Raw genomic sequence first — 72,089 nt, 5'->3', positions numbered from 1 at the left:
ATGTTGCTCCTACAGAAGGACGGTGCCCAGCTTGTACGAGCTGGTGCCTCCAGAAACGGTTGCTGAATATCCTGGGCTCTTTTAAGCCACGCTGGTGCTGGATGCCACCATCTTCTTTCGTGAGTCGAAGGCTGAAGCTTAGCCAGTCCCCCCCCCCCCCCCCCCCCCCCCCAAAGTCCAGACCGTGCCCTTGTTTAGAACGAGCGTGATTGGTGCAGTGGTGGTGGACAGGCACAGCAAGAAATATCCAATGTGGTTCAGCATTTCCAGGAGGCGCTGCATGCCCTGCATGTCTGTCGGAAATCGCATACCCGTGATGGCGGGGTACCTTGTCGGGGTTTGGTGCTATGCCGTTGGTGCTCAACACCACACCGAGGAACTTGAGGGAGACACCCCGAAGCGGCACTTGGTGGCATTCAGGATAACTTTTGCTTGCTGCAGTCTCTCGAGGGCAACTTGTAGTCCGCTGTCGGGTTTAGACCGGGCTCTGCCAAACACCAGGATGTTGTCTACCATGTTGACGCATCCTTTAATTCCCTCGAGAATCAGTGACATCGGGCTCAGGAACACCTCTGGGGCCGACTTAATTCCGAAGGGCAGGCAACGATAATAGAATCGCCCGAAGGGTGTAATGAACGTCATGTACTCCTGGCAGCTTCGAAGAGGCGCACCTGGCGAAACTCAGACTTTGCGCCCAGTTTTGAGAAGATGGTAGCGCTTCCCGGCAACCTGAACGCCTGATCGACAGTCGGCATTATATGCTGCTCTCGGACAATGACCTGGTTCAGCTTGATTAAGCCGGCGCACAGTCGATAGCCTCCCGCTGCTTTGGGAGCCCCGACAAGGCCGGCGCACCATGCCGTAGGAGTCTCGACCACTAAGAAACGCCATTGTTTGAAGACAAGGACACGTCTCCTTTCTGCAATATTTCAATGCTGTTCAGCCTTCTTTTTCCGAGAGTAGCCAAAGTGCGGCTAGCATGACATTGCATGCAGACGACAGCAATATTGGCCATAGTATGATCGAGGTCACGGTCTAGATCAGCGTCAGAACATGACTATCTGCAGGTTGATCGATTATACCCTAATCGCACAAATGGTTCCCTAAAACACTGAAATCTTAAATAGATTAGCAACCAGAGAGCATATGTCATCTTGCTGTGAAACACAGGGGATTTGAGCGACCAGTCGCGTCTTCGTTCACAACCAATTCTAGGATAGACAGCACTGTTTTAGCGATACTGATGATGCACAGAGACACGAACCAGGATGATTCTCAGATGATCTTCGGTTGACACTCGGACACATGGCAACATCGGCGACCAATCGCATAGGTGTTCATGACCATTTTCACAACAGACAGCAGTGCCTGAGCATGTTGGTTATGCGCAGGAAACAAAAACAGGGCGATCAACAGTTGCCGCACCCGGCAAGAATGTAGTACATTAGGCGCACAGACAAATAATCGGCATGAGAGTCGCAGCTATGTGGATTTCGCAGTCTCATTTATCACAGGCAGGCAGCAGTTCTCGAGTCTTGGATGTACTGGTATCATCGGGCTTACAACTGCCTGAAACGACTCGCACGCTACTAATGACTGACGACTCTGAACAAGAACTACCTCGGATCTGTCATGACGGACATGACATTGACATGACAAAAGAAAGAAAGAAAGATGTGCTAAAGACGGAAATGAGTGCGATAACACCTGATATCGGAAGCCTGACCGCAACCAGAATGTGGAACACGTCGCACTAGCTGCGGCCTGCACAGATTTTAATAAACACAATTTTGGCCTGCCTAATTTTTTAGTTGTGCACCCTTGGTCTAGCACTTCCCAGTAGATAATAGGGTTGGTAGGAGTCGTACCCTCACTCCTAACGCACATTTCCATGAGTTCCCAGAGAGCTGCCAGGTGACACAGTGTGTATCAAAAACCACATATTCCGCCGTTCGCATTTAATCATTCTCCCAATAGTACCTTGTACTTGGGCACAAAATAATTAAGGGCACAAAAAGGGAACAAAATAATTAAGGGCAAAAAATGCAGAGCAGGAAACGACAAATAAGGGGGTTCCTCTTAAATCCTCTGAAGCCTACCAAACAAGCTGGTTTTCGACGACTTGGGATCTGCAACTTTGGCCTATGATGGAGTGGCCTATTTTACAAGTTGTCTATCGACAAATCGGCCTTTTACCAACTGGCTTTCAGCAAGTTGGTCGGATACCACGACGCACAGGAATGAGCGCCCGTAGATATATTCTTGGAGGAAGGAGAGGGGCCGGGGTAGAAATGAAAACCCTGTCGTTTTCTTGCGTCTTTTCCAGAAGCAGAATGCTGCAACTTCCACACACCCCTCCTTGCACCAACGCCTCCGGGCGCCCTTGCACGCATGGGACGTCGGCGACCGTTCGCGGCCTCGTTCGCAACAGCAGCACTGCTATCTGCAGCTCCAGAAAAACAAAATTAATGTGATTGTCGGTTGACACGATAAGGGATAACAAGAGCGAACGGGCGCTTATGCACACAGAGAACGTCGGCGACCGTTCGCGTCTTCGTACACAACAGCAGCTCGGCCATCTGCAGCTCCGGAAACACAGAATTAAGGTGATAGTCGGTTGGCAAACGGTAAGGGCTGACAACACCAAACGTTGCACAGAAGACGCACAGATAAACCACACATCACAGTCGCTGCACAGCGGTTGCGAGAACAAGGGACCTCAAAGGGCCACAACTCGCTTGCAGTCCTCGTAGCGTCACAGCGTTGTAGTCTTTGCACCGTTGGTTGCAGTGGTCTCAGCCAGGGTCAGGGCCCGGCAGTCGAGGCGGCCGAGGCAGCCGAGTTACGATATATGGCCGAAGTGGCCGAAGCCCGCCGCCATCGCAGCTGATCGCAGCCGCCAGTGTACGTAGCAGCAGTGTCGGCATCGTTTCGAAGCTTAGCGGTTTATGACGGAGGTTTTTAGACTTCTTTCTTTATGAATGTCGAAAACGCCACAGCAAAAGAAACGACTGAAGGACCGACTTCGTCGTCTTGGCTCTGCGTAAACGGCTTAGATCCAACCTGGGTGTCCAAATCTTCTTTATCAAACAGCGTGGTGATTAAGCTTGTAGCAATGATATTTGTATACTTTTTCTTGGCATCGGTGGATAATAAGAACTTGAAATTTTCTTTTCATCGGTCTGGGTTTGTTTATGTGTGTTTTGGTAAAGAAAAGAAATTTACAAAAAAAAATGAAAAAAAACTACTCCTCTAGGGATCGAACTATTGACCACTTGGTCAGTAGAGCGATGTTCTACCCCTGCGCCAACCGAACAAAGAGGAACTCGCCCTCCTCCTTTCATCTGAACTGCCGTTCCTCCCTTCTCTAGGCAACTTGTCCGCAACAAGGAGGAACAGTCACTGTTGCTACCTTTCTCCTCCCTTTTTTCTTAGAGTGCAAGTGGCTGAACCCACCTCCTGGAAATTCCAGAAAGCACAACACTACAACCAAGGATCTATTTGAAACACCGTTCAACACCGTCATCTGTAAATCCATGGACAATGTCGTTCGCACAGTAATAAGTCAAGGCCCTTTTCAAAGAAATCTCATCGAATGTCAAGGTGCACACACGATTGCAACCCGACAGCCCGACGGAAACAACAGCGCGAGAAGCTCAAACCGCTCGGCTCCACGAACTCACGCCGAGCATGCGAGCACGCGGGCAGTCATGCGTCACCTTGTTTGATGCAAAGCCGACCGAACAGGCTGCAGCAGAAAGCACAAGCGGACGGCACGGCACGCACGGCACGGACCAACGGCGCAAGAGCAGAGGCCATGCAGAATGATGCTGAGGTGACGGCGTGCTGGCAAGCAGGCACACGGCAGGCCGTGGCAGGCGCCATTCCTCACGTGATTTTTGGGACGTATTAAATTAAAACTATTTAGTCGTTTTAAGTACTTTCAATAATTCTAAAGCATGACAATTTCAAAAATGAATATTTCTCACGGAAAGAGTTCTAACTAATTTTAACCAAATGACAGAAAAGCGCCACGTAGCGGAGGGCATTAAACGCACTATCTGGGCCGCGAATCGGCTTCAGTGTCCTCTCTTTACGTTTACTATATTACTCTATAGAGAAGCGTCCTCGCTTCTCTCCTCCTCGCCTCGGTTCCCCAGCTTGACGGGACGTAGCGAGGAGGAGAGAGAATGCGAATCGTGACGTGCCTTGTCTCGTCGCCCTCGTCGGCCGGGTTCAATCGCGCACTTCTTTTCCAAAAAATACGGCGATCCGTTAGATATCTCGCCGTATGAGTGATATTTTTTGGTTTTGCAGCTTCCCGCCTATCCGCCGGGCCTTGTTTAGGGAGCTCGAAGTTTCGGTTCAGTATCCCTTTAACAGCCGGGATCGCAGACGTCTCTGGTTTTGAACAGATATAAACATGGCGACATCTTGTTAGCGTACAGTCGACTGCAACCCCCTCAGTTATGGCGGCAAGTCAACAAGGTTCATTTTCCAGTAAGCGCAAGTGAAATCAAAGCTACACCTTCAGCATTCCTACTGTCCTCAAGAGCGGTTTCAAGGCGAGCGCTGCTGAAGTCAGCGTGCCCGCTCTTGTAGCGGCCGCTTTTCGTTTTATTCTCATACAAAGTTTAGGCAACTTATGTCTTACTTAAAGCAGTCTTGGTTCGAGATCTAGGCGGGTATAGAAACTGAAAGGGAGGCGAAGGAGAGACCGCGCTGGGACTCAAAACACCGAGCTCTTGGTGGAATGATTAGCGGGCAAATTCTAAAAGATGTTCAACTTGCTAAGCGTAAGGATATGATACGTCTCCCTTTACATTATTTTATAAATAACGGCTGTTATCGATGACCTTATTACGCGTAGTATGTGTGCGAAAAAGGATAATTTCTTTGCACATGGATGTATGCGTAAAGTGTTATTCATTAATCGTTAGAACCACTCGCAGAAAAATAAACTATGGCAAGAGTAAGAAGGCGAGGGTAATGCTGAGCGTTCCGGTCGGCCTCTTATCGCTTTTATCGGTTGTCTTCCTTTTAAACTTCGTTGCATCGTCATCTATTAACCATTTCAAATATTGCTTTTGCGTCGCACACTAAAAAAACAATTAAGTGGTTCTTTAAAGGGAAGCTGAAGAGGCACTTGAATTCGAACAAACAGCAAAGGCGGTAATCTGGACAGCTTAGAAATAATGCGTCTTAAGTTCTGCTTCGGTCTTATTAGCACGAGAGTTGAAATAGCTAATCAAAATTTCGACGTGGACACACCCGTTGCGGCGCGACGAGGGAAAGCGGGAAACCGGAGATACAAACTAGCAGAAGTGGCGTCATCAGTGGGGTCAGATGACCTTTGCTCGCAACTAAGGCCATGTTCCAAAATTGGCTCGATCCCACGTTTAGTACCTTGCCGTTCGAATACCTACCCGGGTCTAGCTTTGCTGTATTTGTCGTGTCACGTGAGATGATCGGCAGGGATGACTCGGATCCATTCGGGTAAGGTTTGGAACACAGCCTAAGCTGGCGCGGGGATGGCGTCAATGGCGTCGCGACGCTCTGGGCAGATAACAGGCGGCAGAGAGGATCGCTGCATGCCCGGCTGCAATCGCTGCATGCACGTATTTTACAAGATAAATGGGGGGGGATCGGTGGCCGAGTGGTCTAGCGCACACCAGCTCGGAGCACGTGGAGCGAAAGCTCGTGCTGCAGAACCCAGGGATCCTGGGTTCGAGCCCCCCACCCCTGCCCGTTTCGATCTGGATGTGCATCGTACCGACGTGCGGTCGTGTATCACTACTGCGTGATGCACGTTAAAGACCCCAGGCTAGCGGCTGTTCCGCACTGGTTAAATTTCTCATCTACAGCTGGGAGACTCGTCGCCCCTGTGAGGCAGACCAAGTTCTAGGCTGTATAAACACACACACAACCCAATTTTTTTACAAGATAAATGCGGTTTACGTTTACACTTTGCCTAAGATAAGTGCGATAACTGAACTCACGGGACGAGAAGCTATACAAGTCCGCTCATAACTGAGATTTCTTGAAAAGTGCTTCAGCGTTCTTTTAAACCTGTCAAAAGCTATTACAATTTTAGAGCATTAGTGAATGCTCGATTGCTTTTTTTTTTGTTATTGAAGTTGCGACATTTACATACCTATTACGCCGGAGAACTTGACGCCATTTTGAATAGTAAATTTTAGCCGTATTTGATATCAAGACACTCCAACTCTGTCGGCATGCGTTTCAGAAGACATAGACATGATTTTAATCAACAGTTCATTTCTAGAATTAAGCTCAGCAGAGCTCATAAATAACACTAAAGAGTAACAGTGCAGCCTTGTGACATGGCCAGCGCAGGGGGCCGTTGGTGGCTTCGGAGAAGCGCGGTGATTAGCGTGCGGAAAGGTGAAGAGGAAAGACCCGCACCTCCACCACGATGTTACGATGGAAATCAAAAGCAAGGACAAGAGCGGTCCGTTTCAGCCTCGATCTTTTAATCGAACTGCCCGCTCCAGCTCGCGCTGGAGCGAGCCCCATTGCCAGCGGCCCGATAAAGACGGTCATCGTCGTCTTCTTCGTAACAATATGTTATATTCACAAGATGGTAGCGGTGAATACCTTGAGTAAAAAAAAATACTCAACTTATGAATCACCAACTAGCCCAACACTACCCCGCCCTGTTCGCAGAGGTAAGCATTTTTATGAGACCTTAAAAAGTTGTCTAAAAAAGTGGAAGCCGTTTACAAATCCCTGTAACGCCGAAATGGAGCGCAGCTCTTGAGGAGGAGGAGTGAAGGGTACTGAGGGGAGGGTAGACCCCTCCCCCTTCTCCTCCTCCTCCCCTCATTCTTTAATATGCTCCGGGGGGGTGTCACGTGACTTCGGGGAGGGGGTCACGTGACCTCGGGGAGGCGTGACCTGGGGGTGACCTCAAGGCCACGTGACCCCAAAGGTGACCCCCACGTGACCTTGGGGGTCACGTGACCTGGAGGGGTCACGTGACCTCGGGGGTCACGTGACCTCAGAGGGGTCACGTGACCTCAGAGGGGTCACGCGACCTGGGGGTCACGTGGGGTCACGTGACCTTGAGATGACCTTGGAAGGGGTCACGTGACCTTGGGGGTCACGTGACCTTGGGGAGGCGACCACGTGACCTCGGGGGTCACGTGACCTCAGAGGGGTCACGTGACTTGGGGGTCACGTGACCTTCAAAGGGTCACGTGGGGTCATGTTGGGGTCACGTGACCTTGAGATGACCTTGGAAGGGGTCACGTGACCTCGAGGGGTCACGTGACCTTCAGGGGGTCACGTGACCTTGAGATGACCTTGGGAGGGGTCACGTGACCTTGGGGGGTCACGTGACCTTGGGATGACCTTGGTTACGCCGACGCCGACGGCGACGGCGACGCCGCTCAAGCCGGGAACGGGCCCCTAAGAGCTGCGCTCTAAAAAGTGAAAGCCGTTGACAAATCCCTGTAACGCCGAATTGGAGCGCAGCTCTTGAGGAGGAGGAGGGAAGGGTACTGATGGGAGGGTAGACCCCTCCTCCTTCTCCTTCTCCTCCCCTCATTCTTTAATATGCTCCGGGGGGGGGGGTCACGTGGCCTCGGGGGGGGGGGGTGTCACGTGACTTGGGGGGGGGGGGGGGGTCACGTGACCTCGGGGAGGCGTGACCTGGGGGTCACGTGACCTTGGTGTCACATGGGGGTCACCTCAAGGTCCCGTGACCCCCAAGGTGACCCCCACGTGACCTCAGGGGGTCACGTGACCTTGGGGGTCACGTGACCTGGAGGGGTCACGTGACCTCAGAGGGGTCACGTGGGGGTCACCTTGGGGTCACGTGACCTTGAGATGACCTTGGGAGGGGTCACGTGACCTCGGGGGTCACGTGACCTTGGGGAAGAGACCACGTGACCTCAGGGGTCACGTGACCTCAGAGGGGTCACGTGACTTGGGGGTCACGTGACCTTCAAAGGGTCGCGTGGGGTCTTGGGGTCATGTGACCTTGAGATGACCTTGGGAGGGGTCACGTGACCTCGAGGGGTCACATGACCTTGGGGGTCACGTGATCCCAAGGACCCCACGTGACCTTGGGGGTCACGTGACCTTGAGATGACCTTGGGAGGGGTCATGTGACCTGGAGGGGTCACGTGACCTTGGGAGTCACGTGACCTTGGGATGACCTTGGTTACGCCGTCGCCGTCGGCGTAACCGCGCGGTGCATCATGGGAAATGTCCCATAATGCACCGCGCGAGCCCCCCACCGGGGTCACGTGACTTCGTGGGGGGCACGTGACCCCCTCGAGGTCACGTGACCCCCCGAAGTCACGTGACTCCTTGGAGGTCACGTAACCCTCCTCGAGGTCACGTGACTCCCCTGAGGTCACGTGACCCCCCCGAGGTCACGTGACCCCCGCCGATGTCGCGTGACCCCCCGATGACATCGACACTGATGACGTCACCGGCATCCACATCATCATCGTCATCATCAGTGATGATGACGATGACGATGCGGATGCCGGTGACGTCATCAGTGATGATGACGATGACGATGTGGATGCCGGTGACGTCATCAGTGATGATGCCGGTGACGTCATCAATGATGATGACGTCATCAGTGACGATGTGGATGCCGGTGACGTCATCAGTGATGATGACGATGACGATGTGGATGCCGGTGACGTCATCAGTGATGATGACGATGACGATGCGGATGCCGGTGACGTCATCAGTGATGATGACGATGACGATGTGGATGCCGGTGACGTCATCAGTGATGATGACGATGACGATGTGGATGCCGGTGACGTCATCAGAGATGATGACGATGACGATGTGGATGCCGGTGACGTTACCGACATCCGCATCGCCATCGTCATCATCACTGATGACGTCATCAGTGACGTCACTGATCTCGTCACCAGAATCCGCATCGTCATCGTCATCATCACTGATGACGTCACCGACATTCGCATCGTCATCGTCATCATCACTGGTGAAGTCATCAGTGACGTCACTAATGACGTCATCGGTACCCGCATCGTCATCGTCACTAATGACATCAGTGACGTCAGTGATGACATCATCGGCATTGGGGGTCACGTGACCCCCAAGGTCACGTGACCCCCAAGGTCACGTGACCCCCCCTGGTTAGTCTAACCCCCCCCCCCCAGCGCCCTTCCCTCCTCCTCCTCAAGAGCTGCGCTCCAATTCGGCGTTACAGGGAGTTGTAAGCGGCTTTCACTTTTTTTTTCCCCGCGAGAAAGCCTTACTATGACTTCGTTACTTACATTTGCAGCTTTGTCGCTGAACTAAATAGCGGGTATTGTATATCATGGCTCATGAGAAAACGCGCAGTTTCTTCAGATGCCATACAAATTGGAAATTATAGTCGGTGGCAGGTTAAGTGGAAACTCCGCCCCTACCCCTCTCTCAAATTTAGCACAGCGAACGCTGGAGAGGAGCCACCCTCTTCTCCAAATGCTGGCGTTCGGCGTTCGCAATGCAGCTACCTTCGCGTCTACCCTCTAATCAATCCAGTCAGAGCTCGGCGCTGTGTCGGCGCCGCCCGCCGCCCGCTCTCTTCTCCCCTTCTCCCTCAGTTTCTACTCATATTGGTAGAAACACGCTCTTCCAACTCACAAAGCCCTGCGTTCTTTTAGAGGCACTCTTGTTAGCTCTATATCGGTACGTGGACAACACCTTGAACGAAACTAATGTATTGTCACATTCTTTTTTTCTTTTTTTTTTACGGAGTCTGTAAGAACGCTTTATTCGGGACCCGGGTGCGTTTATGCACTCAAGATCTTCGCCGGATTGAGTGAATTCTCGTACACCAGACGGAGGCTCCGTGAGTTCAATCCAGTGTTTTGTCAAATACTGAAAAAGAAATAAAAAGAAATAAAACGCATTTCCACGTGGTGAATGATGCTGATTGGGGCGAAGCTCTGGTAGTGCTTGTCTGCTTAGACGGTGAGCCGCAGCATGCCGAGCCTTTCGTTCGTTTTCATTCATGTCACGCTACGGTCAAATGCTCAAATGCGTACAAACCACCACGGCCACTCGATTAGGACAGAGGGGATCGAGTGGCCGTGAAACCACGTTCCATACCATACATTCTCTTTCTGACATGGATGAAAACGAACGAAAGGCTCGGCATGCTGCGGCTCACCGTCTACGCAGACAAGCACCACCAGAGCTTCGCCCCAATCAAAACCATTCACCACTTGGAGATGCGGTTGTTTTTTTGTTTTTTTTGCCCTACACGAGCACGGGAGCACGTGCTCACGTGCTCGTGAGCACGTGAGCGCGTGAGCTCGCGAGCAGGAGCACGTGCACCCGACGCCGGACGGACATACGGACACGGCTAGCCCCTAAGGAGCTTGGCCCCTAAAACATTCAAGATACTAGATACCCATTTTAAAATGTATTTAGAGCAGTATTCAAGTCAATTTCAGTACGAACTATCTTGAGTATAGTGTAAATACTTTGAAAAGGTAATTGAATTATATTCGAAGGTACTGGACAAGATTTCCAAGCCGGTGATGTAATATTAAAAGTCATAAAGGGATGCTCTATTTGTGATCCCTTTTCTGAGAAACACATTTTGCTGTGGTCGCGATGACTTTCAAGAAGCGCCTTAGTTGCTGCACTAGTTCATAAATTACTCCACCTGCGGCACAACTGGTTCCGATGATTCGGAAGATCAAACCATGCGCGTACTCGGAAGGAGATGGAAGAAGCACTTTTGAACTTGCTACGGAGAAAACGTTAAGCCACAATAGGCACACGGGGAGATGTGGGGAAGCCCAATTGTTCTAACTTCTTTTCTTTGGCCGAGGGTATGCCTGCTCTCGCATGAAAACGTATTCAAGCATTTTTATACTCGTGACCCCTCAGCCGGCGATATGCGAAAATGGTTTATTGTGATCCTACAGCCAGTTGGCGTCACAAACTTCTGCTGATGGAACCATTCTAGCTCCAGAGAAAATGTGGGGCCTGGGTGTAAAATCCTGATTACGTTACAAACACTTTGCTAGCTCCAAGCATGTCGTGCCATTCAAAAACAACTTTAAAAAAAAAGTGGACAAGAGCGCAAGAGGACACAAAGAGGCTGGCGTAGTTGGGGTTATCCATTTGTTCTTTTGCTGGCATTTAAAGACAGACTTTAGCGCATGTCTTGTTTCTTTGTTCTTTGTTCAATCGCTTGGCTCTAAGTTTGCAATTGGTTAAGCTTTACCCTGGAGAAAGACGATCCCTAGTTCCATAAATCGTTACAGCGAATTTTTTTTTCAAGGTTGAAAAATGTATTTGAGGTACTGAGTACAAGATAGCGAGAAATGTAATTAAGATAGAGTAGCAAATACTCTAGAAGAAATGTATTTGCCCGATGCCGAAATACTACTAAAAGTATTTGAACTACAGTATCTTTAGTATATTATTTAAGATAGGCACAAGTCTGGAGCAATCGCGCTTTAATTTTCAGTTCACTACTTCTGTTTTCAGGTCCATTTATGAAACCTCGAACAGTGATAAATGAAGAATGAGTGACATGGTCGTGTGATGTGACGAACAATTCTGAAGGCCGCCTCTACACTTTTTTCTTTGATGACCCCATTGCCCTCAGATTCTTTTCGTACGCGGCACAGTACTTCTTCTTTTCGACGCATTTTCCGTTTTCCCACAGTTTCTCAGACGGACAGTAACAGCCGGGCATGCATGTGTCCATGGCTTCGAAGGAGTATGGATGACACCTCTCAACGCGTGCCGGGCCACAGGCGTCGAATGTCATTCCCTCGGGACACTGGCGTTCTGCAAGAAACAAAAGAAGGAAACGCAGTATAATTTTTGCTTAATGCCAAACTGTGTTACCGCGTCTCCTCAATCCGCAGACAAGACGCTTGAAAAAAGTAGGTTTGTTTTCGTATTATATAGCTTCGGAAGTTTTGTGGAATCCGGATTAGATATCAAAGGGTAATTTATCAGTGTGTAATAGCCTTAAAGGCCGACGACCAGATCCAAGATTCTGCAGGGCAGAAGATCCTCCTCACCATGGGGGAGGAGAAAACAGGCAACGGTGGCCAGGGTAGAAGGTGGGAAAGGAGGGAGCGGGGAAAAGTGGAAAGCGCGATCTGGTCGTCGGTCTTTAAGCTGAGCTAGTTTGTTCGTACTTCAGTTAAGGCCAGCTAAACTAGTATAAGCTAGAAAGGAAGAAATATAATACAAGAAGAGGAAAAAGAAAAGTGAGTTGTTAGTCCAGCTGTATTTATGGTCTTGTCTTTGTGTGTATGTTTGGTTCAGCTGGCCTTATCCTCTGGTTCAGCTGGCCTTATCTCAACTATCAGTGTGGCCTGTTTTAAATCTCTCCGCTCGCTTCTTCCACTTTCCAAATGTTTAAAAGATTTAGAAAAAAAAGTTTTATACAGTAATTGTAATTTTTTTGCAATTTGACATTCGATTTATTTAAGGACGTTTGCAGCTTTTCTAGAGGTTTTTTTTCCTTTCTGTACAGAGCGCGTCTGACTGGGAATATTGGAACGTCCAGGTGTCAGTTTCGTTCCTTTCAAACAAAATATTGTAGAATAGCGAATCTTGTTATTATAGGTAAAACATAAAAACTTAATGCATAAAGCAAACTACTCATTGCTTCCCACTCACCGCACTCCCTTCCGGGCATCTTATTAAAGGTGATGTTATGCCTCTCACAGGCCAGCTTGAAAGATGCAAAAGCATCGCAGTAGCAAAGGTTGTTCCGGTGGCACGAGCACATGTGGTCCATACACGCGTCGACGAAAGCCTGCAGGTTCTTGACATGCTTGTAGCACACGTGGAAGTAACGGCCCCTGAAACCAGAGGAAAAACCATAAGTGTTTTCAGGTCTTTTTTTTTTCAGGAGATATGAATCTCTTATCACGATTGCTGCAGCCTTATGCCTTCTATACAATGAATGACTTGAGTTTACCACGCGACTCCTAAATTTATGTTGTTTCTACGAACAAAATTTTATGGGTCAGTTGAAGGAAGCAGTAAGCAAACCGGAGTTGTATGTACTTATGTTGTATGTTTTATGTATGAAGAGAGTGTCATCTTAAACATGGATAAGGCTTGCAATTGAATGGCAGACGCCTCGGAAGCGCGCATGAGCTACGTTTTGATTTGGAGAGAAGGAAAGCAGGCGGAAAGGCGGAGGTATCTGCAGACGATCAACGCGTTCGGCACCTCCTCGCAGCTGGTGTTGCAAACGCGGCCCATTAACCACGTGACCCCGGTCGTGGAGTTGGAAGTCTAGGATCTCTATATGTTCTCCGTTGGACGTTCGTGCAACGAAATATCAATATTCCAAAGGCACGACGATCGTGGTTGAAACACTGTGTCGCACTATATTTTTTGCCAGCACAACGGTACGACTTCTTTTGCGCTGATCCTTAGATATTAATGAACACTTTATAACTTATTGCGGGCTTTTATGTTTCGTACGGGAGAATTGAATTTGCCTCGAAATCATAAACTTGGGAAATGATATAAAGTGCCCGAGAATCTTTTGAATGTAGCCGAGATTTCAGCTACAGAAGAAACGAGGGTCTTAATTTGCCTCCCAATCATGAACTTGGGAACTGATATAAATTGTGAGAGGACCTTTTAAATGAAACTGAGACTTCAGATGCAGAGGAACAAAGGGTCTTGATGAGATGGTGGACACGTTTGCCGTGATTCTAGTTCAGGAACAGAGAAATCTCTGTCAACCTGCCGATTTCGGAAAGATGCGGCTTTATATCTAAAAAAAAACTCGACATGTGGTATGCCGAATCCTAGTCTAGCCCATGAAATTTATTACACCAGGAAAGAATCAAAGAAGTGCAGACGAGAAACAAACTAAGGAATATAAGTGTACAACCCGTACATGCTATTCCTATCTCTGTTCAGTTTGCGATTTTAGCTATTTTATATATCTATTCAAGAATCGTAACGAATCTCCGCACTTTTATGTAAATGCTGAAATCTAATTGTGTCCAATTCATAACTAAAAATGAATTGTGTCTTATCAACTTCAACATCCGCTACTTCTACAGGGCACGGTATAAGCTCTTTTACGTTTGTTGTCTCATCGTAGCATATAGTTGTGCTTACTTGAGCGCGTTGCACATGCCCATGGCGCGCTTGACATCTCTGTGTGATCGCTTCCTGCAGCTTTCCGGTTGCTTGCTTTGGGTCTTCCTCTCATTCGGAACCTCCCAACTGCTTACATATTCCTACAAAACGGTAAGTTGCCGTCAAGAATTAAAAAAAGCACTGTCCGCAGACGCCACTCGAAAAATACAGCGTAACTGTTTCTGCGGCGGGGGCGGGGGGGGGGGGGGGTAGAAAGTTTTCTCATAGTATATAAAAAAAAGAACTAATCTATATACCGTAATCTTGAAGTAACCTGCCATGCAAAACAATCTTACTCAGTGTGAAGTTAGTGTTGGAATGTATGGGAATCAGATAGTCCACTGTACAGAAGATCCCTAAATTCACTCTCCTACAGAACACGAGGACAACCGATCATGGTGAACAATCAAAGAATCCCGCAGAATAGCAAAACTCGGAGCATCGTAAAACTAAAAAAAAAAAACAAAAAAAAACAAGAAAAAACTGCATTGCGCGAAGTGGCAAGGAGCAAATGAAACGTCGTGGTCATTTTATCTGCCCACGTGGCATTTTAAGATATAATCGTATCCTGAAGTACGTCATTCTCTGAGATCCTTGTATTGTTGACCATGATTGCTATATTTTAGAGCGTGTGAATGTATTATCGGCTCGCGGCCACACTATACACGGCAAACGTCGAAATATGTCCTTCACAGCGAAGGCTTGGTACCGCCCCCAGTAGTGATATTTCTCCGAGATGCCCGTGCAGGTTTTGGTTTTTTATATTTACACACATTTTTAAAAAGACATATTTTAAAGTCCTTGTTCTATAGACGCAATTAAAAGATTGACGTGAGCAACACAAGCACATCATTTTTCTGTCCTCTCAGTTCAACATCTCTTCCTCATTAAGTACCTTAACTTTTTTGTCTTTCACAACGTCATTACCAAAAATAATCTCACCTCAACACTTTTAGCCGGGATGTGGTGCCTGGTCTTGAAGTCGTCAGGGCCGTCGTCGTTCATGTTGCCGCAGAGTCCACAAACCTTTCCCGCAAACTTCTTCGCGATCGTGGTCACAATCGTTCCATCGGACTTGAGGCTCACAACGACCCCGTGGTGAGTTTGTAGCTCGACGCCGGCACCGTCTGTGCTGCTACTTACTTTGAGGATAGTGCTTTCCTGGTGGGGTAAGCTAACGGTCTTGTCGTTGACTAGCACAGTACCGTTATGGTACATCGTCGCCGTCAAGCAATGAATGTAGACTCGAACCGCCCTTTGGTGCCCCGTTTCGTCCAGGTAGCCGAAGTAATCGCCGTGGTAGCAGTCTTGAAACAGGCTGTACCGCCTTCTGTCGTACACCGGTAAGGAAAGCCCGTCGAACGTGGTCAACGTTTTGTTTGGAAGCAGCTGACAAGATGGTGGAGCTGAAAAATAAAATAATTGATGGTCCGAAGAAAGTGTCAAATCCAACGAAGACAAAGTACTAAACAAAATCGCGACATTTTATTGCCGGATTATTGTCCGATTGTGTTTTATTGTTTGGTCCCAGTAAAAACCACAGAGCGAACAAAATGCCAAACACGTAAATTGGCAAGGACACCCTTATTACGCCCAAGTTTAAGTACAAGAGGAGGAAGGTGACGATGCTTCGGCATCGAGCCTCCGAGGGAAGGCCACTTGAACCTATTTGAGTTCGCCTTAAGTCACCTTAGGTAATGGCAGGCGTGTCTCCATAGCACCCTAATCAATCTGCAGCCAGTCAGATTGCGGCATTAGCCAGTTGGAAAGCTAAAGAGCCAATCTCGAAGCGAAAAGCATGACCATATAAGGCAACGGCTCCGTTTTGTAAGGTGTCAATCAGCGATTATGCGGAGGGCAAGTTCGTCACCTTCATTCGCAGCGGGTTGTGGTGACGTCAAAATGCCGAGCTGTGATTGGCTCCGATCGGAAAAACAGTTGGTAGACCTCAAAGCAGGTAGCATTGGCGTCTACCCCCTATCCTTCCAGTCAGAGCCAATCAGAGCCCCGTGTTCTGACGTCACCGCAACTCCTGCAAAAAGAAGCAGACGAGTTTCCGCTCCTCATAGCGTCCGAGCATACGACGAAATGAGTAAGCAACTCGTGACTGTCAAGAGCAGGTGATTAGGGATGTGCATGTCACCAAGTGCAAATTGGTCACGTGGGGCAACGTTTCCGAATATTTTTCAATAAAACGCAAACAACTGGAGACTAAAAATGTCGACCAAGAATTCGTGTTAATCAATTTTCACCTTGCACCGTATACGTTATCTAAAATACTGAGAAGACTTGTATGAGGAAACACGGCGGACGAACACGAAGGAGTGGACAATAGCAAGCGCAACTTTCAACTAGTTTTATGCTATCCACTAGTTTGATTCTAGTTTTATTCTTTGGTATCTTGAATATTTACAAAAGACGCATCTGTTGCATGTTCTTCCTTGGTGATTCGTTTGCGATTAGGTTCTAAGTGCAATAATTCAATATCTCTCTAGCTGTTCATCCTGCCATTACTTTGTTCAATGAGCATTACTACAACCTTGGGCATCTGTGCGTTCTCTTATAAATTCGCTCACAATTCTTCATGTTCAAGACATTACGGAACTAGTGATTTTACTAGTTACTAAGTAGAACTATAGGAGGAGTGAACAGGCCATTCTGTTTTTGAGCAAGACAAAACCCTCTAAGGATGTAACAACCAGGTGTAAAATAAGCACTGTATTCGTGCCACTTTTCTTCATCTTACCTTCAACACATGATGGGCAGCAATCTTTCAGATTATGGAAGACAACTTGACCCTTAAAAAAGAGTAATAAATTAACCCTCTTTTGAAAGCAACTTTAATATGTCAGAAGCATTAATACGGACGATGAATAAACGTGTAACTCACTTCAGGACATGTTTTTCTTTTGCAAGTAAGGGCAGAGCATTTGATGAATCCCATTTCGCAAGTGCAGGTTTCGCAGTCTCTTTGCCAATGTTCACCGTGCTGTAGCGAGAAGATTAGTCGTTTAGATTCTGAAGCCATTTCTCACAAGCGCAATGTAAAAAAAAAACACCGAAAGATGTATACTCACGAGATATGCCGATCTTCCATCCGTGCAATATGATGAATCTAGGAAGAGTGTTCATACCAGTTTGGTCAAAGTTATGCATAAAAATTACCATACGTGTACAAAAAAACGCTTGCTATTACAAAAAAAAACATGTTTTGCATGTTGTATTACAGCACGCACTTGACGGTTCATAAGTTTTTTGTTGTTTTTTTTTTCGTAGAAAACAATTTTTAGCCTAATTCCAAATGTCCTTATGCTCGAGCGCATTTCCTTATCATTTCTTTACTATTTTAGTGGTGTCGTCATTGGTGATGTCACACAGTTGTTCATACTACACGTGTTTCATTAAGAAATTTCATAAAATATTCAATCGGTGGCTCAGCTTTGGTATAAAAAAATTTTTCAATGTTTTCCCCGACAGAAAACAAAAACTTACTATTATTTACCTATAGGGTTTGATGACATCCAATAGAATTGCTACTCTAGTGAGGTGCATAAGTCGCTCAAAGAATAATCATGCGTGTGCTTTATGAACTCGCACACGTGAAACGTTTTGCGCCATCGGTACTGCCCTATCTTTTGACTGTGAGCCTAGAAAAGGACGCACAATCGCAGTTCTTCACCGTAGGCAAATATGGGCGAATACAATCTCACCTATACACGTCATGCCATCGTCGCTGAGGTGTAAGCCAGCAGGGCAAGAGCAAGTGTAAGATCCTAGTGAGTTGACACATTTATGGGAACAGTTATGTTTTCCCTCCAGGCATTCATCCACATCTGCAAAACATTGTGATGCTCAAGGTTAGAAATAAATGTAGAAATTAGCCTAATCGGCAACCTTTTTCAGCAAACACGTGTTTTCAAGATACGCGCACACCATTTTGAGGAAAATTTGAGGTTTTGATAGTTGAGGCTTAATTGCATTACACAGACTGCTAGGAAAGGTTATGAGAAATAGCTCCTATATATTTATAGCTGGAGACAGTTTCACTATTATTACTATAGTTATAATAATTATTGGGTTATATAAATAAATGTCAACATCTATGATATGGTAGAGTCTTGTCGTGCAAAGGAGGCACGTAACATTCCCAATCGAAAAGTAATCTGATCACAAAACACAGAAGATGCCACGCACTTGTTTCTTTTTTTTTGTCAATTAAGCATGCACATTGAACGCGACAACTGCGAAAAAGATGCAAATGTGCAGTCGTACCATATTCGCAGAATTTGCCTTGGAACCCTTCCTCGCAGTCGCACTGGGAACTTCCGTCATCTCCGATTACACAGGCTTGACCGTTTTGACAAGGGTTGTTGTCACACGATCCTGCATTTCTGGCACACCGAAAACCTGAGCGATCAAATAGGTCCGCATATCAGTTATCTTATGAGCATTACCGTGGTAACACAACTGGATACGTTGTTAAATGTCCCAGTTGCGGTACAACCATTAGAACAAATTGAGAGATTGTTCGATGCAGTGCACTCTCAATTAAGACAAACACTGCCGTTTTATGTCCTGTGATTGTTGGAAATAAAGAAGCATTATTGCTTTTTGTGTTTTTTTCTAATATAAGCTTCCTTTCCTATCACTTACGGTTCTCCAGAGAGTTCAAGGAGCAGTGGCAAGTCTGGCATTCATCCACAGTAGCTGGTGCCCCTGTGACAAACGAAAGCATGTCTAAGAAAGACACTTTTCTATAAATTCCGATTCCTTTGGATTAAGTCTTAAAACCTCTCATATATCTTACAAGGAGAGAATACACTGGCATGCTGGCGCCATCTATGCGGTGATCCTGAACTTCATTTCCCTAGAGCGAAAGTTGTTTGTCAAGCTCTCAAAAAGTACAAAGATGCGCGAACAAACAAAATATAAAGGACTGCCATGTATTTCCACGGCCACCCGATAGGTGGCGCCAGTGTGATCTTTCGTCGTAAGTCATTTTAAGAGATTTTGAAGGCGCTCGATCCCAAGAAGTCGCAGATATGTGAACGGGTCTCTAAGAGTTCTTTTTTATATTTGAACTGCCGCGCTAAAGCGAAGTGCACTTCGACTTTCTCGCGATTGTATAAAATTAACACCGTGGACAGGGGTCTAATACAGCATCTCAACGGTTAGCGTGAATATTTGTGCATCTCCTGCGTGATTAGAGAATAAGATGTCAAAAGAAATTGGCATCAACTAAATGTTTTAGACTTTGAGATTTTGAGGAAAATTTGAGGTTTGAAGTAGCACCAAAAACGGCACATTTACCATATTTTACTTCGCATTTAACACTTCAGCCCGTAACCAAATGCGTTGTCCTGAGATTATTAGACCGCGTTTTTGAAAGTGCCTTAAAACTTCTTTCGAAATGGTCTCACCCATGCAGATGTCTGGGTAGCCAGAGGACACAATGTTCCCTTCTATGCCATTTCGTAGCTCAGGCCAAGCTACAACATTCCCGGCGTTGCCGCAGCTTGTTGTAAGGCTGTTGATCTCCGACGCAGACATCTCGTAGTCCCAGATGTTGAGCTGTAGCCGATACAGACACAGTTATCAGTAATGAGGTCCAGTGCATAGGAAGGAGGCAGATCAGCAAAAATACACATTCGAAGCACCCTATTCCTGTGTCTTCATTATTAACAATAATCAGCGTCCTTCATCTCCAAGGTCCCATGGGGCATGAAATGCAGTATTTAAGAGAGAAATTACTCAGAAAGGTGACCTTTCAAACCAATAGTGTTATTTGGATGAAATTTGCGGGGAGTATTCATTGCTGGGAAAGGTGATGACAAGCACCGTTTTAGGGTTATTTGTTTATTCTTCAAACAGTTATGCAAAAGTGAATCAAATAGGCCCTGCGCCACCCAAGGAAAACTATTGTTTAGAAAAGTTAATAAAAATGGCGCGTTCATTTGCTCAAACATACAGTACAACACGCGTGTCAAGCGGCTATGGAAAGAAATTACAGAAATTATACTATCTTTATTGAAAAATAAAATTCTGAAGAGAAAGCATTTTTTGCGGGCATTCGCGTAAAGATACTGCTGCTTTTCATAAAAAGAATCTCCATGAAAGTGCGGAAAGTAAGTTTACAGCCACGTTGCTCACAATTTTGAAGTAAAGAAACTTCAAAAACTGGTTTCACGCATCAATTCATTATCAAATGATAGTTCTCTTAAACCGAGATTTGATGCCAAAAAGTGAAACTGAAATAAACAAGTTTGAATGTTCTGAAAGCTGTACTTAGACGGTGCCGGCATGTCGGAAATAATTTCTACCGGAAAAAAATAATTTAGTTACGATGCATACGATGCAGTGATGCATACTTTCGGACTGCATGTATCAGGATATGATATGTGAAAGCTGTTGCCACTACTTGTCCAAAATGGGACCCAAGAAGAATAAATTAATTTTAAGGTGTCCACACCGAAGGAGCGATCGTTTGATTTTGTTCAGACGGCATTAAGCAGTTGTTTTGGGGAGTAAGGCACGTAGTGTTTATTAATGTTCCCTTAGAGTACCCCTGAAAAAAAAATGTTTTTTTTTTTCTTTTTAGACAGACTAATTTTTAGAGCATTATTGACGGCGCGAGACGCGATTTAGTCGGGAGTCACATCCTTTCTACTTGTTTTCTCTCTCGGCATGTCGGGCGCGTGGAGTTCGCCTTCACAACCAAGATGGCCATTCCAGAATTGCCAGTGACGTCATGGAGTTCGCGCGCAAAACTTCAAATAAATCTCTCGCCGTCAGTGTTGCTCTAAACAAAATTTTTTCGCGTAAACTTTATTGCTTGTCGCGCGTGTCCCAACCAGATTGCTAAAAAAAAAAAAAAAAAAAACTTGTTTTTTCTTCGGGGGTCCTTTAAATTTAAAGAGAACATTGTCATCACGTGAGCTGACGTCACTCGGCGTGGTTACGTGATGTTACGTTACGGTATCAAGTCGCTCTGACACGTGATACCCTGACCTCACACGACGTGGTCGCGTGAAGTGACGCCACGGCGTCAAGTGGTGGTGAAACGTCGTACCACATGACGTCACGTGACCTCAGGTCACGTGACGTCAATTTTCCTGTTAAACTTAGCAATATAATGCACGAACCGACCAACGGAGGGATGTATGGATGGACTAATAAATTTCTGGGGTTATGGGCTCCCTTATTAAAGCATAAAAAAGGAGATATATCTTTCGCCATCGTTTTCTCAGAGACTTACTTCAGCCACGTGGCCGGAGTACGACTCGATGCCACTGAACGCTCCTCCAACCTGGTCCTGCTCCTGACCCACCACCAGTTCCCCCTTGAACATGTGTCCGCCCATGGACCTGACTCCTGTGATCCGCGACTGTCCGTCCCAGTAGAAGGTCCACTGACCCGTCTTGCTATTCCACGTGACCGCGCAATGATGCCAGTCGTCATCGCTGTAAACAGACGAATATATCATGTAAAACGAACGAGTTGTAGTATATCGGCTGCTGAGGGACGCTATCAACTTCTCGGAGAAAATGAGGTTTATTAGCATATTTTATTCCTTTGTTTCTGCTTTAATTACAATTTACACGCAGGAAACTCTTAAGTAACAAGAGCTTAAACAGATCAGCATTTCTATAATGTTAAAGTACACAAAGGAGATGCATTCAGAGTTAGGCTCCTCCCTGACGTTCACTTGTCACCTAGCCTCTCTGTGGACCTCACTTCCCAAACAAATGTCGGAATCAGGCGTCACTGCTGAATTGTCACACTCATGTCCGGCACTTAGGCCATCATCGAGGAAACCAGATAAACGGCAGACTCTCTGGAATTCCTTAACTAGTTAGAGCCCAAGACAAGTACAACGATTCTAACGAACGCCTAAAGACCTTTGCAAAAATCGCCTTCTGCGCTCCAACGTCTTCGTCTGCTGGGCTGTGGAACGCCTTATGAGCATGCACGGTCGATCTGCTGTGCGTTATATCGGAAGCTGCGCTTCCACGGCTCAGTGATTCAGCATTTTTCGCCCGGGTGATAAGCGATGCAAAGATCTATAGGAAAAACGCCTTGTTTATTATACCCCATTTCACATCAAAACCGACCGCAGTCAACGATGATATTGAATGGAGCTAATCAGGCAGCACCAAAAATGCATCGTCACGGTGCTCGTCGTCTTTATGCGCCAGCTATCACTGGTAAAACCAATCGCGCATAGACAAAAGCGCAGGATCGCGACGCATTCCCTATCCATGACTGGACCAGCCGGAGATAGAAAACGCACAAAGGCGACGAGCGTCCCGACGAAACACTTTTGACGCCGTTTGATTTGATCCATTCAATCGTAGCGTTTGGTTGAGGTCGGACGTAATGTGGAAGAAAATATATACACAAGTCGGGATCCTACGATTCGCAGACTTGGACCGAGTTGGATATATTTTCTCGCCTGCTGAAGCCATCCTCTTACATCACCCATTAAATGGGATCAACGAGGGTTTCGCTTCAAATTGTTTTTGTTATTTTCGAGAACATCAGTACAAAACACTTCGTGGAGCGCAAGTTTGTCTGCATCTTTTGTAGGGGTTGTGGTGATGTAACGCCGAGCTCTGATTGGTTCTGAATGAAGGATAGTGGGTAGACCTCGAGGCAGCTTGCTTTGAGGTCTTCCCACAATCCTTCAATCAGGGCCATTCAGAGCTCGGCGTGTTTCCGACGTCACAGCGACTCCTGCGCAAGAAGCAAACATGCAGTTTGCTTGCATTTTAATGCAGTTAAAATAAATTATCTGCGACCTTTAGCTTTAAAATTCTATTAACGATGAAATGCGTTAAAGGGAATTGGTGCGTCACATATGATTTTTATTTTCCTGCTAAATTTAGCGGGGAAACTGGATGGTTGTATAAATCACGTGAGGTGGGGTCACGAGACGTCCATTTCCTCCGCTAAATTTAGCGGAAAAACTGGATTGGTGTCGAGGTCACAAGACGTGAATATTCTCGGTAAATTTAGCGGGTAACTGAATCGGTGCATATGTCAAGTGACGTCGATTTCCCACTAAATTTAGCGGGGTCTCTAAATTGATATTTTGGCCACAAATAAGACGTAAATTTTCCTGCTAAATGCATGGAGGGGAAACCCAGTTGACGTATATACGTAACGTCGCGTCCATTTCCCCAGGCTGAATAGCTCACGTGACGTCACCTGACGTCACGTGGCGTCAGTTTCCCCGCTAAATCTAGCGGAAAATGCAGGGAACAGACGGACAAAATTTGAGATTGATGGGTATGGTTAAAAAGCATGTCAGGCTTCAAAAAAACGTGGTCTTACTTGGCTACCGTATTTGTGTCGTAGCTTTCCTGGAAAATGTAGAGGAGCAGCTTGTTGGGATCCGAAACGACCAGGCCGTTGTCCACGATGGCGCCGGTTTCGGGGTCAGCGAAAGCGTAGGACACCGGCGTCCCGCGCTCCTTGCTTTGGGAGGTCTTCATGAAGAAGGATAGGGTGATCGCTCTCAGGTTGCGCTTTACGGAAATCCTGGCGTAGTTGGACACGGAAGCATCGGGGAAGTGTAGGCTGAAGTTGGAGGGCCTCACTGGTAATAAGATAAGAGACACGGTGAATTACTTTTTTCGCCGGCAATACTGAAGAGCTTCACTCCCTGACAGCGCAAGAACCATAGGGCGTAGCGCGTCACGTCCTTGTCGTTTTGTACGAAATCAGATTACGGCACGGGCTGATAAGAGTTCTGAAGAACCATTCAGGAGGCAAGGAGCACAAACATAAGAAGTAGCACCCTGCATTTCTTAACTTGTTGGTAACTCTACATGGGTTGCACTGACGTCATATCGCATACTTTTGACCATCTAAGAGGAGGAAAGGGAATATGCTTTTGTAAAAATTTTGAGTGACAGGTTATTTTGGGAGGAGAATAGCGACGCCTGGTGCCAATTTGGGAAGCACAAAGGACGACTCCTTCTTCCCCTTTTCTCTGGTGGTCATCAAAGTTCTCTTTGATTGACGTCACGTGCAACCCATGTATAGAGCAGATGTAGGCGCATAGTTTTGATAAATTACATTTCAGTATTAAAACGTTTTTTTTAACTCTTTATCGCAATGAAAACGTTGCGTCATAATTACGCTTCATAAGATAACTTGGTTAGCATTTTTGCATTGTCAGGTGTAATTGATACTTCACAGTTCGCGAAGGCTTGTGGCCTGCAACTATCTCCTTTTTTCCTGTATTTTTATTTTCATTTGTGCGACTATAGATGTTCGAGCTAATGTCTTGCGCGTGTTACGTACAAAACTTTTGTCTATATCAAGAGGTTACAACGAAAAAACCCGCTAAGACATGACCTAGGACAGAGAAAAAAATTAGACGGCAATTTTCCAGGTGTTTTGCATAAATAGGTTGAACCAAATCAACAAAGAAAGTTCGTCGCTAGTTATATACGATATTGTAGATTTCAGGTTAGTAAAGACTCGGGGTGTGCGTATAAATACGGGGGCGTAGAACTACGTGGCTAGGTATGGGCCATTGCTCTGCAGTATGATTAAGGGCTCACACAAAATCAAGAATACTGTTCTCATTACCTTGTTGTCACTGCACTTTTTTTTGGAGTGAAATGAAATGAAATATTTATTTCCAGAAATTTACTCTTGTGGGCCTCCCGATAAAAAGCTACCAGATAGTAACTTCACTGGGTCTGGGGCCCTAAAGCAAAACATGTCTAGCAATCGGGAAGAAAAGTGTGATACATTGAAAAGCCTCGTTATACAGCATATAGAGTGTGTCTCAGCAACTAGGCACGCACTTCAGTAACAATAAACAGAGTAAACATGTGAAAGCGCAGGATCGTGTGGCAGCAAGCATATTATGCGAAAGCGAGAAAAAGAAAAATGTCATACAGAGACATCCGCGGTAGATAAAACACATATACAATCCAGCCCTAGTCAGAGAATATATAACTATGTTTTCTAGATGGTACCTGTTTAGTACAGAAGGTAACATATGGCGAGGGGATTGTTACGTATGATTCGTGCGGAAATGAGGAACATACCATATCTCTGAGCAGCGCATACTGATCGAGATTTCCTTTTTATTCAAATCCTCGGTGCACCTTAAAAATTCAATGAATTCATTTGTCCCGAAAAGGAAAGCATACCAAAGACGATACACACGCATACTTGTAATGGCAATAATCCTGAATTTTTCGAACCGCGGTTTAGTGTCATATAGGTAATGAACATCAGCGATGATACGTAGTATCTTTTTTTGCAGTAACCGTATTTTGTTTAAATTCGAACTTGTTGTTGTACCCCCCCCCCCCCCCCCCGAAGTGACAATAATTTTGACGATACCGGAAAAGGGCATGAGAAATCATGAGTTCAATGTTAACAGGCAATATTGAGCGGTATCTTCTAATTACGCCAATGACTCTGCACAACCTGCTGACCAAAGCATCAAGATGGCGATCCCACGACAGATGCCCAGAGAAGATTACGCCCAGCGTTTTATGGTGCTTAACTATATCGATTACTGTACCACCTAGAGTAAGGGATTTAGTGAAGGAGAAGCGGTTATTCAATGACCGAAATATAACTGCCTTGGTTTTGTTTACATTAATTTTAGGGCGATTTACCTTAAACCATCTGCCGAATTGCGTGAGAATATCGTTCCCCTTAATAATTAAGCTTTCTGCATCTACGACCGACACAAAAAGACTGGTGTCATCGGCATGTATTACAAACTGCGCAAGAGTACCAACCTTTACCACGTCGTTTATAAAAATGTTAAAGGGCAGAGGGCCCAGTATGCTACCCTGAGGCACGGCGCAGGTTACGGCTTTGAGCAAATATAATATCCTTTTGTTTGCTGATTCTTTATATTAAACATTGTACCATTTTCTTTAAAGTAAATGAACCAAGTAGACACACGAGGAATAGTTACTTCAACCGCTAAATGATATTTGTCAAGTTGCCATTTCCAATGCCACGTGTTTCCACAGAGCGCGTTCACTCGATTTACAGGGACCGAAGCGGCTACTCTCACCTGTTTCGCAAAGTTCTCCCGTGTAAAGTCCGGAGCAGTTGCACGAGAACGACGCCAGCCCGTCGACGCACGTCCCCCCGTTCAGACAGGGGCTGGATTGACAGTCGTCCACATTCTCCTCGCATCGCGGACCCGTGAATCCCTCCTGACATGTACACTCGTACTCATCCCCCTTAGCTACACACGTTCCTTGGTGTTCGCAAGGATTTGGGGAGCACGGTGTTTCAATCAGTTCGCAAGATTTTCCCGTGAATCCTCTGCGACAGCAGCATCTGTATCCCTGAAAGAGTTCATCAATTTCTTTTAGTAATCACTGGGAACCTCAAGGGCAGTCGAAAAGTAACCATACGAAAAAATTACCCTCTAACATTTAAGTTGACAAAAATATTTATTAATGCAAAGAGGCATCGTCACTGCTGCATCTTGCCGAGCGTCAGCCTTCGTGAGAGTGGATGCAGTTTAGATAATACGCGGTGAACGTATTCTCTAGAGGTTTAAGGTTGCTTATAAAATATCTGGACCTAACCGGGAGGAGGGCTGTTGTGATAACTTGGTAATGACATTTCCACAGTTCACGCGGCTTAAGAAAGCTGGTAAATAAAAATGCTTGAAAAACGCCCCGGTGTCTACGTTCCTACTCAGCTCCCGTACGGCCAACCAGCGGAACTCACTAAGACAGGCCAAGAGAGCTCCGAAAAATGGAGACGGGACAGCTTTCTCCGGCTACAGCCGAACGGGGGCGCGGCGCACGTGTCTAATCCAGTGTTGTACGGAACGGCGTTCCAAGGAACGGCGTTCCTGAAACGCGTTCCTGTTAGGAGGAACGAAAGAACGCCGCGGTTCCATTTTGCATCACTGGAACTGGAACGGGAACTCGTTACATTTTTACTGGAACGAAAAAAAAAAGAAACGGCGTTCCTTTTTTTCGTCCAGTGGGGTAATTTTTATTTTATTTCTCAGAGGGAAATTTTAAAAGTATGCGGAGAGCAGGTCGTCTGCTTCTTTCACGGGAGTTTCGGTGACGTCAGAACGACACCGAGCTTTGATTGGGTTTGATCGAAAGAATAGTGGGTAGACCTCAATGCTAAATGCCTTGACGTCTACCCACTATTTTTTTCAATCGAACAATGAGAGTTCGGCGTCGTGTTGACGTCACCGAAACTCTTGCGCAAAATGCAGACGACTTGCTTTCCGCATAAAAGAAAAGATGTATCTTTATCAAGAGCATGATCTCGTTCACTTTTTGGGTACTTAGGGTTTATTTTGTGTGGTCCTCGCTTGGTAACGGTCGGGTGCAGGAGAGCTAGTGGACATTGATTCTTTTTTCAGTGCCTTAGGCTGCGGTACGAAAAGCAAAACTTTTAGTCGAAGGAAACGACAAAAAGAGAGACGCTTCAAACTCCGCTACTTTCTTTGCTTCCACGAAACCTAACACACCCAGAAGTCTAAGTCCGACTACAGCCATCGCTCAACTCGCACAAAGAGACCTACAGTTGCAACAAAGGATTAGGTAACCATACATCAAACGCGCCCTTGTATCCCGAACATTGGTCACTTTAACGATAACCAAAAATTAACCTTTATTCCTTTTCCCCTTGTTTCCCACCTTCAAACTGCACAACTAATCCGACCTTCCTGAAGAAGGACTTGTAGCCTTTAAGACTGGCCTTCTAAAAGCTCTGTCATCTTCGCTTGCTCGTCTTGCGGACAGCAACATCGAGAAGCAACTGTTAAGTTTAAACAAGGGACTTTGTTAGATTGAAACGTGGGAGGTTGTTGTAAAACGCTCGTGCGGTGTGGTATAACAGTATATTTGGCTCGTCTGAATCGTCCAGCAAAGACATGAATATGGTTGAAGGCTAAGATTTTTAAAGGTGAATATATCAACAAATGAAACCCTGTTTCCGCTTTTTTCTTCTTTTGGTTCCCTTCTATAACTGCATTCAAATTTGTATGTTGTCATTTGATGGGATAGATAAAAAAAATCTCTGCTTGATCTAGTTAAATAGGGTAATCAGCAAAATACGAATGTAACGTTTGTGTAACGATAGGTTCCATTTCGTTTAACTGTAACGGGAACGAGTTTCTTTCTTACTGACGGAACTTGTAACGGGAATGCGTTCCAAAAATCATAAGGAACAGGGAACGAGCTTTTTTTGAGGAACGTGTACAACACTAATCTAATCAACCCCCCGCCCCCCCCCCCCCCCCCCCCCGCGTTACCTCTTTTGTTACCTAAAAGCTGTTTCTCCGGTGTCACATTGCAGATATATGTCTTTTTGGGGGAAAAAGCCTTTCCGACCCGCTTATTTCCTGCGGAAACGTGAACGCAGAGATGTACTTAGACTGTTTTATATTCGCTCCAAAATAGAAAACAAATAGGCCATCTTAGAATTTATGGGGAAACTTCAATAACCCCTACCAACTGCACACGTAGCACACCAGAGAAACGCCTAATCTGGCACAAGCTATGCAACTTGGGCCTAATACGGTTTTGCTCTAAGGCGTTGGTGCAAGAGTACTTCTTTGTGCGTGAAAGTGGAGGGCGTTTTTATTGCTTTTCTGTGGTTCGCCACATATTGACCAAACTGCGAGACTTGAGTCAAAGATGCCACGTAGGGACCAAAGAACCAGAAGGGAGACCTAAATCTGACGCTTGTTTGGCAATTTAATCACACATTTGCCACATGAAAACAGGACAATCAAAAGTGAAGCCTAAGCTTGGCACTTGTTTAGCGAATTAGGGCCAAGATACCCAGAGTCTTGAAGACATGTGTGACCCTACATTGAATTCTTCGGGCTTTTCAGGGCCCTAAATATCTAGACAAAAGTCACATTTTGGCCAAAATATTTCTTCTACCTGGAAAATTATTGTATAAAAATAACAGCGACTCACGTCAATGGAATCAAAGCAGGAGCCTCCATTCTGACAAGGTCTCGTTGCACAGTCGTGGTACCTGGCATGGCAGGTCTTACCACGGAATCCTTTCGCGCATTTACACGCGAAAGTGTTGACGCCGTCAATGCACGTTGCTCCGTTCTGACAAGGATCTGTAGTAGAAGGAAAACAAACCATTCTCACGCACGACGCTTCAGAGATGTTCTTGGGTGGCATAAATCTCGTGGCTAGCTGGCTCTGAACTTGTCCGGAAAAATTGGCACCTCTACGTGGCAATCTCCAATTTGTAACGGAGGTGTATTTCAATGCTGAATTTTGCGCTGTAAAATTCTGAAGCATAGCTTCCTTGCTGTGAAAAAATTCGCCAAACAATTTGGTCAGGGCCAGCGGTGAGCGTCGACACAAACACCAAGTAAGCTACGTATGTTACTTGTGACGCCATCTTCCTATGTGCAGCGAGTAGAGACGTGCACTCGGCAGAAAGCAGAGGACCTTATCATCTGTTTGCTGCGCTTATCGAGAGATGGCGCCACAACGAACAAACGTGGCTAACTTGGTCATCTGCATTGACGTTGACGCTGATCCTGGCACGCTTTCTTGTTTCATTTCTTGCAAAAAGAGAGCTGCGCACTGCAAATTCATCAAATAAAATGCACGACTGAAATACACCTTTCATGAAAATGTGAGATTATTACGTCAGAGCGCCTATTTATCCAGTCGATTTTAAACCAAGCGTCGGGATTTCTTACACCCGGTATATGAAGCGTTCACGTACTTGAGTCGCAGTCGTTGATATTCACTTCGCAGTTGGATCCGGTAAAGCCAGGAGGACATGAACAGGTGTAGTTGTTCAGCCCGTCGATGCATACACCTCCGTTCAAACACAAATCTTCGGCACAGTCGTCGATGTTGTTCTCGCAGTTCGGTCCCACCAGCCCTTCCGGACATGCACACGTGTACGTGCTTCCCAGGTCCACGCACGTCGATCCCTCGGCACATGGTTTCAGTAATTCGCAGGTCTTAACGTCTGTAAGAAAACACAAACTTCCATCCTCTTCGTATGGCGCCCCCTCGTAGCGATCACTGGCGCAAGTGTTAGCTGTAAAACACAAACTTCCATCCTCTTCGTATGGCGCCCCCTCGTGGCGATCACTGGCGCAAGTGTTAGCTGTAAAAGCTGGTTCGCACACTTGTGTTTGAGTGAGCTCTGGTGCTTTGCATCCCCTTGTTACACTGGCGCCATCTCTCTGGTAGCCCTGTAAACTTTAAATAGGCATATATTTTCTGTGCAATATTATGCGCATTATACTTTTAACGTGGCATTTAAATAATGGTGACCATATTATAAGTCACCATTTCTCATAGGCAGAGCTTAGATGATTTGATACCACGAACGCCACAAAACCTTCGGTCTAGTTATACGCAGATTCAGTGTCACCTCATACATCGCCAGTGCGCAAGTGTGTTTTCTCGTCATAGGCGAGGTTCACAAATATGGGAACCAGCATTAAGAATTATGGTTATAACTTGGCCATAGATTTCCTTGTGTTTATTTATGAGAGAAATCGGCGGACGTTTTTGGTTGTTTACCTATTTTTAAGATATCGGCGTACTTGGCAATCTGCTTCGCAAAGGCGCTAGAAACGGTAATTATCCCCCAAAAAAAACTCATGAAAAAGTAAGAATAGTTTAATAGCTGAGGGCTTCGACAAAATCTGTCCCAACTGGAGCAATATTTTCAAGGAATCGGTGCTTTTCGGTTTACCAATTTTGCATTTTGGGCGACGACACATTCTTGTCGGTGTTTTCCGGTTAAAACCGAAACTTCTTCGGCCTAGTTATAGCTATGCAGCGTACTTTTCGGTCTTAACCGAAAAACACCGATAAGTATTGACCGGCGATGGAAATGCGAAATCGGTTAAAACAGAAAAACACTGATTTTGAGAACATTTTGGATACAAGCAAATACTATTTTGGTCGGAAACCCCAATTCTAGGCGCTCATTCAGCGTGTTTCGTTACTAAGCATGAAGAAAACTGGTGGTCTCCATTCGGTGGGATCGCTGACCCTGGCGGACAGGGACCCTAGAAATGATTCAGTTGGTCACCAAGAATGGTCACAATGTCATTGTTCAATTCATGTCGGAGGACAGCAGGTTTCATCACTACACCTGCTATCATCATCAGAGCAAAGTTAATAAAGTAACTTGTCCCATAGCAATTCTTTGACACCGATCAGCACCGTTTTTAGCTGTAAAATAGTTTGCTGTTGGGCGAGTTGGTGGACGTTTGGTTACATGGTTTTACGGGAAAAAGACGGACACAAGAGAGAGAAACAAACACGAGCGCAACTTACAACTGTATTGAGGAAACCCTTAGGAAACATACAGATATATCGTCAGCTTCAATGCGTCCACGCATTGAAAGTGTCACTATCACACGCTCGTCCCAGAAACTTTTCAAGGAATCGTTTCTCAGCAATATACAAACTTATCGAGGTGAGCGATACCTCGATAAGTTTATATAATGCTGAGAAACCCTTCTTTGATAAGTTTCTGTGACGAGCGTGTGATAGTGACACGACGCATGCGTGGACGAATTGAAGTTGACGATATATCTGTATGTTTTCTAAAGGTTTCCTCAATACAGTTGTAAGTTGCGCTGGTGTTTGTTTCTCTCTCTTGTGTCCGTCGTTTTTGCGCAAAACCATGTATCCAACCGTTTTAAGCGTTCGAATGAAACAACTCGTCGAAATACTCTTTTGTTCGAGAAAAAATAAACACCAAAAAACATCCAACGATTTTTCTCACAAATATACAGCGGGAAATATACGGACAAGTTATCACTTCGAGTTTCTAGGAAGTACCTTACCAACGCAGTCCGATTTTGCTGTTGAGCCAACGGTGTGAGTGCTGAGGCCGTTTTCACATTTCATACATGACGTCTGGTTCCTCAGAGGCTGGTAGAATCCAACGGGGCAAGGTGCACATGGTTTGGTTCCAAATATCGAGTATGTTCCAGGGGAGCAGGCGTCTGCAGGGACATGTATCATTTCACTTATACTTGAAAACGAACGCTCTTAGTGTGGACCTGCAAGGAAGTCTTACCTTGACAGGAAGATGATTCTTTTGCTCCCCAAAATCCCGTGCTGAGACCAGCTGGACACTTCTTGCATGATGCCTGTCCCGAAATGTCCTGGTAGGACTCTGTATCACACGACATGCATGGCTCCTTTCCACTGGTTGAGAAGGTTCCTGGCTTGCAGAGTGCTGAAGGTAGGAGGGTAGCGGATAAAATATAAGTTAAGGTTTACGGGGGGGGGGGGGGGGGGTATTGTAGGTCTATCATCCATGCTAACGCTATCAAGCAGATATACCCAGTGATCGCTTTTATGAGATCGAGCTTATAGCGGCTCCTTGTAAACGTTTACTCATTAATTTTTGCCTTTGAGTTATTTGTTATGCAAATCTGTGACTCCTATCATTTGCCTTTGGACAGTATGAAAATTGGATATTTTGATCATTCTCACTATCCCACACAATTTACCGGGCTTTACTTGTAAGTTATTTAGTAATTGTTTGAATGTTTTGTCTGGCTTGTGAGACCGTGTAAAAATAGCTAACTTCATAAATACATAAGAAGGTTGTACAAACGATTTAAGGTATTGCATGAATACAGTATATCATCCACGTAAATACTGTATAACTACAAAATGGTGTGTGTTATTATAATTCTTATGAGATTTGAATTATGCCCACTCTTAGTAAATGTTTGCTAACTGCTTTTGTCTTTAAGTGTTACGTCTTCTGCTCATGTGTGGCAGGGTTGGAGAGAGACCTCTTATTTATTTAGAAGGTCAGAAATATGTACACGGAATCATACAATGGTTCCCATATACCATCACGATCATTTATATGATAATATTTTGAACTAACGTTGTGTCAGGATTCCATATAATTTAAATCCAAAGTGATACGTGTAGTAGATGACAGAGTACAAGACTAGCTTACTATGGCTGCTGAGAGGAGATCAACTAAAGAGTGATCATGTTCGATTCTTGCCTCTGCATTCTGACGGTGAGCTGGACTTCTCCGAAAGCGTTGTTTTGTTGTCGGGGCACGAAAGACAGGAACTTGCACCTTCCAGATCTGAATAGGTTCCGATCGGACAAGGCAGACACGTGGTCCCGTTGTGGTAGTATGTTCCCACCGGACAGTTGACTGTAACGAGAAACGTCCAATTTGTCCAATTTTTAGTTTCATACATCCGGATATCGGTGTTGGTTTGACGGTTCCAACAACCTAGGGTTCATCGTCAGCACCTTAAGATTTTTCAGCACATCCTGAATGGAAATAAGTTTTTTGCGTGAGCGACTAAAGGCTTAGAAGGATTAGGCTCTAGCCATTGGCTCTGCATCCTGTTCAGTGTATTCATTTTAATCGACATTGCTTTCGAAGAATGAAACATATCTAAATTCATTCGCATAGTTATTAAAGTTTTAAGAAACGCAGGATGTGGGCTTGTTATATTCACACTCTTTACTTCGTAATTCGTTCATTGGCTTTCTTATCGGCAAATTTCGCCATCTTGTTGTATGCTGACGATGCTGCCGATGAAGACATGCTCAGGATACGCCACGTCCAGCGTTTTTTTTTTGTGAATATAATTAGCTGGCCTTATTATAATTAACTACATGTTCTGCGGGGAAAGGCAATGAATGACTGCGTCTCCCCTGATATTAATGAAAAAGGTCCAAAAAAACAAGCGATCGACTACTTTAGTTAAACCACGCTCTAAAGCATTACAAACTCCTTCATTCACCTGTAATCCTTTGCAGTGCAGCTTAACCACAGTAGCAAACAACCAACTAGCCCAGCCCCAAGCACTGTTAAAATTGTGGACAATGGCATGAAATGGGCGAAGACATTCGCAGGTTGAAAAATATCACAAGAAGCTACAGGAGTTAATCCTGTACAATACCATCTAGAACAGTCACCCAGTCAGTGCTTTGAAGCCTTGACCGACTTGGGTTTTAACGGGAAATCGACTGTGAATAGAAGCCGTGGGCAGATAGTCTAATCAACTAGCTAACGATAGATTTACACCAACCCATTTACTAATTCTATTAGACTATTCCACGCTTTATTAACTTAAGTCATTTTCGGCGTGAGGAACCGGATTAGTAAGCTACAAGAGAGCAAGCCTTGTGCGAAACTGAGCACAACGAAATATAAAATTATTCTTCGACTCAGACCTTGTAAAAACCTGTCTGTCTTTTTTCATCGGTGCAGCTCGTTTATAAATAGAGAATATACCAAACCGCGTTAGAGATACAAAAACCTGTGTGGCAAACCTTTTAACGATGTTTTGTGTATACTCACCACAGAGCAGATTGTTCGATACTTGACCGTGGCTACACTCTGATTTGAGGACTTGCGTTGACTCAACTAGAACAGCGTCTGGCAGCGCTTCTACAACGCTGGCGTTCGCAGCCTCACTGGTGGCAGACTCTAGTGCCTGCCTCAGAGCCGTCGCCACGACTTCGCTTGGATGAACGAGGCTCGTGTTTTTGCAGTCCTGCAATTAATAGGATTTAATTAGAACGTCTTCTCTCTGTTTGGTTCTTACTTAAAGATTCACTCCCCAACTTTGAATTACCTGTTCGCTGACATTGTTCGTTCGAATTTGTTTGAATACGTTTCTATCAGATTCGGTAGATAAGACCCGCAATTTTCTGTGAAGCAGACACCCATCCCAAATTAGGTCATTGTCCTCTAATTATTAAGATCAATTATAATGAAAATTACGGCGTAAATTATATCTTATTTCGTATGTCCTGACTTTTTCTAAATATGCGCGCACCGAGACGGGTACAGGTACCTAATCTACACGAAGAGTGGGGAGAAAGCATAGATTTGGCAGGCATAAATCTCGCAATCGTAAATCTGAACTTTGTAAAGCGTAACAACTTGAAGCTAATTTAATATTTCAATCTGATTCCCAAAATATATTACTATGGTCGCAGAACGGAGGAGAACCGCAAGGAAGGTCTACCGGTCGTCCCGCCTCCGGCGCGAACTAACAGAACAAGAACGGCGTCTCGCGAGCTTCGAGCGTGCACACGCAGCCGAAGCACGACGGAAGGCAATAGGGGTGCAGATGTATCTTCCAGCGGAGCACGAGCTCAGTTCAAGATCTTATAATCGATTACAGCCCCTTGAGGCTTAAGAAATCCAAGACGTGGTTCATTATGTTAATTCACGGTTCTTGCTTCGTGATTGGCTCTTCGGCGTTCTTACTGCCTAATGCAGCAATCTCATTGGAGGAGGAGCGATAATGAGATGCAGGGGACAGGCCACGTTCTTCGTTGCTTAGGCTGTCAGAAACTGTGATAAGGCTTATAGATGTTACAACTGTCGCTTACTATTCACAGAAGTGTCAGGAAAACTAAATTCAACTGAAAGCTGCAGGCACAAACAAAACTATTGAACTCTTCTTAATATCATAGAAGTATGTACATACAAAAAATGCAACGAAAGTAAGTTACAAATGTCAAAAATTGGGAATAAACATAGAATGGGTGAATGTGAATCATCACTCGTTGCAAGAGATTCGAGAGTATTCGTAACACAAAAGAACGCAATAAACTTTTTTTTTGTACTAGAGAAAATATGAAAACCCACCTCGCATGCTTCAATCAGTTCTGTGACGTTCAAATCTTCTGGTAAGGGCACTGTAAACGATAACCTGAACGTACTTTCAAAGTCGTCGTTGTTGTCGTCATCCACAGCGTCTCTCTTTTGCAAGGCTCTGGACGCAGCGCTAGATCCACGCCGACCATGCTTCTTAACAGAGAGGTCACGTTTCTGGATTTTGGTCTTGTTTTTTGATTGACAGTCGATGTGAACGTTGTCAACGGTGCAGCCCTGATTGGGGTCGCACATCCCTACGACGTGCCCAACCTTCTTTTTAAACGCATCGAAAAACTTTTTCTTGAGCCGTTGCTTTTGTTCCTCGCTGACCTGACAGGAATTCGTAGCAAATTTGAAATCGACGGTGTAGTCGGTCTTCTTCGGTTTCTTCGGTACTGAAACGAAATCGATGAATGCAGGCGTTGCATGCCTCCTTGTAGAAATACCGCCGTAAGGTACAGTCTCCAACAACATGAAAAACTCATATGCCGTGACAGTTCATCGGGCGGTGCTAAGCAGGTCTTTTAAAAGAAAAGACACAGTGTTCATTTTCATCCCTATTCCAATCAGCCCTTTCTAACACGAACCCAACACGGCCACCTAAAACTGCCTCGTCGAATGGTTATTTGATAATGTCCAATTGTTCGAGAATGTACTTTCACGAACGGTTTCGTGGCATCCGAATAAAAATGTCCAGCCCAACTTAAGAGGCAATGTGCATTTCTTCCTTAAAGTTATATGATTACACCCCCATTAACTGCTCAGAAGACGGGCAGCTCGCTACCCGCGTTCTTGTAAGCCTATGGAATGTCGAATCAACTTCCAAATAATCAGCCAATTTTACGTCACTAATCTCTTTAAGATCGCCCAAGTTTCTGTCATTTGCAAAACTCTGGTGTCGCCGTCAACACCTTCTACATAACCCAGTGGTAGTACTGAGGTATCGGCGTAACCTAAAGAAGGCCAACGCGGGGCAGAGATTGGTCCCGAATGCTGCGTCAGCGTTTGGCTACGGCTAGTGTCTAATCGGTGAGAACCCGAGTCCCAGCCGAACGCTGGAGCCACACTCGGGACCAACCTCTGCCCCGCGTTGGCCTTCCTTTGGGCGACGCCGAAAACTAAGCACTACGACTTCGTTCTTAAGGGGTTATTGTTACAGTCGCTGACGGTAGGATTAGGGCCAAGCCAGGGTGGTGGCAAAAAAAAAAAAAAAAAAGCATCACTGTATAATATTGCAAATATTATGCAGTGATTTTCGATAGCAAGCCTGGCGCGCATGCGCGAAAGGGAAGCGCTGTCACCAATCTTCAGCCCGACCTGTGAAGTGCTGCTAAGTCAACGCTTATTTCAATAATGATTATTGATAGACCTGGCGGTCGTGCTGAGAACGTTCATAGCAAACCTTTCTACTGCTCGTTCTAGCGTTGCAGCCCTCATCGTTTATCGCGCATGACTTAGCACTCAACACCGGCACCTAGCAATATATTCACGACACTCCACAAAATGAATCCGCTACGTTCTCAGTTTAAAAAACGAAAACTAAATGCGTCCTAACGCTCATGATACTCTGCCTGTGCACATACATTCGTGTATGCACTTCAAGTTTGTTCACAAATTCGTGTTTGAGTGTGGCCGAGTGCGTTGCTACCGATTGTGACTGCTAACGAGCGAACACATGCCACACTGGCGCCATCGATGATGTAGTCCTGGAACACGTTCCAATCCGCGTATAACGAGACCGAACGTTTTGCAGTATTTACGAGATTAAATGTAGGCACTATCGAGGAAAACTTTTTGCTCATGACATCTTCTGAATAATTTGCAGTCCAAGGCAAAATAATGACGCTTAAAAAAAAAAAAAAAAAAAAAGATACGCTGAAACAAGAGAGTTTTAGGGCTCCACGATAGATGGCGCCAGTGGGTTTTCTCGTCGTTGTTGGCAACATTTGTCGATCTCAAAATACCGGCTTGGTGGCGCAAGTCCCCGCCCGATTCAAAGGGTTCATCCGTATCAACCATCCACCCTTCCATCGTCGTGAGCAGTTTCAAGCATGTTGCAACGCGTTCGGTCACGCACAAGAGCAAACGTGTGAACGGGCCTTCGCGCGAAATAAGTCGAAATGTGCATTTGAAGAAACGCCATTGATCAAATGGGAATGAGAATGACTTATTGTCGCTTGTAAAGTCCCGAATGAATTCCCATCTATTCTGCATGAATAAAAGGGAAGTAATGTGATGGGGGGAGATTTTTTGAAGGGTGGGCGTTCGTTCGAGATATTAGGTATTGAAACATTGGGTGACTCGAGCAGATCTTTTGCCATGAAACGATCCGCGAAAATCAGCGTCTGGACATACAAATCTCTCATTTTCAGCAAATGAGCTTTGAGGCGATGCATTTGAGCTGATGAAAACGTTAGGCATAGATACCGGTTCATAGTGAAATAAAAAGAGCACAAACTAAGAGCGACAGCCAAGCGCTTGTCTGTAGTACGTGTCCTCTCTTTTGTCCTGTTTTTTTTTTTTGTGCGCGTTTAATTTCATCATGACTCACGACCAGTCTTGTACACGTTACTAAAAAAAAGTAATCGATTACAATTACTATTACTCTTGGCTAAAAAGTATTCGATTAGATTACTTGATTACTCGACGGCAAAAGTAATTGGACATTACATAAGGAAGTGATCGTTGCTTTTCCGATTACTTTATTGTGTGAAGACACATCTTTAGCGCTCATAACAGTGAACTACTTCCTACCTACATTTCACATTTGCACAAGTATTCAAGAAAAACTGGCTCCCTCTTCGTGGTCGTTGCACGTTCACAATGCGGACACAGGCATAGAATTCGTTTGAAGACGTGTAATGGTTTGGGCGTTCGCCAGTGTGTGTGTGTGTGGGGGGGGGGGGGGGGGGGGGTTCTAGATGTTGTTAAGCTTGAGCAAGGGTTGTCGCTCAAAGTTTGCGTCGCTCATTTTATAATTCACATGTGGATGAGCTCGCATGTTATACAAAAGAGCAGCAGCTCCAGGATTTGAAACGGATCATGTGTAGTATCCATTAGCGAAAGTGATCGCCCCGACCACTTCTCAACCCGAAGCATTGCTTGTCACAAAGACCACGTAGGGGAAATGGGGAAATATTTCAACTGACTTTGTTATATTTTGCATCCGCTTTAGGCATTCTTCGGTTCTGGTTCTCCTACGGTCTGCGAGTAGGTACCCTAGGCAGGATTTTATTATTTTTTTATTTCTGTGTGTGTGTGCGTGAGGGGGCTAGTTTGAACGAAGGACTCACAAAGCTACATTCTGCTTCCTCAAACTTCGCCCTGAATGGCCTTTGTCACGCACTGTGGCTTCCCTGGGACTTTCCAGTGCCAATCCCAGTTCGAAAAAAAAAACAAAAAAAACGGGCATTTCACAGAAACTGTATATAGAAAGAGATTGACCTCGTTTCCTACAGCTCCGCAAAAATCTTTCTTTTTTTCCGTTCAAAAAAAAAAAAGCGAATTTTATTTTTGTCATTGCATAAAAAAAAGGCGTGTGCCCGGGGGGGGGGGGGGGGGGGGGGGGTCCCGTGGGCAGATTGTAACGGTTACAAGTGATTTTATTACTTCAAAAAGTAATCAGATTACTCTTGTGATTACTCCCCAATAAAAGTAATCAACTGATTACAAAATTACTCCTAAAAGTAATAGATTACAAGTAATATAGCCAATACATAACAAATAATGCTAACCGCATGCTCGGATTCCTAAAACGGAATTTTTCAACAGTTCTTGTGTCGCTAAAATTACTTCTCTACAAAACACTCGTTCGCTCAAAACTGGATTATGCCTCCTCCATCTGGGACCCCGGTACTGACGTACTAACCCTTGCAGTTGAAGCGGTCCAAAACCGTTCTGCTCGCTACATCCTCACTAATTATCACCGCATTGCTAGCGTAACATCAATGAAATTGGGCCTAAAACTGCCAACGCTTGCTTTGCGCAGAAAAATTTTTCGCTTATGCCTGTATCACAAGCTATACCATCATAACCCTTTACTACGTGAAAGGTTACTAACGCCTGCACCTTACATCTCATCACGTCTCGATCATCAACATAAAATGGACGTACCCTCGTGTAAAACTACATCTTTTTATAGTTCGTTCATACCTCGCACCACTCTTGACTGGAACCACCTTCCAGCCTCTGCGGTATCGATTTCCGATGGTGCGGCGTTTAAAAACTGTATTGCCAATATTTATATTCCAGAATTTGACTAACCTATTGTTATTTTTCTTGTTCTGTTTCATGTGCATATCTTAAATTTACTTTATATTATGTAACCCACTCCCCTCTGTAATGCCCTCGGGCCCTGAGGGAAAAATAAATGAAATGAAATGAAATTTGATTACTTGTAATGCGTACGGTACAAGTCTGCTCACGACCAGCTAGCCCAGCTTTCAACCCTGCCGTAAGGCATAGCGCCCTTCCTGTGAAAGATCGGTCCAACAAACCTGCCAGAGTCAACATGGACGCGTTAGCGAATGACCATGTTAGCGACGCTAACATGGTCATTCGCTAACGCGACAGCAGACGGCACATCGAGTCATCTGCTCGCTGCGTCTATCGAACGATGGTGCCACCCGTAACAAGCATCCCTAGCTTGGTCGTATGCGAAGCCGTCCGTTGTCGCTCCAGCCAAGATTGTTGGTTTCATTTTACAGCGAAGCTGTACATTACTCGCAGGTGGAATTTTTTTGTGCCCGCCTACAGAAAACCTACGCGCGCGCATTATGATTTATCATGTGGTTTTGACACTTGTTTCGAAGAGAAAACCACAAAAAAGTGTCAAAACCACGCGATAGACCATGAAGCGTCCGCGAACGATGATAAGACCGTAGCTCTTCCCGCATGCGTTTCTCCGTAAAGATTTGAGTTGCATAAGCTGCCGTGGGAACGGCAGCGTACGAAGTCTTTCTTATGTAGAAAAGTTTTGGTGCAGTGTATTTACTTTTCTTTTGTCAATCATTCAGTAGAGACACTTTTGCTGTGTACAAAGATAAACTGCCGCTTGCTTCCCATGCGACTTCCGGTCGCCCCGTATTTGCGAGCCTGTTCATCTTGCTTATGTCACCAGTGCTAAAAACCATGAATGCTCCACGGACAACAAAGTCGGAGATTTCACCAAGGCCTTCAGCTGTAAAATATGACATCTTTGGGGAGGCAAGTTGATTTACATGAATACTCGAGAAATTTCTACAGATCTGGCACTCGTTCGTTCTTTCGGCGTTCACCTGGAGAATTGGCGGTTAAACGTTTCATCTGCATTTCAAGCAGCGGCGTTACGGTGGCCTTTGTCCATTATTTTTATAAAGCGGAAGTTCTCTGGCATGTCAAAGACACAGCACCACCGGGTGACGTTTGCCTGGTGGTGCTGTGGACAAGGGTCTACAGTGCAGTGGACAATCATTGCAGGTGGTACGAGAGATCCATTGTCCAACCACCTTCAAAGCGTGGATTGAAGGCTTAATTATTCTGACAGAGAGGTCGCTATGCCTTAAGATTTGATAAGCTAAAATGCTCCAACTCAAAGCACATTCGAATCTAGTTTGAGCTTTCTAGGTGCGGGAGTAGACTTTCCTGGCTCGTTTTACGGAGTGAGATCTACTGGTCACTCTGTACTACAAACAACATTTTTTTAAGCGAAACAAAATTAATGAATAAAGCGCATACATTACCTGCGCAGTCCGGCCAGGGTAACTTAAGCTTCTTGTTCCTGGAGAATGCGCTCCATTCTCCTTTGTTTACCTTCTGCTTGCATCGGTACAGAGGCGCTGGCGGGGACACAAACTCGTATCCCTGGTCGCAGTAAACGCTGCAGAACTGGCGATCGGTCTTCGAGTCGCAGGTCACAAATCCGTTCTTGGGTGGTGGATAGTACGGGCAGGGATACGCTGAAATGCACATGCAAATATGATATAAATGGCTGACCGTTTGGCATTAAACATTCTTGCAGGCAATATTTGTTGATTTCATGTCGGCCATAAGATTATTATATCCTAAATTTTTGGTAGAGGGGTGTTTAATATCTTTTTTTAGAGGGAGGCATAGCGAATCATCATCATCTTCTCTTAATGAAATATTCGCGAAGGTCAGATTTTTTCCAAGCTTTATTTTGGGAACTTGTTTTATTTCGTGTTCTAATTTTAGGTCATATATATATGTTTTATTTATTAGGAGAATAGTTAAAATAATTTGTAATAACAACTTTTTTTCTAATAACATCCTTCTGTTATTGTTTACTTGTATGTTTCACACATCTCAAAGATTGAAGTGAAACCTAAGAATGACCTCAAGCTTGTGTACTAATAAAATTTTTCGTCAAAGGAGTTCGTGAAGGTGTCACAAAACTAATACAAAACTCATAAAAAAACCTATAGTGCAAGCAAATGTTTCATAGTTATATATATATATTGAAGAGCAGCTTTGGCCTTTTGAGAATTTCGCACAAATATATTCAAGCTTTGTTGGTTTTCTCGTAAATTCCTCCTTAAGTAACCTTTAAATTCTCATCTGAGGAGAGCGTGTGTGAGTAAATGCTTTCATTTATATTTCTAAAGTAGTTAGTAGTTAAAGGTAAAATGTTCCCGCAGCAATAATAGGGTTCTACACCACCGTAACTCTGCTTTCAACAATCTGCCTATGCAGTTAACTCCGTTGTGTGTGTGTGTGTGTGCAACGTAAACATAAAACTGTTTTCTTTTTTTTTTCTTTTTTTTTGTTATGCGGCCTGGAACCTGTCTCCGTCCTATGTAATTTACCACGTCTTCACGTTTGGTCTTGCGATTTCCGTCACAAATGTTTCATGTCGCCGCCGGTCGCCATTCCGGCGGTGCGACCACCGGAAGTGGATATGGCAGACGCCCGTCTTCACCGTAGCTCGCTTCGCCGCATCCCAGTTGATGAGAAGCGATGGCGGACACGAGATGGTACGTCGTGACAAACAGCGATTCCTGCCTCCGCTCGCCTTCTTATAGTTAGCGTTTCCAGGACCAGCAGGTGGGATCGCGACATCCAACGTCTTTACACACTGTCTCCTGTGACGTAATGTGTCGCCACTTCGGGACCACGGACGCTAGACACTGTTCCACTTTTTGTCCGACCGCCGCCGACGCACGGATCAGACAAAGTCAATGACGCAGCCCCAAGAGTGCATCGTCACGGCTTTCACCGCCTTTGCGTATCGGCTGCAGTCGGACTTAAACTGTATCGGAGTTCAAACACTTTAAGGTGTTTTCGTAGACCGCGTTTCCCCCTCCGCTAAGCCCTCCGCAACGAAGCAGCCGCTACTGCGCCGGCGCGCCGATGGCCTTTACTGTAGAGTTCCGGCTAGCGTAGCTGGCTGCGGAGAGCCGTTGCGGGACAGCGGAAACGATCTACGAAAACTCCCTATTAGTATTTGATGCGTCCCGACTCCCGGTGCAACGTGTTTTCACCTCGTCCTGTTTGTTATTTCTAGGGAAGCAATAAACGTCCCTCTCCCCCCCCCCCCCCCCCCCCCCCCCCCCCCAACCCCTCAGCTCCACGGCTTCCGTGATTATGCAGCAGCATTGCTGTTATTTACGTTTTATTTCTTTTTCTGAGTGGCGTCCGCTTTGACCCTGAGCGGCCCCAGCGGCTTCCCTGTCGAAGCACCTGAGAGGACGCGTCGCAGCCGATGAGAATTTATTCCTCAATTTGCTGCGTGGGCTTCACTCCATGGGACAGTGGAATTTGGGGGGGGGGGGGGGGGGGGGGGGGGGCCTGCCAATTTAGGTGCCGTATTCCGCGGCTCCAAAAGATGACAACGCCGGTACACTCCATGGGAATGTTAATGCTTTCGCATTCAAAACACCTCCTAGAACCTGTTACTCGGCGAAAAGATGTTAAATCACAGAGCACCTTTTGTTTTCAAACAAGCACAGGCTGTCGCACTAAAATAGCTGGCTTTGCGGCGTTAAAGCCGATGCGACGCGAAAGAGTACGTTAAGCTGCTGAAAACAGAGCTTGCAATGAACTGATATATATTTTTTGTGTTGTTGCAATATGGCATGCAGTCGGTTTTCCTCCATCGGCAGTGAGTGGCTGTTCTTGTGCTTTGTGGCGAAGAATACACCGTTTTATATATTTCGCTTCAGCTTCAGTCCACACGCAGACGGAGCTACTAGGTAATGGGACTAATTTAGCGGCGTCGAAAGCGCAACCGACTGGGCCTTTTTTCTGCTTATGATTGGTTCAGCGATCACAAAATCACATACAGAAACATGACCAACTCCATGACGGTGCGTTTTTTGACGCTGTCTGATTGTCTGTGACTGAACTACTGTCTGCGTCTGGACTTAATGTGAAACGAAGTATAGCCCCGATCATTCTTGCAAAAAAAAATGCTGAGTCACTAGACTTTGGAGGCATCTCCGGCGCCTCGTGTTCCGCATAAAAGAGATCTACTGAGCATGTTCAGAAAGCGTTCTCTATACTCCGCGACAACTTTTCTTGGCAATACAGTGGAAGGTACAGGCCCGCGTTCCCTCTCCCATTTTGAGTGTACGCAGGCTCTCTTTTTCTCCCCATTTCCGGGGAGAGGAGGAGAGCCCGCGCACACTCAAAATGGGAGAGGGGACGCGGGCCTGTACCTTCCACTGTATTGCCAATAAAAGTTGACGCGGAGTATAGTCCAGGAGGCAAAGATGATGGCGCACAGAATACAATGATCGAAATGGCATCCACGCAGCGCAGTACTTCGTAGCTGTTTTCAGGAAAGGTACCCACGTTTTACGACAACTCGGAAGCTGCAGTTGGCCACGTTGCCATCTAAGTCCGTTGCGTGGTAGGTCACGTCACTGGGAGGACCCCAAGTGAAAACGCTTCCCGGATCCCTGGTCGCTGTGATGTTCGGGGGACCTGCGTTGTCCTGGAGACGCATTATATAAAGGAATTAAATCTCTTGAAATCTAACAGGCATTAGACTTCAACTGACAGGTATGTCCCTTATCTCAAATTCTCAATACGTTGTAAAGAAATGTCCGTATAACGAATAGTTTTCCAAGGTCAGCATTGCAAAATGCTTTTTATGAATACTTTAGCAGGGATGACAGTTGACAAAAATGCACCACGCGGATTAGGAAGCACCGTAGAAACATCTCTCAAGTACTTAATTTCTTTAAAGAAACAGATGGAGAAAATATCGATTCTTTTTTTGCATTCCATGCGTTATCGCAGGGAAACACTCCCGATCGGCAATTTTCACAAAACGTTGGTGTCTTAGAAAACCAAACAGTAAGCACTAAACTTGCGAGTTCATCTGTTTAGTGCACTTCAGCATAATGTTAGTCAGGCCGTCGACTTGATTTTTCACTTCCTCTGTGCATCAGTCTCCTCATTGGTTAATATTTTGTGGAACCGAGTATCAGCCAGGGGCGGATCCAGAACACCGGATTTTTTTGTGGTTTTTTTTTTCGTTCTTTTTTTTTTTTGGGGGGGGGGGGGGGGGGTGGGCGGAAAATTTGTAAAGATACTATTCTCCCATTCTGTCGTCTGCACCGGGCGGTCCACCCACGCCGAATCGCCCTCCGAGAAGGGGAGAGGGGGGAGTCGACTTTGTTTGGGGGGGGGGGGGGGGGGGGGGAAGCGGCCGCCCCTGTCGCCCCCCCCCCCCTTGAACCCGCGACTGGTATCAGCGTGTACGTTCAGAACGGCCGTGGACATCGCTACCCTCCCCCGGCATCATTTCAGTCGTTTCGCCACCAAACTCTGGCCGAACAAGAAACATGATCAGACGAAGGTGATAGTTAAAACGTCCACAATTTAGGTTCGTAACCACGTCGTAGTTATCAAGGTGGCCCGTTACGACTGTATCACTGGTTTTGTACCACAAGGGATCCATTTATATCTCAAAACTAAGCGAAAACGAGATAACACACCAACACAGCCGAGAGCCCCGCTGAAACTGAAACCAAGCAAATTGAAGCCACCTTATGGCGCCGCGTGTGTCAGCGTGCCCTCTACACCGGTCAGGTAACTACGGAGATGAAAAGGTTTTTAGACCCTTTTATCGAAAAAGTCGGAAGCAGATTCTGTTGGTAATTTACGTCCCGGCGACGTTTAGGTTAAATGAGAAAAAACAAACAACTCCCCACCATGACACCGCTTCTTGCAACGTTAGTAAAATATTTTATGACCAGTTTCCCAGATGATTACCTAAAGGACCGTCAAACTTAAGATTTTTTGGAGATTTTTTTTTTTAATATTCCTGTAAGATCGCCAATTCACTTTTATGAGTCGAATTGCACTACATAAGGACGGCGCTAAATTCCCAGCTTCGTGAATTTTGTAGGACTCCATTCTCCCTGAAATTTTCACTTGAACAGGCTCGGAAAACCTGCCGAAACGGAGCGACCGGACGTTTGTGTGTGTGTGTGTGGGGGGGGGGGGGGGGGGGGAAGGGGGGAGGAGGCAAGAGACGGCTTGTGTTGTTTGCAAACAGTCATATGGTTTACGATAAAGAAAGAGGGACATGGAAAACAAACGAAAGCCTGTGTTGTCTGCTCGTCTTCCATGCCCCTCTTTCCTCATCGTTAATGAGAAACCAACACGCTCAGCCATCTACAGTAAAATGGTCCTTACGGATTCTACACAAGTATACTGTGTCGTCGTTCGCCGACGGCTTCTGTTCAGGAGAGAGTTTTAGTTGAACGTTTTTGCATATCGGATGTGGTACGATGGGGCCTAGCTCCGGTACGAACTGCGCACGTGCGAGTCTTCTGTGGTTGCGCATGCGCAGTTCGAACCGGAGGGCCCATCGTAACGTATCGGATGTGCAAAAACGGTTCCCTAAAACTCTCTAATGAAGAGTCCCGGCGTGACGCTCGGCTTAGTGATTGAGGCCCAATTGCTAAGTAGGAGCCGTCGTACTCTGATGTCGGTTCACGAAAAAGAAAGAGGCGATGTGTGATCATTCATGCCCAGCTGTTCTTAACTGCATATGATGCTTCTACCTAGCAGTCACGAACATTTTTTTTTTCTGATTCCAGAAGTTGTGCCAAAGTGAACAATGTTTGATAAAGTATAGTCCAGTGACCAAGTTTTTCTTGCGACCTACCTTGAATATTGGCTTTTCCCACGTGATGTTCTTTTGACTCCTTTCGCTGAATTCGATGATGTCATCGGGGCAAAATACAACGACTGGTGGCTGGTTATCTGTTGGGATAGTAATTTCAAGAATAAGGAGGCGCCAAGCATGTGATGAAGCTTGCGTTCAGCTATGGACATTCTCTGCATGTTCGATGTAATCTCACTTTAGTGCGTACATGATCACTGTAGACACGGTTAAATGAGTGACGTCGGTGATGATATGTTTTAGTGATTGAAACTGAGCAATAACTGCTATATACAACGCGCCTCGTATCTTACCTTAAGTATCAATATCATCTAGCTCTGGGTTGCTGCATAATCTGTTACCGCTGCCATTGCCACAATTGCGTGAACGGAGCGACTTATTTCTTTTTTTCTTGTATCACAGTGGTTTATGAGGAAACGTACCGGTGACAAAGACGGTGAAAGAGCAAGGTTCGGATGCGAGGCCTGCCCAGTCCTCGGCGATGTAGGTGACCACCGTCTCTCCAACTGCGAAGCGATGTGGTGGCTTTGTGACGCCCGGTGGATGCACCACCCGCACAGTCGCTCCGTCATCGTTGTCCTCGGCACTTGGTTCCAGCCACGTCACATTCGAGCAGTAGGGTGCGTTTGGGTCCGTCACAAATGGCTCATCGGCTGGACAGTCTTTCAGCACAGGTCTCTCAACGTCTGCGAAGGACACGAATATGTTTACTCTCTCCGTGTGCTGTGCTGACTGACTTCAACTAAAAACGTACTATACTTCGTCTCACTCTAAAATCGACTAAAGGTAAAAGCTACGGGCCACCAGACCCAATCACAAGACACTTAGAAATTGCGTGGTATTTCGCTTCGATGCACGTGTCGGTGCCTGCGTCTAGGATCACTAATGGGTATGGGCGGACAGTGGTTCGAATTAAACAGCACTGAGTGACTCGTCAATTTTACATCGTAAAGAAAGCCACGACATACAGACTTTTCGCAGTGTCGAAGCTATAGAAATGATGAAGCGCTTTTTGCTTGGGAGCATCATTCGTCCACCCCTAATCAATGTTAAGCCTGTCGTAGTTTAGCGTGTAACGTGATTGGACCTGGCGGCTCGTGGCTTTGGCCTTTAGTCCATCGTAGGACGAGACAAAGTATAGTACTGATTCAGACAAGCGAACGCGGCCTGCGATATATAGTGCAGGTTGTAATTCAATCAGTTTGATCACGCGATGGTGACTTTGTTACAGGATTAATAGACCGCCGCCAAATTGGTAGGTTGGAATGTTGGCAGCACACGAGCTGGTAGTGGTATTATGCGGTTACAAGTTAGAACTAGCCTTGATGAGTATAAGGGTTGAAATTCCTTGAATGCCAAGTTAGCACCAAATGTGCCGCGCACTATGCCGAAAGGATGTGTACTAAAATGATTAATATAGATTAGTGTTAGCACGCGACGAAAGCCGGATCAGAAGCACATTTATTTATTTATTTATTTATTTATTTATTTTATTTTTACCTACAGTTTGCCAATGGGGCATTATCATAGGGGGGGGTGATTTACACATTAACATGCACAATAGAAAATACACATCAATGATCTGCTACACCACCAAGGTACACTACGCGTAGCACACAAAATAAACAACCAAAACATTCATTAACATCACATCATCGAAACACTGAACACACACAAAAAAACATCAATTATCACCCCACTCTTCCGTATATAAACGCATGAAAAATAAAAAAAAAGTGAAAGCCGTTTACAACTCCCTGTAACGCCGAATTAGAGCGCAGCTCTTGAGGAGGAGGAGGAGGGAAGGGTACTGGGGGGGTCAAGTGACCTTGGGTGGGGGTCACGTGACCTAGGGGGGTCACGTGACCCCCACCCAAGGGGTCACGTGACCCCCCTAGGTCACGTGTCCCAAGGGTCATCGTCACGTGACCTAGGGGGGTCACGTGACGATGACGATGCCGATGACGTCATCAGTAACGATGACGATGCGGATACCGATGACGTCATCACTGATGATGACGATGCGGATGCCGGTGACGTCATCAGTGACGTCACTGATGACGTCATCAGCGATGATGATGATGACGGTGCGGATGCCGGTGACGTCATCAGTGATGATGACGATGACGATGCGGATGCCGGTGACGTCATCAGTGACGTCACTGATAACGTCATCAGCGATGATGACGATGACGATGCGGATGCCGGTGACGTCATCAGTGACGTCACTGATGATGTCATCAGCGATGATGACGATGACGATGCGGATGCCGGTGACGTCATCAGTGATGATGACGATGACGATGCGGATGAAGGTGACGTCATCAGTGATGATGACAATGACGATGCGGATGGCGGTGACGTCATCAGTGACGTCACTGATGACGTCATCAGCGATGATGACGATGACGATGCGGATGCCGGTGACGTCATCAGTGATGATGACGATGACGATGCGGATGCCGGTGACGTCATCAGTGATGATGACGATGACGATGCGGATGCCGCTGACGTTATCAATGACGTCACTGATGACGTCATCGGGGGTCACGTGACCCCGGGGGTCACGTGACTTGGGGTGTCACGTGACCTTGGGGGTCACGTGACCCTGGGGAAGGGGTCACGTGACCTTCATGTGACCTTGGGGAGTCACGTGACCCCCGATGACCCTTGGGGAGGGGTCACGCGACCTTAGGATGACCTTGGGGGTCAAGTGACCTTGGGATGACCTTGGTTACGCCGACGGCGACGGCGACGCCGCTCAAGCCGGGAACGGGCCCCTAAGAGCTGCGCTCTAAAATAAGCTACTTAGAAAACCATCATAGCACGCTTTCATGAAAATACTGCTTCAGACAGAGCACCTTCAAAGTTTTCAACGGGCGTGCTAACCGTGGCTTCAGGGAGTCTATTCCATCGATTAATTGTACGGGGAAAGAAGGATGATTTAAAATTGATGTACGGCATGTTATTTCGCGTATCTCTTGGAGTGGTCTAGTTTACGGGATGTAAGGGTAGGTGTATTTAAATATTTATTTTTAGCGATACCAACCCGACTTAAGAACAAACACAAGAGAGTCCCATGGCAGGTTCTTTTTAAATGCCGTAACGCATGCACTAAAATGATGACGGTTCGTGATAAAATGTTAAAATTAAGAATATTCAGCATACCTGCAATATAGCAGGGGTGCGTTCGATGCCGCATTGCATCTAACCAACATAAGCTAGCATATATAGCTTATAACAGAACTCACCAACAGAAGGCTCCGAACAAAGCGACGCGCAATATTATGACTGCCGCAGTAAGTGAAGTATACATAACAATGTTGCACGTCTGCAGCCATTGCCGTGCGCGTAGCTAACAAATAAAAACTCGGTATTCATTCACTACCTTGCTTGTGAGAAATAGCTGCGGGCTTCCGGGTTGATTAGAAAATGAATATAGCAACACCCGAAGTCAAGCATAAAGGTGAAACTCGACGGATCTTTGTTAGCTGCATTCCTATGGCGGTTAATGCTGAGTTCCTCAGTTCACTGTAACGAACACCAAGTAGTGTATTTGTTTATGCTTTCTGAGTGGGTGTCAATAAATAAAAAAACGTCCCAGTGCCCTTACCCGATGTGGCGGTGACCCAGTGTGTTGGCGCACCGCAGCTCGGTGTGCGTAAAGTGTAGATTCGCACTGCGGAACTCGGAAATGCTGGGTTCACCACCCATCCCCGCCCGTCTTTATTTGATGAACTTCGTACCGATCGACGCGTTGTCCTCTCTCACTACTACGTAATCGACGTTGAGGACTCCCGGTTAACAGACATACCGCACAAACTAAATTGCTCGCCTAAAGCATAAACAAGTGTTGTAGTACCTTAAAAGGCATACTGACCTTACGTTTTCTAAACAGAAACGTCAAATGTGGGTTTGTCTTACCTTTGCACGTTATAGATTGGTTCATGTTAGACCATGTTCCATTGGCCAGGCAGACGCGAGTGCCGTCCACAGCCACCTTTGTGTTTGCGTCCACCAGGAGAAACCCCTTAATGCAGGAGTATCTGTTAACATTAACATTTGTTTAACACACCATTAAGTCACAGAAATTCAATATTATGGTTTTATATTTTCCGATAAACTTACTGGCAAATCGACTCGAACGGAGAGCCGTTCTTGCACGATGATGGCCTCAGTTGCAGTTTCTTTCTACTCTTCAGCGGGGGACATGTTACAACTGTAAAGAAAACATGAGTCGCCGATAGTAGTGTTGCTTTTGATTCGCGCCAGACGGATAACCTAAGTTACGTTGGCGTTCAAACACGAGTAGCCGAAGTGTGCGTTGAAGTTGATTTGTCCAAGTAATAATACACGCCTCTGACAAATATACACAAAGTCTTACAAATTTAATATTTACGCACCACCATCGAAGACCTCGTACCAAACATCATCGGAGCTTCTGGTCGTTCGCGTGTTAAGGCAAAGAGTTCTTCAACTATTCTAGGGCTGTCAAGTTGTCAACGATGTAAGAAAAAGGCTTTAATTTACCTTCACATGTTGGCGGCTCCTTGTCCCATTGGCCGTTCATCTGGCAGATCAGACTGGTGCTTCCGTTGATGTTGTATCCCGGATCACACGCGACTTGGCACTCGGTCCCAAAGTCCAGTTGCGAGCTCGTGCAGTTGACGCGTCCGTGAGGCGGTAGATTCACCGGAGGGCATCGCACTTCTGCGAATAACAGGCAACGTACCGAGAAAAAAGGTTCCCAAGAAAATGCAGCCTGAACGTCTCACACAACTGACCACTTTTAAAGCCCCTGCATGTTACAAAAGTAGCACGAGGCACGTGGAACGTGCAGCCCTTGGGAAGATCATGGCGGCACAACGCAGTACTCAGCTAGATTTCAGACGCCATGTTCTTCCCAGAGGTGGCGCGCCATGCGTGTCTCGAGCATTTCCACAACAATGAATGGCGCCACTTTTCCCGGGATAAAGGGACTTTAAAGGCTGGTTCAGACAGTTGCGTTGGACTGCGTTTGACTGCGTTGCGGCAGCGAGAAACCAGGACATCCCTGCTGATTATATCGCGTGCCAAGATGATTCCTTGAATCGGATTCCACGGTTCATACGAAGCACAGATGTGCCGGTGAGTCGCTTTCGGTTCTCGACGCAAACGCACTCAAACGCAAGTGTCTGAACCGGCCTTTAGTATTTTCAGATTAAAGTGACACCAAACGGCGGAAGCTCGAGGCGCGCGGTTGGCGTGCTGCGGGGGAGTTGCGCTACCTATCCTATAGACCCTTCCCGAAATTCAGTGCCATCTGGTGGTTTGTAAAGCAGTTTAGGTTTTGCCATATCAATGGCGGAAATGAACTTGTATCGGCACCGTCACTTTCGCAAGTCAACGGCACGCGAGGAATTGTTCAGTGTGAGTTCTTTCTCGATCACTTTTAGTTCGATGGTGACCAAGAACCTGCATTCAGAACACAGCTCCAACCCACTCAGATGCCTCGAGAAAATTCTACACACCAAAGTGCTTTAAAGGCGATTGTGTGCCGCCCACAGATTGACTGAATCTGAGTTATTAGAAATAAACGCTTACGTAGCTCTCGTAGCTCTTGTGTTCCATTCCTGCGTCGCGTCGTACTGACCCCCGAATGTACAGGCCTCGCAAGATTCGCTTAGGAGCATCTTCAACGTCTTCCTTTATCAGTCACTACAAGGCCGCCATTGGTATGGCACAGATGCCGTTCCACAGATGATGATAGTGATCAAAGTGGCCAGACTGAATTTTGGAAAGGGTCTATTCCGCAACTCATCCAACTCACGATGCGGCAGGAGAGGCGGCAGAGCTTTCCACCCTGGGCGCCAACCGTGGTTCATGTTTTCGCCGCCGCATGAACGGGAACTGCGCATGCGCAGGATGCTTCTTTTTTTTTTTTTTCTTTTTTTTTTTTTTACAAAAAGGTTTATTACGCCATTGGTTCTGTGAGTGTATTATTCGCGGGTAAACTCAGAATGGCTAACGTCCAGTGTATCAAATTGTTGTGCACCCGTTTACTCTTTTCTTTTAAGCGGGGGGGGGGGGGGGGGGGGGGGAGAGAGAGGTAGGGGGAGGGGGGTTATAAATCTAGGTTGAATTAAGTAAATGTACAGCTAGCATCCTTCAAATCGTTCTTATAACAAAATAGATGTGTCAGGAATTGTAATCCCGAAATTCCCAATTAGGACGTACTTGCGCAGGAGAACTCCAGCCCGGACCACTTCTTGTCCGCCTGGCAGACTCGGGGGTTGGCTGATATCTTGTTCCAAGGAACGTCACCCGCAGCGAGCTTAGAGCGGTTGCAGGCGTACGGGCAGTGCCCTTCGTCACACTTGAAGCTGCACGAGGTATTGAAGGTGTTGCCGCACTTTCTGGGAAGGGTGCTGCCTCCGATCGGCGACGATAACTGGGCGCAGAGGATGGCTGCGGTGAAACAAAAAGAACATGGTCGTGATAGGCCAAGTGTAAAACTTGTACTGCCTTTCGTGTCGTTATCTTCGTCCTCACTTGAATATTTAGCGTGGTCATGGGGTGCTATAGTTTCATACAAAAGATTATTCATTAAATACAAAATAAAGTACGCAGAGAATCTTCAATTCATTGTTGGTTTTTCGCGTATCACGGATATTCTCTTGTATCTTGGTAATACAAGCAGTTGTACTCCATGTTTAGCCAGTGTTGTAGGCGTTACCGAAAAAAGTAACGACATATGTTACTCGTTGCTTGCAAATAAAAGGAACGCGTTACAGTTACCGTTAAGAAGTAACGCATGTTACTCTCGCATTACTCTTTAACGTCACAGATATGCAAATACGCCATTTTTCAAGGGACATTATGTCCATCCAGAAACTTAACATAGGTACATTATCTTTTTTTGACGGTTCCACGTAAGTACTCACGAGAAAAATTGCAAAGAAAAACGCAAAGAACAAAAAACTGTCTATAGCTTGGCGCCTAGAAACACGAAAAATGTAAGCTTAATTTTTTAAGTCTTAAGAAAAATATGCAACGAGTTCCGAAACTAGGTTACACGTTAATCTAAATAAGTAACGTAAGTACGCTACCCGTTACAGTTTTCATTGAGTAAACAGTACGTTACACCGTTACTGAAAAAAAGTAACGAATCACCGGTAACGCCGTTACTTGTAACGTGCGTTACCGCCAAACTGGCTCAAACACCTTTCCTCTTCAGTCTCATGTCAGCAAACGATTCTTCTAAACTCATGATCACTGAGAGCTGAAAAAAAAAAAAGCGCCGGGTACGTGTCAAGTCCTCCTGAGCGTCTGGTTGTCATCTGGCAGCCAATGAGATGATAAGAAGGCCGAACGACCAATCACGAACCGAGCAGCGCGAGCATGTCAACGCCTCGTCCCGCGTTTCGCACGCTTTCGGTAACCATACCCCGTTTCAGAATAGAGAGATTTAGAGAACCGTTTTGGCACATCCGATATACGGTCCGATGGGCCATCCAGTATGAACTGCGCATGTGCTGCCGATAAAGACTCTCATATGAGCAGTCCGTACCGGACGGCCCATCGAACGGTATAGGATGTGCTAAAACGGTTCCCTTAATCTTTCTATTTGAGAGTTTACGGTTCCCTAAAACTCTTTATGAACTCTGACCGGAGTCAACGTAAGGATCCGATGGGGCGAATCGAGCAGCACCAAAACTGCATCGTCATTGCCCTCCTCGCTTACGTGCGTTTGCTATATCACCGACTCAACCGATCACGCGCAATGAATGCGGCGTGACCCTGCACTTTTTTTTTTCTGTGTGATTCGTTTAGTCGGTTGGTGATAATCAAATGCACAAAGTAGGCGAGCGCGTGGTGATTTACCCTTGGCGCTACACGTTCAGAAAGAAGTTTGTTATGATCCAAAGTTGCCAAACAAGTACACTCTCAGAAACAAATGAATCAGTCTTACGCCTCTTGTTCCCGTACCATATATACAAGGTGTTTTTTTTTATTCTTACACATTTCTTCAAAAAAAATCGCTACTCGGAGTGAGCACGGGGGCACCGCCAACATGCAAACAACTCATGGAACGCTCTTCTTGTTCGTACAGGTCATGGCAAGCATCTCAGTCTCGGCTTTCGGGCCGATAACAGCCGTGGATGGAGCGGCGCCAACATTTCGTCAAGTACGCGTGGCAAGTTTCTTCAATCACAGTGACGGTGATTCCCTACTTCGTGAAAGTACGTCTATTCTGCTGACAAGTCGCCGTACGAACATTGGCCAATTGTTCGACCTCCCGTCATCGTCAACAGCCGCAACGACATCGCGACCATCATTTAGCGCGGCTATATACGCCTGGCATCACCTCGCTACTCGGAGTGAGCACGGGGGCACCGCCAACATGCAAACAACTCATGGAACGCTCTTCTTGTTCGTACAGGTTGGTACAACCCCTTCACTACACGCAAAGCGATCTAGCGTCGTTTTTTTGCTGGTGTTCCCGTGCTCAAAAGTGCTGCTTGTTACCTTGTATGAGTGTGTTGACGTCATTAGTCTGCTTCTACTAACTTCCGGGGATGTGGAAACTAACCCAGGCCCAATGAGTGACAGCCAGCTAAAACTGTTTAACGAAATGCATGGAATGCTGGTCGATCTTAATACACGATCGGTACAAATTCAAGAATCCCAATCAGGAATCCTATCATCCATCAACGAAATTAAACAAAACCAGGAATCACTGCGTGCTACTGTAGCTGATATGAACTTGAGACTCGTCACAGTGGAATCCAATGCCTTAAATGTAGAGCAGCTTAAAGCCGCGGTAGTCGAGGTGAGAGGTGTTGCTAATAACGCACAAAAGGAAAACCGCGTCTTGCAGGCACGGCTTGACGAGGCGGAAGACCAATCTCGTCGAGATAACTTAATATTTTTTGGGGTTAGCGACACCATATCTGAGACGTGGGCGCAGACTGAAGCACGAATTTTGAGTATTTTTCAAACATCACTCAATGTACAAATCACGGGTGACTCGATAGTTCGTGCTCATCGGCTAGGAAACTTTACACAAAACAAATGCCGACCAATCATTGTAAAGTTTGCGTCATTCAAACTAAGAGATCAAATACTACTCGCTAGAACTGGATTAAAAGCACTCCGTATCTCAGTCAGCGAGGATTTCTCGCTCGCCACACGTAATGCCAGAAAGCAGTTAATTGAATTTGGTAAAGCAAACGGAGGTGTATTTAAACTACGCTACAACAAATTGCATATTAATAACAAGTGTTACGCGATCGATCAAACAACTAAAGAAATTTATGAGCTAGGTCCTTCTCGACTGTCTGCAGCCCCCAACGCGCAGCCAACCGCCCCTCAATCACCGTCATCATTTGCTCGGAGTTCTAATCAGGCGCCCTCGCCGATATAGGATCTGTCGAGGGGTAGGGCATGCGTGTTACGGTCTTCGGATATTTCTGTTGTTTTCACCAACATAAGAAGTGTCCTGAAAAAACGCGACGAATTGTGTTCCATTGTAGATACCACCGATGCTGATGTCATTGTACTAACCGAAACGTGGCTTTCCGGGAAAATACAAAACTGTGAACTGTTCGATGGAAACAAAACGTTCAATGTTTACAGACATGATAGACAGGAAAGATGTGGCGGTGGAGTGTTAATTGCAATCGCTGATCATATCAAATCCTTTTCTGTGGACGTTATATGCGAGTTGGAAATAACGTGGGTTGGCCTGCTTGTTAACCATAAGAAGTGGATTATGGGAGTTTGTTATCGGCCACCCTCGTATTCGTTGCCATTTGTCGAAGCGTTACATAATACACTTAACACCATTATGGTGCGTTTTCCGGGTGCTCCAATTTTTCTTCTCGGCGACTTCAATTTCCCATCTATATCATGGTCAAACGACGTTCCTTGTGTAAATGTACATTCTGAGGAATGTATTTCGTTTATTAACCTATGTCTAGATTTTAGCCTTTCACAACTTGTTCTCCATCCCACCAGAGTTACCCAGTCGACAGCCAATGTATTAGACCTCATTTTGACCAATCATCCTGAGTATGCAACTCCCATAACATATCTGCCCGAGATTAGTGATCACAAAGTGCTGCATTTTTCTCTAAAAGCGTCGGCAACGAGACCCACTTTTCAGCCAAAACAAATTCGTGATTACGGAAAGGCCAACTTTGAGCAAATTAATAATGACCTTGCCATTTTCTTGAACCAGTATCTAACAACTTCTTCGGGGCGTTCTGTCGAAGATAACTGGAATATCATAAAGTTGAAATTCATCTCTCTTATCAACAAGCATGTCCCACTAAGAAATATATTCGAAAATACCCAGTCACCATGGTTTACGAAAGCCCTAAAACGGTTATCAAATAAAAAAAAACGCTTATATCGTGCTGCGAAGTTTTCAACGTGTGGGCATCGCTGGGCTGCGTATCAGTTGTCTGCAGAAGTATATAAAAAGGCGATTGCAGATGCGAAATCAATTTTTTTTTTTCAAATAATCTCTCCCAAATATGTTAATAAATGACCCCAAAAGGTTTTGGAACACTGTCAGCAAGAAAGACACTTTTTCAATTTTACTCAAAACGTCAAGTAGTGATAGTGCCTCTAGTGATGACTGCGCTAATATACTAAATAATGTGTTTATTGAATCATTTTCCAATATTAGTAACATAAGCTACCCTTCAATTGTGTGTGCCGGTTATTTACCAATGGATGCTATTCTTGTTGACCCTATTGGTATAGTTAAGATTATAGATGGGCTGAAATTGTCTTCTTCTTCAGGAGTGGACGGCATTAATTCAAAATTTCTTAAAAGCACCAAGTTATATTCTTCAATTATTCTTGCTAAATTATTCGAACAGTCACTCCAAGAGGGTGACCTACCCTCGGACTGAAAGGTGGGGAAGGTGGTCCCTATTCCAAAAGCTGGTGACAAACATTCTCCTCATAACTATCGTCCCATTTCGTTAACCAGCATCCCATGTAAACTTCTCGAGCACATCATATTTTCCCATCTTGTAAACTTCCTAGAAATGAATAATTTTTTCACCACAGCTCAGCACGGATTTCGTAAATCATTGTCATGTGAAACTCAGCTTCTATCTTTCACTCACGACATTCATTCTCTCATTGACCAAGGCTCCCAGGTGGACTGCATCTTCTTGGATTTTGCAAAAGCTTTTGATAAAGTGTGTCATAAATTATTACTATTGAAACTTGCTAAACTTAACATTGACCCTAACGTTCTTGCATGGATTCATTCTTTTCTTACTAATCGTTCGCAATTTGTAACAGTCAATAATGAAAACTCTCCACTTGCGTCAGTAAACTCTGGTGTTCCCCAGGGGTCTGTTCTAGGCCCCTTACTATTCTTAATTTATATTAACGACCTACCAGTTAATATGTCATCATCCGTCTGTCTCTATGCCGATGATTGCGTAATATACCGTGAAATCCGAAGTAACCAAGACACGCTCACACTTCAGTCTGATATTAACTCTGTGTCTCGTTGGTGTGAGTTGTGGCTAATGAAACTAAACACTAGTAAATGTAAACACATGAGAGTAACCCGTCAGTTTAGTGAGAGTCCTTCTTACTACCTTGATGGCAACTCCTTGGAACAAGTGTCGTCATACAAGTATCTTGGTGTTAACTTAACTTCTAACCTTTCATGGAAACCCCATATAGAATATGTCACTAATCGTACTAACTGCATGCTGGGTTATTTAAAACGGAATTTTTCTTTAGCACCTGTTTCACCTAAATTGGTCCTCTATAAAACATTAATAAGACCTAAGCTTGAGTATGCAGCATCCATCTGGGATCCCGATCATATTACCCTCATCACTGCTTTAGAATCCATTCAAAATAGATCAGCTCGTTTCATTCTATCGAACTATCACCGCACCGCCAGTGTCTCGTCAATGAAGAATAATTTATCTTTACCATCTCTTTCACTTCGCCGTAAAATTTCACGCTTATGCCTTTTTCATAAAATTTATTTTCATAATCCCCTATTACGCGACCATTTCATAACTCCCCCCTATTACATCTCGCCTCGTGTAGATCACCAGCACAAAGTTGGAGTCCCAAGCTCATTAACCAACACATTTGATTCATCTTTTCTACCACGCACAGCTCAAGAATGGAACCACCTTCCCGGTTTAATTGCTGCCATAACAGACTCTAATCTTTTTCGAAGTGCCATAAATAACCATTTTTGCGCTGATTTCTGACCTGTTTGTTCACTTTTTATTTGTTTTAGTATTGCTGAATTGTTATATTTTTTCCCTGCCTACGCTCTCCCCCTCTGTAATGCCTTCGGGCCCTGAGGGTACAATAAATAAATAAATAAATAAATGCGGTTTGTGCAGGTGGGTTATACGGCCAGGCGGACATTATGTGGGTGGCTAATCTTTGCGATAAATCGGCTAATTAATTAACATTCGGTAATTAACTGTTTAATTAGTGAAAATAAACATATGGTTTCAATTAGAAAATTGCTGAGCATCATCGAAAACCCCTAAATCAACTATTTTTAGCAGGATATAACGCCAGGGCAGCATTTTACGGCGTTCTGTAAAAACGCTCTATTTGGACGCATTTCTAGATTTCGGTTTCTTGTCGGAGCGCATCTACGCGCCCGCGATCCTGCTCCCCGGTGGTCGCGACGCGAAGCCACCCCCTCGCCTCCCTCGTAGAATGGAGGGAAGTACGGCGCACGTGTGTTGCGCGTCTCAGCCACTGGGGAGCAGGACCGCGTGCGCGGTGATGCGCTCTGATAAGAAACCGAAATCTAGAAGCGCGTTTAAATGGAGCGTTTTTACACAACGCTGTAAAATGCTTCCCCGGCGTTATATCCTTCCAAAAATAGTTGATTTAGTGGTTTTCGATGATGCTCTACAAGTTTCTAATTGAAATCATATGTCTATTTCCACTAATTAAAAAAGTTAATTAACAAATTTTAAATAATTAGCCGACTTATGGCAATGATTAGCCACCCACATAATGTCCCCCTGGCCGTATAACCCACCTGCACAAACCGCATTAGTGTAGCTTTCACGGGTTTTTTTAAACAAATGTGTAAGAATAAAAAAAAACACCCTGTATATATATATATATATATATATATTACTGAAATTCTGGAGTGTATCATATAGGACAATGGGGTCTAAAACTATATAGTCTTACACCCCTTGTCCCATATAATACACTGCAACACTCCAAAGTTGGCAACCAAGTATACTAAGAAAAAAACGGACTGGTCTTACGCCCCTTGTCCCATATAATATATATATATATATATATATATATATATATATATATATATATATATATATATATATATATATATATATATAACTGAAGTTTTGGAGTGTATTATATGGGACAAGGGGTTAAGATTATATGGGCTTCCACCCTTTGTCCCACATAATGCACTGAAAAACTTCAGGTATATATACATATATATTATACGGGACAGGGGGCGCAAGACTAGTCCATTTTTTTTCCTTAGGGTGTATTTGGCTGGCAATTTTGGATCGTAACGTTGGCTGCGGTGGAACTTGAGGATCGGATATAACATTACATCCCAAAGTGTTCAAAGCTAATCGTGAATGTCAGGAATCTTTCTCTGCCACGTGACCCTGGGCACATGCGTGCTGCAAATATCCCGTGACGTTTTGAGGCGTCGACTCACGCGTGCAGGGTAGGTTATTCGCCGGCGACCCCTCGTATCCGGCCAGGCAGGAACACTGGCTGACGCTTCTGGCGCCTTCGTCCTTCGTGGTCGAATTTCCGGGGCAGGGTAGACAGGCTTCATTCCCCGCAGCTCCTCGGTACGTACCTCGAGGGCAGGCTGGAATGAGTGTGCACATTGAGAATTCTGATACGTGCATTATACAGTGTGTTTGATCTTAATTGGAACGAATTTGTTAATTAAAGAAAAATTAAGTTGTGAAAGATACGGTAATGCGGTTTGCGCAGGTGAGGTATATGGCCCGGGAGACATAATGTAGGACGCTAGTCATCAGGATAGGTCGGTTAATGAACGGAAGGTCGTTCATTGTCTTTTTTATTTAGTGACAATCAACGTATGATTGCAGTTAGGTTAGACACTTGCAGAGCGTCATCAGAAACCGCTTAATTAGCCAATTTTAGAAAGGCTCGTAGCACGTGGAAAGGGTGTGTGTTATAGTTACCAATCGTTCAACAGGCACAAGGCTGGCATTGCAAGAACGCGGTTGATAGTCTTGATATTCCCATTTTGGTACCGCCAGCCTCGCACCTGTTACACGAAGGGTAACTTTAAGGTCAAACGATGTATTGGTCAGGAAATGGGCCTAAACGATGCGCACTGTCCAGATTTTTTCACCCAGAGCTTGGTGTTTAGACAACCTAAAGCCTGTGGACGGGTTTCTTGACGCCATCTTCCTAAATCGGGCACGGAGCAAAACCTTGACACGACGGCTGTGTTGGCACTTGGCTGGAACGCGCGTTTTGTCGGTGCTTCAAGTATAAAAATACAGCCCCAGTGGAACGCTAGCGCAGCCCGGGACATGGTCAGGCGCTCGATGTCCAAATCGCAACTTAATACTTTGTGTTTGTGGTCCCTTTCTGTCTATTCCTCAACTTAACCATTAATGACGTAGTTGTTGGACATCCTTTCAAGTTTCCAATATTATGGGGCCCGGAACTCGTTAGCTACTGTTGTTTTAACCACGTCTTAAGAAGTGGTGCCTCGATTTTTGACCGATGACGTCATAGAGCTGTCATGTTGGCACTCGCTGGGATCCTGGAGTGCCGTAGCAGGGGTGGTGTATGAGGCACACGCCTGTTCTGTTGCACGTCGCTCTAATGCTTCACACTTCACGAAACCTTCTGCAGCCAGGAGTTCGAACTGGGGACGACAACCGCGACATTCGCGTTCTCTGGTACTTTTTCGCCGGGACCACCACCACCAACTCCTAGGATCGGGACAATCGACAACACGACACGCCGGTTTTTATGACGTCATTTGGTGCCACTTCGGAACCAGTCTTGATGTACGGACGGGACAGGATCGCTGATCACAGGAGCCCGAGACACGTTTCCGGCACCGCATAGACCTTTGCAAGAAGAGCTCTCTGGCCCCCGCCATTTTGCGACTCGAGCGACCCCTATCAGCCAGACATTTCTGCCACCCGCCTGAGCTGTGGAAACCCGGTCAGCGCGACTCCCCACCTGCATTGTGTATCCGGAGTTTGACGGCTTCTTTGAAAGCTTTCCTTTATTGGCCTGTTCAGGATGCTCACCCTTTTTGTGTTCTCTCTTACTGAGAATTTGTTCTGTCGCGCACGGACTCGCCAAAAATAGCTTTGTTTGTTTGTTTTCCGTTCCAAAAATAGAACAATGTTTCCTTAAAAGCCCCAAGAAATTTTATCCGCCATAAAACACAAAAGAAAAAATAGAAGGCGGCAATTTAGACGCCGCCAGTGTCCGGGATTGTGCGTACGCAGGCTGCCACAGGCCACTGACGAGAAAACCCACGGCCCTGCGCAGTTGGGCAACACTGACGTACACTTTCAAAACCAGGGACGCGCGCTGTAAATCGTTTCGTTCGAGAGTGCCACTGGAAAGGTCCAAACCTTTAGTTTGCGTCTTCGAGCTCACCGAATGGCCGGGGGCCGACTGTACTTACGCCGGCACTGGCCCGGAGTGCCTGCCTCCTGGTATCCGGGGTTGCAGACCCACTGGTAGGTCCCGCCACGAGCACCGCACGCGCAGATGGCGTTGGCGTCGGACTGTTTCCCGCAGACACTCGACGACGTTGCCTCGTCCCACTGTTTCTCTACAATATCTGCAAGCGTGATGAAACAGCGTTTCGTAAGTGAGATAACTTGCAGCGTGGCTTTATATAGAAGAAACGGTTATTATAAACACTCCCAGCCTCAAAAACAAAACCAAAAAACACAGGACCGTTACGAGTCTCAAATACCTTACTATCTCCACGTAGCCAATGAGATTGTAGCATTCGTCGATGATAACTCTTAAAAGCGAATCACGAAGGAAGATACAAAAATGTAATAGACTACGCTCTCTATTTCTTAAATCGGCAGTAAATATAACAGCGGGTGAGTGAGTGAAAACGTGTATTTATGTTCATCAAAGGATTTCCTGCCTTGGCCGATTTTTTTCTGAAGGACGAACGGTAGGGATAAGGGACTACAGGGGTTCGAGAAGGTGATGATCTCAAGACTAGATCAGGTGATGGGTCCCCGATCTTTTTATGTAACCCATTAGTGAGTCGAGGATGGATTTCCCGTGTTTTGGCGAACCCTTGGGTCGTACCCTACGTCTCTTAAGCCCTGGGTTTTAAAACGAGGCCGGCTTTACAGGCGACACCTTGCAGAGATTTCGAGCTCGTGGGTTGTCGCAGCTATCGAAAAACCCTTCTTCTTTCCCTCTTGGCGCGAGGAGAGGGAAGTCGGGTTTTCCCTCTCCTACGAATTCTACGAACAGAGAGATCTTCCCGTCTGCTTCAAACACTTGTTTTGAAACATTACTCGCGTTACACCAAATCCACCTTTGGCGATATCCAGTTGTTACGCGGAATGTTGGATGGTTTTAGAAACTTCCACCGCGATTACCCACTTTCTTCACGGATCACCGATCACTCGTGGCGGTCGTCAGTGGCATCCCCGACGCCAACCACGACGGCTATAAGAATGAGGCACGTCACACCGAGCAGTTAGCGCATCGGGGGTGGGAGGGAACGGTCTAGATATGATGTGAGGGGTAGGGAGGCTGCATGTCTGGGCTTGCCGGACAAGACAGGCGACTTGGCGCGGGAGAAGTTTGGAAGGGGAGGGGGGGTAGGGGAGGACTCATCCAGGAGGAGCTCTTGGAGGGTTCTACGGCGACTAGCTCGTTCCTGGCGGGCTGTGGTCCGGGGTGGTAGTGGTTAGGCTAGGGAGTGCGCAGGCCGCCCGGGGGGATCGCAGCACGGGAGAGTTGATCAGCCGAATGGTTGCCCGGCATTCCGGCGTGGTCTGGAAACAAATCCAGCGTATATGTGGTGGGGAGGGGGGGGAGAGAGGCGTAGGTCCAGGTGGACAGAGAGTGTGTGGAAAATGTGCGAAGGAAGCGCGTGGTTAATGAAGGCACGAAGATAATCCTGACTGTCGGTGAGGATGATGTGATAGCCGGGAGAGGAGTGACAGAGAATGGCGGAGGCTAAGGCTTGGGTTTCGAAAGAGAGGGTGGTGGGGATCTGGGTAAAGTGAGCGAGGAGAGGGGAACGACAGTCACCGCGCCTTTTAGAGTTCCATCAAAGACGGAAACACCTGCATATGCGATGTGTGTGGGGTCGGGGTAGTGATAGAGAAAGTACGCAGATGCAAGCCTTCCGACGACCAGCATCGTTCACTGGGGGGGCATGTTGCGGAGTAGAGCAGGGATGTGGTGCTTGGCAAAGGAGACCACGGTGTTGTGGTAGATGTCGCTATCATTAGGTTGTCTAATTGCGAGAGAGTAATGAGGTAAACGCAGTTACTCGTTGGTTCCACCCGGACCAGGCGCGTGTGTGTGTTAGTTCCTCTCTGACCTTGACGGTCGCCGGTCTCTACATGGTGTCTGAAGTGAGCCGCTAGCGCTTTTTCTCTTTTCAAGCTCCAGCGCCAACCTCGGAGGAGACCTCCATGGCCGAAGGGGAGTGCGCTGCCGCCGGTCCGGGAGCGTTGCCAGTCGGTGCGCTCAATCTACGAGCACCGCCCCAGTTCGGCACTGTACGCCGCCAGTGACAAAGTGCGTGTTCGGACCCTACTATACTCCATGGGGCCGCAAGCGCGGGACATCCTGCCTTCGCTACACGTCGGCGACTCAGACTTCGACAACTAGGGTCTGATTGCTGAGAAGTTCAACGCGTACTTTGTTCACCCAGTCAATGAGCTCTACAAGAGCGCACGCTTCCCCAAACGGTTGCAGCAAGCGAGTGAGTTAGCTGACTCCTTTTTTACGACGCTCAGCAACATGGCAAAACAATGTAACTACCCATCGCGAGAAGTAGAGGAGTGGCTAAGTCGGCGACAGTTTTGTGGTGGGCTTGCGAGACACAAAGCTGTCGGAAAGACTGTGTCGAAACACGAAGCTTACGTTAGACGAAGCGCTCATTCAACTTTACCAATACGCGGACGCGGAGAGGGAACGGAAGCTGGGGGACTCGTCAGTGTCCACAACCATGGCAGCTTCAGCAGAAGCAAAAGCGTAAAACATTGACGCTGCGAAAGTTGTGAAGAACTGCCTGCCAAGGCCGAAGCAAGCAAGCGGCAACGCAGCGAGTGCATGTTCATGTGGCTTTTGCGGACGTTCTCCACATCCGCGCTCAAAGTGCCCTGCTAACCGTGCGCAATGCAAGAAGTGCCACAAGAAGAGCCATTTCGCAGCTGTCTGCTGCGCCAAGAACAAGTTTGCTTCGCTGGAGCTTGGTGCCGTCCGTTCTCCGTCCAAGGCATGGGCGAAGTTTGTACACGTGAAGGTCAACGAGGTACAGCTGAGCTTCGAGGTTGACAGCGGCGCGGAGGTCACCGCCGTCCCCAGCATGTTTTCGGTGATACCAGCTCGCCTGGAGCCCCCAGAGGGGGAGTTGACAGGACCCGCCGGTCAACCGTCGGACGTGCTAGGAACGTTCTTCGCGGCCTTGGAATGGAAAACCAAGCGCGTCAAGCGGAAGCTCTACGTGGTACGTTCGCAAATTGTTCCCTTGTTGGGATTTGCGGCAATTCAAGCGTTGGGCGTGGTCAAGTTTGTAGATAACCTTTCAGAGTATTCTACCGAGAGCGATCCTAGTGAGCTCGACGGGACTTTGTCGACGCAGCTCTTTCAGGGTCTCCGCGAACTTCAGGAGCAGTACACAATTTGTATTCAGCCGAACGCGGTACCGTACTCGCTGTACGTTCCGCGAAGGGTCGACCCATCCCGCTACGCGATGTCGTGAAATCTGAACTAGACGAGATGGAGGCCCAAGGCTACGTAGGGTAGGATATACATAAGTCGGGAATCGACGTATGTCATGTTTTTTTAAGGCTCTGGCGCCGGCGGGTCATGCGGCCGATAATTCGCGTGAGTTCTGTAAGCTGCCGCTTGCAAGTGTGCATCCAGTCGGTAGCTTCGTCATCCTCCGTGAGGTAGAAGCCGAGGTCTCTCATGGTTCGTTGACAAGAAAGGGGACCGTCGTGTAGGGTTAGTTGAACGAGCTCCCGCTCAGCTTGAGTGCGGGCCCGGTGTGGGTGGTCAGTGACTACAACAAATTTAGATTTTGTGGGAGAAAGGGTTAACCCTACTTGGTGGGGCTAACCCTTTCTAAGTCCAGAGTGTTATGTCGTTTGCGTAGAGACCAAAGAAAAGAGAAGGCACTCTCTCGAGAAGAAGAGGAAGAGGCCACAGCGAGGTAGAAGAGGAGGGGGGAAAGAACAGAGCCCTGGCGGACTCCGTGAGATGGTGTCCAGCATAGGTTGACCATAGTCCATAGGTAGGTAGCTGTATAGCGTGGCGGAAGGTAATGAGAAACTTGTTGATATAATTGTAGCTTGTAGCTTGTAGCGTTGGAGCTGTTCGAGGATGGCTGAGTGATGGACGGTATCAAAAGCTTTTTAGAAGTCGAGACCAACAACGCAGTGCAGTTGATGGATGCTGGAGTATTGATAAACCTCCTGGAGAATGCGGAGCGTCGTGCCTTGTGTGAATACCTGCGTCCTAAATCCCCTCAGTGTCCAGTGAATTAAGGGACTCAGGTTTGTTGAGAAGCCATGCGACGCAAGCCAGGGCCCTTCTCTCCATCAGTTGACCAACGCAAGACGTGAGGGAGATGGGTCGGATGATGTCTAGGTAGGTTTTTTTTACCGGGTTTCGGGATAGGAACAATCAGGAAGTTTTCTACTTTTCGAGAAGAATCTCCGTATGTCATACTTCATTTATGCAGGCGGGTGCGAGGGAAATTGCGGAGTTGAGTGTACGCGATGTCATCGGGGTCAGGGGTTGTACGCTGTCAGGACTAAGAAAGGAATGTGCGGAGCTCGGCTATGCTCAAGCCCGCATCAATGGGAAAGGCAGTGGGTTAACTTTTGGGGTGGTCGGGTGCCGGTGCGGGAAATTTCGGGCTAAAGAATTTGGTGAAGCTCCGTAGTGAGGGCGAGGTCTGAAAAGCCTGCAGATAGTTGTAACTGGGAAATGTGTGCGTTGACAGGCGCCTGCCGGACATCGCCCGGAGTATCTGCCATACCCTGGCGGTGTGCAGCTGATCGCTAATTGATTCGCAGAGCTGGAGCCAGGTGCTGGTCTTCAACTCTTGTGCGTAGTCCAAAGCCTCTTCTGCCAGAGCGCCCGGTTTAGATTTTAGCAGGTGGTTCTTTTTGTTTCGCTTCCACCTTTCGAGGAGGGCGTGGCGTTCACCCCAAAGGTGGAGTAGGTGTGAATCAATCCGGGGATTCCTCAGCTGTGGTTTGGTGTTCTCTCGTTTTGAGGGAGGTTCGAAGCATGTTACTTTGCCATTCGGCGTAATTTTGAGGGCCCAGGGAGTCGAGAAGGCTACGGAATAGGTTCCAGTCCGTCAGGTGGGCTTTACTTGAGTTTTTAGTAGGGCCGGGTGGAAGTGGAAGGTTGTAGGTGACAATGATGTGGTTGCTACCGAACGAGAGGGCAGAGGTGTCCCAGGGGCCACCTGGCAGTCGAAGGGTCTGTGTAAGGCCGGGAATGATGTCGCGCCGAACACTATTGCCCTGAAGTGTGACTGATGGGAGGTCGCTACATAGGGTAACGCCGAAGTTTTGGGTGTAGGAGGAAATGATACTGTCTGAGTGTGGTGGTGTATATGCAAAGCCATTCGTAATGAGGAGCCTTGAAACCTCTTCCAGGCGACGAGGGAGGTGGGGTGCTGCTTAAAGTGGGGTGTGAGCCATTCGAGGGATGGGTTCCAGTAAGTATAGCGTATTAAAATGGGGCTAGAGCAGTGAGGAAGCTGGGTAAGAACGCATACGTGGTCTGTGTTCGTCGTGTGATATGGATTGGTGTCGAGCTGGACGCGAACAGGGATTTGAGAACGTAGGTGACGGTATAGATAGGGAGATAGGGGCATGCTTTAGACGTTTGGGAAGCATGCTTGGCGAAGTGTAAGAAGCGCAGCCGCAACTATTGTAAAGGCCAAGCGTCTCCTGCAAGACCATGATAGCAGGAGGATCAATAAGAATTTTGGGGTAAAGACGGAAAGCTGCAGCATTTCGGCGAAGCCCGCGGCCATTTTATTGAAGAGTGTCATTGGAGGCCATGATGAAAGGTGTGGTGGAGGTGTTAATGTCGCTAGTGGCGCCACTTTGGGACACGCGGTAACACACGGTTGGTGCTATTACGTGTTACGTGGTCACGTGACGTCGCAGTGTTGGATGACCATATAACTTTATGTCAGTGTCACGTAGGCAACTTTACGTTAGGATGAAGAGTGACCACGTAGATTGACGTCACAATGTCGCGTCTTCACCTAACTTGACGTCAAAGTGTGACCCAGACGTTACAGTGGGACCTGAATCTAGACAGTTTTAGTGTATCTTTTCAATGACCCCGATAACGATTCCCGATACACCGGTAACGTTACCCTATACTCCAATAATGATACCGTTGTCGGGTGTCGTTATCGGGGTTACCGAACGTATCGGAACAATTTACTAAAACTCTATATTCTAACGCCTGGAAGCGTCACGTGACGTCATGGTGCCAGGCGACACCGCGATGTAAGTCAGGTTACGTGATCGCCCACGGGGTTTGTGCCACGTGACCACAGTCTGCTAAACTTAGCGGGAAAGTATCATGTGGAACGCTATTGGCGACGTGAGCGATCGAAAGCGTCGCTCACGCCGCCAATAGCGTTCCACGATAGTGATCGGTCTTCCATGATAGGCCCAATACTGACTATGACGTCAGCAAAGGATTTCCCATCGATGGAATAAGAGGAATATGAGAACTTCAATTTTGAAGGTGTTGGCAGTGTTGGTTTGAGAGTGCTATGATTTCAAGCTTCCACCATGCCCTTTACAAACACCTTCAAACTTGTTGTTCACAAGGTAATGACGTCACGAAATGTAACCATAGGAGGGCGCCACCAAGACATCTCGCCGCCAATAGCAGCCCCTCAAATAGGCATCCTGTGTAATTTAGACTTCAAAAGTAAAAAAAAAAAGAAATCATTACGTATTAGTTTTTTTTTTCTTCTTTTTTTTGCATATTAAGGAAGGGTAAAAGAGATGGTGCTTTGAGCTACTTGCCTTTGCGCAGATCCTTGTTGACTTTTTTTATGTATTCAAAGTTTCGAAGCATGTACGTGTGAGCTGGGCTTGAAGCCACATCCAGCAGTTCATCTTTGTTGATATGGGCGACTCCCACACCGAATATGACGATTCCCTTCACTCTAAGTAACCGTGCAATCTCAGAAGGCTCTGATCCGCTGTTGGCTTGTCCGTCCGATATCAAAACCACAATTCTGAAGAAAAGAAAACAAGAAAAACAAGAGCAGTGCAGTAATCTCTTAAGTTTAATGTCAAATACTAGCCAGAAGCGTGAAACTGACAATGACTATAATGCCAGAATATACATAGTGCATAATTTTAGAGCGCAGCTCTTAGGTGCCCGTTCCCAACTTGAGCGGCGTCGTTGTCGGCGTAACCGCGCGGTGCATTGTCGGATATTTCCCATAATGCACCGCGCGGGGAGGAGCGGAAGGAGGACGAGGGGGAGGGGAGGAGGAGGAAGGGCAGGGGAGAAGGGGAGAAGGAAGAGGAGGAGGGGAGGAGGGAGCAGGAAGGGGGGAGGAGAGGAGGGAGGGGAGGAGGGAGGAGGAGGAGAGAGCTTCAAGAATGAGGGGAGGGGGAAGGAAGAGGAGGGAGGAGAAGTAGCAGATAGGATGAGGAGGTGGAGGAGGGGTATACCCTCCCCTTAGTACCCTTCCCCCCTCCTCCTCAAGAGCTGCGCTCTAATTCGGCGTTACAGTGTTGTAAACGGCTTTCATTTTTCATTCAAAAATAGTTTTTTTTTTTTAATAATGAGTGAGTTAGGCGAGTATGTCTTAAACATATATTTATAAAGCTTGGCACACATTAGATGATGGGACAACCCTAACGGTAACTTGGCTAATTAACTAAAATGGCTTAATTACATTTTTAATTATTCGTTTAGGGGTCATGTTGGAAATGCCGTATTTACGGCAATTCCACTAAGGGGCCAGACCAGTTTAAAAAAATATGCTGAAAGGTAATGCCTTTTTTTTCGATATTAGTCAAAGAAATGTTTTTCTCCCGTTTAAAACATTTTGTTTAAACAGATCGACTGCCTCCTCGGTAGCTCAGAGTCAAATCGCCGGCCTACGGATCCCCTAGGAGGCGGGTTTGAATCCCGGTCGAGGTGCCCGTAATTTGACGGAGGCTTATTGCAGAGAAAGCGCCATGTTACCGAGCTTTCGGTCGTAGGTCAGAAGATCCCTAAGTGGTCGATATTTATCCTCAGACCTCCGCTGGGGTGTGCCATACACGTCGTTGGTTTGGGAACCTAAAACCCCGAAATTAAATTAAAACAGAGCGTCGCAAAGCCCAACCCACAATGACCTCTGGAAGAGTGGCGTCGTCGTTTCAATAATCTCCTTATCTCGGCAGCGTGTCTTTTGTGGGTGCGCCGACAACACACATGAGAACGTGACCTAAACAATTACGTCACTCTTCTAATCGTCATTGTGAACAGGGCTTGATGCGCTCCTTTTGCTCGCAGTCGGACGAAAAAACGCGAAAATAGATCTATAAATATCTAAAAAAAAAAAGCAGTATGCTTTTTTTTAAATTTTCTTCTAAAATTTATTTAGCCTCTAATAATAATTGCCGTCAAGGATGCAATTTCGAAGTGACCCATAAAACCACTCCTCAAAACGTTAAGTGAGAAATATTATTTAATTTGTCAACTTTCCATGACGGTTTTCCCCTCCTGTAATGTCCGACGAGCCTGAACATGGTGAAGACAAAACCCGTCTAACTCTCGTTTCCTTTTTTTGTAATCTGTTCAAATTAAAATTAAACGAACATAATAATATTCACGTAGTTATTGATTCATCTTAAAACGACTTCCGCGTCTTTCTTGGGTGTGACTCACCTGTTCGCTTCTTGCCTGGCGTTCCAGAGGATCTCACCTGCATACCCCAACGCTTCATGGGTCCTTGTGCCTCCAGACCTATAGGGAATCTTGTTCACCTCGTGCACAAACTTGCACATGTTTGTGTCGCCGCTGCTTCCCACTTGGTCGATGTGAACCAAGTTGTCGTTGGAGAAGGTCATCACTGTTAGCCTTGAGTACTCGGGCGATACCACCAACAGCCGAGCCACCATCTCGGTAAAGGCTAGTTCCGCAGGGAAGACGTTCGCACCGATGCTACCGGACTCGTCCAGCACGAAGACGATGTCGTTTTTCGTGGTCGAATAGCGCTCAATCGTGCTCACGAACAGCTGCAGGTCGGCATCGAGCACCAGGGATCTTGCGGGACTCGTTGTCAGACTCAGCAAGAGCGCGACGGCTAGGGCCACCGACCGCATCTTGGGGACACTGGAAGAGCTCTGGCTCGACGCTCGGTGATACGTGGGGTAAGCTTTTTTTAAACTTGAGACGTTCCTCGTTGGAGGGGTTCGAGATTAGGCGGCGGGGGAGGTCGGTGGACGTGTTACTCTTTAGGGTGCAATCCGGGCCAGACGGTTCCTCGTCGACGAATTGCGTTATTAACGTATGCGTCAAGTTGAGAGGTGGAAGCGGCCACTAATCTTTCACGTCATTTTACTTTTATTTATTTATTTTTTATTTATTTGAAACATGAGTTTCACGCATGACGAATTCCCCGTGGTTCTTGTTTATTTTATACTTTTTCGTTTCACTTGGTTTTAGTGAAATAACTTTTTCCTTGGAAAACTCTGTAACGGCCATAGTTAAAGATATCATACAAATACAGCATAAAAAAAGGGAACCCATGCCGGGAAATTTCCGGGATTTTGACATGAATTACTCAGTCTATTTTCATATTTCCCAACGTACAAAACACAATTTATATGTAAACATTCGGTTATTAAAACCCTCAACTTGATCCGATAAATTTACT

General features: G+C 46.2%; 1 protein-coding gene across 1 annotated transcript; it reads right to left on the bottom strand.

Moving 5' to 3' along the window:
• Positions 1 to 11,457: 11,457 nt before the first annotated feature.
• Positions 11,458 to 71,613, bottom strand: LOC8035609 (sushi, von Willebrand factor type A, EGF and pentraxin domain-containing protein 1). The gene is made up of 33 exons (XM_040217691.3): positions 71,099 to 71,613; positions 69,232 to 69,446; positions 62,622 to 62,780; positions 60,642 to 60,800; positions 53,150 to 53,380; positions 51,464 to 51,643; positions 51,062 to 51,152; positions 50,858 to 50,979; positions 47,356 to 47,619; positions 46,916 to 47,013; positions 44,587 to 44,728; positions 41,517 to 41,732; positions 35,788 to 36,191; positions 34,486 to 34,681; positions 33,166 to 33,324; positions 32,212 to 32,373; positions 31,976 to 32,137; positions 29,881 to 30,132; positions 29,103 to 29,257; positions 26,207 to 26,486; positions 23,482 to 23,746; positions 21,404 to 21,608; positions 19,569 to 19,719; positions 18,802 to 18,864; positions 18,421 to 18,555; positions 17,859 to 17,981; positions 17,226 to 17,263; positions 17,039 to 17,137; positions 16,895 to 16,946; positions 15,091 to 15,554; positions 14,128 to 14,249; positions 12,658 to 12,842; positions 11,458 to 11,811 (listed from the first exon to the last, which is right to left on the bottom strand). Exons 1-33 carry the CDS (start codon positions 71,533 to 71,535, stop codon positions 11,591 to 11,593), a joined length of 6,207 nt encoding a protein of 2,068 aa, XP_040073625.1. The 5' UTR covers positions 71,536 to 71,613; the 3' UTR covers positions 11,458 to 11,590.
• Between the last annotated feature and the right edge of the window lie 476 nt (positions 71,614 to 72,089).

This window comes from Ixodes scapularis, unplaced genomic scaffold (assembly GCF_016920785.2).
Source record: "Ixodes scapularis isolate PalLabHiFi unplaced genomic scaffold, ASM1692078v2 PGA_scaffold13__105_contigs__length_92229423, whole genome shotgun sequence".
Classification (NCBI taxonomy): Eukaryota; Metazoa; Arthropoda; class Arachnida; order Ixodida; family Ixodidae; genus Ixodes; species Ixodes scapularis.
Note: the sequence above shows the minus strand (reverse complement) of the source record. Positions and strands in the feature narration are given on the sequence as shown.

Excerpts from the sequence above, each read along its gene's own strand:
- LOC8035609 (XM_040217691.3), bottom strand. The coding sequence starts at position 71,535 with ATGCGGTCGGTGGCCCTAGCCGTCGCGCTCTTGCTGAGTCTGACAACG. Across the intron at positions 69,447-71,098 it reads GCCAGGCAAGAAGCGAACAG|AATTGTGGTTTTGATATCGG; the intron begins GTGAGTCACACC and ends TCTTTTCTTCAG. Across the intron at positions 18,865-19,568 it reads CTACCCAGACATCTGCATGG|GGGCACCAGCTACTGTGGAT; the intron begins GTGAGACCATTT and ends CGTTTGTCACAG.